We start from the raw sequence: 72089 nt of genomic DNA, 5'->3' as shown, positions 1-72089 counted from the left end.
AGTGTTGCAGAGAGGAACAAAGTATTTCTAGAAGAAAATATTTTTTTATTATTTAATTTCATGGGGTTTGGAGAATTGATACAAATGTTCAATTATATAAAGTAAATTACTTGAAAATAAATAGTTAATTATATGCCTAAATGAAACAATTTATAGTATTCGATACATATGTATATGGCATTACATGACAATTCCTCCCCTACACAAATTATATATGCAGATGAAGTGGTGGTTTTTTAATGAAATCAAAAAATTACAATAGTGACAAGTGAATTGGAATTAAAAATTCTATATGAATTTCTTCATTATTAGATAGATGAAGATAATTTTTTCTCGATTGTACATTCTGGAGTTGCATCTATAATATTGATTAAAGTATAGTATATGTAAGGTATAATTAAGTACAGAATTAGGAATCATATGTAAAAACTAAATAAGTATTTAAGTATTTGCCTTATTAGGGCAGCTTTTAAGTGCCGTTCTTTGAGTCAGTTTTCAATTTTTTTTTTTTTGTGAAATGAGTGAAATTGGAAAAGTCTTATTTGTGAGTGTGTTTTCATTTATCTATTTTTTTTATTAAAATTTTCTTGAGCCTACAAAGTATATGAAAATCTAAATCACACTCACCCTTCTCTCCGCTCAGATATTTAGAACAGTGGTGGGCAAACCTAACCAACGGCGTATTATGTGAAACCAACGACTATGCGCTCTGAAAAACACTGGGCACTGATAGGTTATTCATTCTTTTTGTCAATTATTTATTAAATGTATTTTAATTGGATTAATAAACTTCATAAAATATATAAAATAGATTATTTTATATGTAATATAATCTATTAGAGATTAATAGATTATTTTAATAAAGCAACATATAGACCCACCGCTCTTTACGCACAGTACACTACATACAACATTAAGTTGGTAGATACACATGTGCCCACCACTGACATAGAATAAATAAATAACAGAATTTATCTGAAGACAGAAATTACATGGGCTTTCTCTAGTTCAATGTAAAATATTAAATTTGTTTGGAGTGTTTTTGGTATGAGTGAAGTCATTGTTATTTTTTGGTGGTTAGAAGCAGAGTTTTTGGAAAATCACCCGTCAGTCTTTTACACACTACCACAGGTTGAAATTGGGCCTACGGAATCTAGTTCTTAATCGTCTTAATAAAGACGAGGAGTGAAAAGTTTTAAGATGTTTACTCTTCGCTTTGGAAATTTTTTCACAGTTTTTTTGTGTAGTTCTAGTAATTTTAAATCGTAAAAATTAATAATAATAATAATAATAATAAATGCGTTAGCGATCGTTGTCGATATTTAATAAAATGAATGAAATCCTGAAGTCTTTTAAAAAAATGCGTATGAATAAAAATTTGAAAGGCAATGGTTGCAAAGCGAACTTTCAACAAAACAAAGACTTAAAAAAAATTTTAAAAATATTAAAAAAACAAGTAATTAAACAGAAAATAATAAAAAAAACTAAGATTTTAATATAAAATTTATATACAAGTATTAATATAGATTGTAGTTACATTAAAAGTAATGTATTTATCTATAAAGAGTATACACAGACAAACACTGTTCATTTCTAACAAAAACAATTAATTATAAAATCGAAAAAAATTTTAATAAAATATTTTTCTAAATCTTTAACTAATAATTAGATTTTTTAACCAAGCAAATTAAAAATTCGAAATTTTCAATGTAAAAACCAAATAAAGAAATTAACGTTTTGAAGACTGAATTTAAGATATTTTGGACTGACATCGCTCTTTTAACCGATGTGACTGATTTTATAGACTGAAAGAAACTGCACTTCTGATATCCATCAATTATATTCTAATATTTTCGCCAAAAAACTGTAAATAATGTCAACAAATAATGAATCTAAAGCTAAATGGCAATTAGAACAGAAATGGAAAAAGCCGAGCGCGGATTTAATGGAAATCTCACACACAGCGGATAATAAGATACCCCTAACGGCTTCTACGACAAGAAATGGCACTACACGAAAGATGGTCAAGAAAAGTGCTAAAGGTGTGAAAAATTTAATATACTGTGCAGTATAGATTAAAAGAAGTATCTGATATTCTTTTTTTGGTTTTTTTCATACAATTCGAATGATTATTATTTTTATATTATTAATTCGTTGTCTTCAATTTTATTTTATTTTATTTTCGAGAAAGTTTTTTTCATTTCAACCGAAAATGCCGGTTAGAAAATTTATTCTACGCATTAAACTTTACTGCTATGAAGAGAGATTGAAAAGAACACTCTTATGTATACTCTGTACTCTATTTTTTTTGAACCTTTCAAAGTACGCTAACAATTTTCTAACTTCGTACTCGAATTGTGAAAATAAGTTGAGGAATGGCTTTTCCTTACATTTCAATTTTAACAAAAAAAAAACAAATATTCAGGTCTGTACACTTATGCATTTTCACCCCCTTTCTACAACCGTGAAGTTTGTTGAGTACTACTAAATAAGGGGGAATAAGTGTACAATCTGAGCTTCACTTCTTTGTTAAGGAAAACTTATGAAAAACTTATTTAGGCACTTCGTAGATCCCATTTCCCATGTACAATATTGGAAAATCGAAATACTGTCTGTCTTCCTTCTCATACTTTATGATATTATATATATATGATTTACTCTTTCTCTCTTGCACGCTCTCTTTTATTTTTCTTCTGTTTTTCATTGACAAATGTGAAATATATTTTATTATTATTTTTAACTTTTTATACAACAAAATAAATAAAAAATAATAAAAAAATAAAATATATATATATATAAAATATACATATATAATATAATTATATATCCTTTGATTATTATTTCTTTTAATTATTTATACATAATAATATTACATTTATGTATATACATATACTTAATAATTATAACGAAAATTTGTATAGCAAAAATATTTTAATTTTTTTAATTATGTCCATACTAAGTTAAATGTTTTAACTAATTATATTAATAATTATAATTTTATTGTATGGTATGTATGATATGTACTTGAAATGAATATAATATGTGTTATCCTAAGAATTTCTTGGAGATAAATTTGTACTGTTGGGGTGTACGTTGTATATTAATCATTAGTTATAACTGGTATGCTATAATATAACTGTTTATTACATTTAATATAATTAAAATTTTATTATATTTAAAATTATTATTTAAAATTTAATATTATGGATAGGTTTAATCAAAATTAGCTTTTTATTTTATTATTATTTAAATTTTAATATTATAGATAGGTTTAATCAAAATTAGCTTTTTATTTTATATGTAGTAATAAATATCATTTTGGAACTATATGGTCAGAACTGTAGAAGTTGGCTTAAACTATTAGTACATAATGAAATCGAATATTAAACTAATTTTGACTTGATAAAAGCCTTAAAATCCTACACACTTATAGTTAAGGGAAAAAACTGACTATACATTATTATATTGACTTTCTTTGACTACTATTTAGCATGTGCGCTATTAGTAATAGATAACATATTGCATATATTAGTTTCATCTACATATATTCATAATAAACTGCTATGCAAAATTTCACTTATTAGTACTCCCGGTCTTTGCCGCATTTACGGCGAAAACTGTATGAAATTGAACACAGTAGCATCGCTGTTCTATGTGCTCTACGTAATATGGTCCAATGTATTCGAAAATCGTAAACATATCTAAGTTATAGTTTCGCGCTTTTTTGAACATCATGTACTACCAGTCATATATTAAAAGTTGAATAACTAGTTTGTATAGTAATATATAAACACACAGATACATCGATTGATAGACAGACGGGCATATATATAGAAGGAAAAACAAACATCGTTAAATCGATTCGCCTTGTCTATCTGATATCTATTCAAATCTATAAATGCATAAAATTATTGTACTATATATATATTTAAATAGTTATATCATAGTTGAAAATAACTTAATAATTGAATTAACGGTACTTGAACCAGAAACCTTAACAGCAACTGATGTGAAAGACATTTACTTATTCCAGTTGTGGTTATTATGTGTACAAGTCCCACAAATTCATCGTCATTTTTGTGTATTACAATGATTCTCTTTAAAGGCCACTTCATCACTGTTGAATTTCTGAGTTGTTCGTTCAACTTCATCTTAGATAATGGTACTTCATAGGTCGGTCAAACTTCGTGCTTTCAATGGAAATATTAGTTTCACCACTTTCTTTATTGAGACTTCAAGTTTTTTGTGAATCAAAAAGCGTCAAAAATATTATATACATATGTATATATAGTTTCAATTAATTAAATGCTAAAAAGGAGTGCGTATTTTAATACATATTGATAGGGTACTTAACTATGGACAAAGCTCAAATAAAACTTTTTTCCTTTTTTCTGGTAGTAATAAGTACAAAATCCTTTCGGAACCTTCCTTACATTGATATTCTCCTGATTATTTTCATTTGAGTTATTTTTGTGATCTAAAATTTGAATATCACAACCAATCCGAATATGTTAAATTTTTGAAAATATGTATATTCATTTCATTAGTAACTGGAATATCCCAATAAAAAAATGGTATTTCCTTTTTCTGATATTTTAAATCAATTTTCAGTGCTGACAAATTGTACAAAAATTCCATATTACTATAGGGGTTTTCAGAATGAATGCTGGTAATTTAATATTTAGTAAACTACAAATGTATTAAAAATTAGGTTTGGTCTGAATGTTTCTTATATTTTAAATTTTAAATTTTAAATTTATATTATAAAATTATATAACTTCGAATGATATATAAAAATATTAATATATTCCCTTTTTTAGAATCTCAAAACAAAATGGTGTACTACCAGTCGACTCCACTTATTATAAAATCGGAACAACCTAGTCAAGCACAATTTTGCAGCCCTCTCCAATCAACTCCAAATACCGTATCAACCGTGTCAACACAACTTCAAACCACTCCACACAACTACACCATTAATGACAACAATGGGTGTGCCATTGTATTACAACAACAGCAATCAACACAAGCGAGTATTATAAATGGACAAACTCAAAATTTCAGTGAATCAAATTCATCTTACTTAACCAATATTAAAACTGAAGTGCGATCTCCACAAATCAGTTTCTATACGACAACAACAACAGCAGCAGCAGCAGCAACAACATCTTCCACACAAGGGCACCCCAGTTCTGTTGCAAATTTACTGCCACAATCAACGCAGATCATCACGGATAATTGTATTATTAGCAATAATACAAATTCTGAAAATCCCCGTTCAATTTTTAGCAATAACTCAGTGGAAGTCATACCAACGAAACCGGGACGCAAATCCTCAGCCAATAAACCACAATTTAAATGTGAGCAATGTGGTATGACTTTTGGCAGCAAATCGGCACACACATCACATACTAAATCACATGCCAAAAATTTAGAATTAATCATAAGCGGTAATGGCGGTGCAGGTGATATAACTGAGAGTGGATTGCTGCTGGGTATACCAAAGACACCGCAAATTAAGCCATACCCAAATGGAGTGATTGGTGCGGACCCCTATCAGTGCAATGTATGTCATAAGACTTTTGCTGTTCCTGCAAGACTGGTAAGTGCAAATAGGCAATTAGGAACAAAAATAGAGCTTCGGTTTAATATATACAAAAAAAAACACATAAGCCGTAAAGCGCATTGTACTTTTAAAGCTTGCTATTTGAATAATTTGTTTCTAATGCAATCTACTAGAGTATATTTGTTTATAATGAAAATGTATGTTTTTTTTAATCTACTTTAAATAGATTCGTCATTACAGAACTCATACTGGAGAAAGGCCTTTTGAATGTGAGTTCTGTCATAAACTTTTCAGTGTAAAAGAGAATCTTCAAGTACATCGACGTATACATACCAAAGAACGTCCGTACAAATGCGATGTTTGCGGACGTGCCTTCGAGCATTCAGGTAAATTACATCGACACATGCGCATTCACACTGGCGAACGGCCACACAAATGTTCCGTTTGTGAGAAGACATTTATACAATCTGGACAGTTGGTTATACACATGCGCACACATACAGGAGAGAAACCATACAAATGTCCAGTTGAAGGATGCGGTAAGGGGTTTACGTGTTCAAAACAACTAAAAGTGCATTCGCGTACACACACTGGTGAAAAACCATACCATTGCGATATATGCTTTCGAGATTTTGGCTATAATCATGTTTTAAAATTGCATCGTGTACAACATTATGGTTCCAAATGTTACAAATGTACTATATGCGACGAAACATTCAAAAATAAGAAAGAAATGGAAGCACATATAAAAGGACATGCCAATGAATTGCCGGATGAGGAGGAGGAAGATATAAGAAGTAGCAGCGATACACATAAAAATGTGCCACAGCGTTCCTCATCCAGAAGTTCTAGTGTGGAATGTTCTTCAGAACCGGGTTCACCGCAATCAATGAAATCAAATACTGTTGTTGGAAAGGTGAAAAAGACAAAGCAATCTCGTTCAAAGATAAACGACAACGGTGCTATTGCTCTTTCTAAAGAACCTTTATCACCCAGTTCACCAAGTTCTACACTTTCATCAACTTCATCACTGGCATCAGTTTCTCGTCTTTCAGCGGGGTCGCCCGTTTCATCTGTTGCGTCACCAACAATGCCTAATAATTATGAGACTGATCATCAAAGTCACGATAGTAGCGTTGCAGGTACTAGTAATAATCGTCAATTTTTATCAACGACAAAGTTTTCAATTAGAACTGGCAACACTGATAGCTACAATAATGCTCTTGAAGTACCAACGGACCTAAGTGTACCGCATCAATTACAAACCCAACAGACAACGAATTATTATGAGCAACAAATTTTGAACAATTCATATGTACGATTATCACCAGTGCTACCAATTGCCCAAAATCAATCGCATTATCAAATACATATTTCTCAAAATAATCCAGTTGGTGCACCAACTATAAATCCTGCTTTGTTAGAAGCAGCCTCAATTGCGAGCAGTAGAGATATGTTGGAACCACGTGAAGAGGATGTGACACAAGCAGCACTTCAAATTATGCAGTTACACCGTTCACAAAAACAGCACCATCAAGCATTACTTATAAATCAGGATCTTACCCAATATGATGACACTCACGAAGACACGGAACTGATAGAACATTATAAACGTGGAGAATTTACTAGACATGGTTTCAATAATCGTTATGCGCCCGTTCCAAAATTCGAGTAAGTTAATTATAATATTGTAACCATTTTTAATGCACTTAGTTTAAAAAAAATTTAAAAATTTAGTAGAGTTGTCTATTATGAAATGGATTGTATTCTGTTAAAATTTTAATAAATTTGTTATATATTATATATATTTTCCATATATGTGTATCTTATACACTATGAAATAATTACAAAGATAAATCTAATATGATATACGAGGTATGTTAAAAAAGTAGCGTCACTTAACGCACGAACGATGAGTACCACACCTTATACTTCATGTCCACGTAAAACCGAAGATGCTTTTTGCAAGAAAACTATTATTTATGCTGTAGAATAGCTTGTCATACAGATGGACTTTTTAATTGTAGTTCAATTAGCAAAAATTCCCATATCATCACAGCCGACAATTTCTGTTTTTATATCGGAAATATTTTGATAATTATAGTGAAGGAAATAACACTTCTGATGTGGATTACTGGTGTGGATTTTAATTTTTCAAAAAACATGTTTTACAAAATAAACAAACTTCGACTTAGTTGATTTGTGATTCTGTTCCTCAGAATTCCATTTAACATGTACTCTACTTATATCCACTATTTTTTACTTCATTTTATTTGACAGGGCTTCGAATGGGAATTTTTTCCGTTCCGATTTGCTTAACGGTTCAAAGGTTTTTGGTTAGGTTCCGGTTCGACATTCCGGATATACATTTCTTGCTCACTCATCTTTATTATCTCCTTTTGTTCTTATAGCATGTCAATTTTATCCACAAATTAAAAAGTATTGGAAACTATTAGAAACTCTACGAAAATAAAGAAAATTTAAATATTTATGTATTATAAATATAGTAAAATTATACACTTTTTTTCTTTGACATTTCTTTGAGGATTGCTATATAATATTATTATTTTTCTTCCAAAATGCCGTCAATGAGTTCCAATTCGCTGACAACTGCAGCGGACATGCACCTTCATATAAGCACCATGTTTCACATACATAGCAAAATTATTTTTTTTTGCAGTTCGGTGTTTGCTTTTATTCAAGCTGTTTGGCGGGCATTAGTTCGAAAGATCGCAAATTTTCTTTCATCTGAGAAGAGAATATTGTTCTGAAAGTCGATTGTTTTGCTTAAGTACTTCTTTGCATAGGGTAAATGCTTCTGATGGTTGACCTACAAAATAAATGATTTTCGTCTAGCAAGACGCCAACTGTAATTGGTTTCATGCAATATACTCCTGACCGTTGTGCGATGATTATTCTTGCAAAACTCTCGCTTAACTTCGGTTGCGTTTTGGGTTGAAGATATTTTTGGGATGATCTGAAGGTCTTATTATTTTTGTGCGTTTACATTCCCTCGGAGTCTATGTGCTTTGCGTTTTTTCAATGGAGCCGCTCTCTGGGAACGCTGTACAATGCTCCGATTGATGTAGCGGCTTCTATCCATCATTTTCCCAATAGAATTATTTTCCGCTGCTATTCGACAGTTTCTTTATGTTTACTGCTCATTTTGTATACAATGTATTAAGTTTATTAATATTTTAGTCATTATGACGTTTTTAGATAGACTCTAAAGTACTACGCCATTTATAAACCAAGTCTTGGATGAAATTATGTCAAAATAGAACCTAAATGTGCCAAAAATTTCACCCTAAGCTCAGCCTAAATTAGTACTTTTTTTTATTTTTTATTTTTAAGAAATTAAATATAATAGATAATATAATGAAATAAAATGATTTTAGTAGGAAATTAAGCATTCTATCTAAAAAGTTTTTTGTTGAATAAAAGCCGCTTCACTAACGGAGTAAAAAGAGTGCTAAAGCTCAATATATTTGCTGTGCCAATTATTATGTTCGTTAGTGTATATAATTTATAAAAGATGCACATAATATAAAAGCTCAAAACATAGTATTGTATATCTGAAACCTTTATGGACAAACAGACAGATAGATGGATATCAATAAATCAATGAGTATTTTAGCACATCACTTTTACCGGAGGTAGAAACAATTTGACATGTAATATATACGACTCATATATCGCTATGTATGCGAATGGAATTTATTTTTACTATTTTATTAACAATTTTAAAATAATCATATGAATCAGATATTGTTTATAACTATATAATTACTTGATCATACTTTGTATTATGATTATTTGTAATTATGTATTACATATAATAATTACATATACATATATACAATAATATTACATATAAAATTTTAAATATTTTTATTTCAGGTCTTCGTTGCTAAATAATGAAATTATTGTAAGACAAGTTGAAGCTGCTATTGCACCACTTCGTTCCTCTACTGAATCACCTGAGCGTTCATCGTCGCCTGAAAGTGACTCAATGATGATGGCTGATCGAGATATTATGACACTGCCATTACGCAAACGCAAACTCTACATGAACGAGGATCCGACAGAAGCTGCTATGGCATTGGAAGCTCAGCAAAATCATAAATTACAATCACACACGCGCAAAAGTATAAACAACAGTGATCCAGACATTAATAATATTAATATTAGTAACGGAACTGCAAATAATAGCGAGAATGGCATAAAAGTTATGCGCATGAGTTCTGTAATTCAATTTGCCAAAGCGTCTTAAAATGATGTTGTCATTCAGAGTTGAATTTATACATTTCCGTTTTCTAGAAAAAATTAATAAAGTGGAAAACAAATGGATATTGGATCTGCATATTGGTGCTAATTAAATTATTGCATTACCTCTCAGGACGCTAAGAAGTACATATATACAACTTAAACTGAAACGGCGGTACCAACAAAATAAAATTTAAAAGGAATTAAGAAGCAATTTATCGGAATGGTCAAAGGGTTGCCATACTAAAGGAATTAAATGATTGAATTCATAAATTACAAAAGTTTATAAATATGTTTAAGACTGGTTATAATAATATAAGCACTTTTGACTTTTTTACTGCATAGTGAAATTAACATAATACATATAAGAATTTTTTAAATAATTTTTTAGGTAAAAATAATTAAAATATGATTAATGATATAAATATAATATAATAGCTCTTAGAATAATAATAATGTGCACCACAAAATTAATTTAATTCAGTTTATAACAAAAGTATTATTTTATTATATACTATATTTCATTTGTGCATTAATTAACTGATTGAATAATACAGTGTGTGACAACATCAAGATAAATATACCTACAATAATCGTTTCCTTATATCTAAAAATCTCTATTAATGGAGATATAATATTTGTTTTATTATTTATATTAAGTTTGTGAACTTTTTATATATCAATATCTTAATACAGGAACTAAAACGCCATAATACAATTTAGTCAATATGTTAGAGTAAAATTTCATACATATATATATGAACATTTCAATTACAAAAGTGTATTATTTATGTATTATATGTATAATATCTGTATCAGTAATAATAAGCTCATATTTATATGTGTATATGATATAGCACATGTATTATATAATTTTATACATATTTTACATATATATATATATATCAGTGGCGTAGCGAGCATAACTGGTGCCCAAGCTCCATACCTATTTGACATACTCCCGTCAAAAACATGTATTCATATGTAATTTATAAATTTTAAAAGATTATTAATATAAGCTTTTTAACTCGGACTTTGGATCGTTTTTGTAACCTTTAAATAATACTAAAAAAAGAAAATAACTTATTTCAACTTTTAAATTCCAAAAAAATTAAAATCATTTATTTATTCGGAATTCAACTAAACAAATGATTTTAATTTTTTCTTAAATTAAATATAATTGATATCGATACCAATATTTATGGAAAAATTATTAATTTAAAATATATTTTGTAGAAATTGATTAAAATACAAATTGAAATATTCCAAGATATATAAAATGCATTGGAGCCCTTTTAGCGCCTTTCTATTCGTAGTGCATGGGGTAGAGCTACTCCCTTTCGTTACACCGCTGTTATACACACATACAATAATTTATAATTTAATTATAAATGAAGAAGAAGAATATGACTATATAGAAAAATGTTATAAATTATAACAGTATATAAATACATTTATATGTAATAATTATTACATAAATGTTTGTAATTAGACAAATGTTTCTGATATATTAAAAACATTTATAATCAAAACAATAAGAACGAAACCAACATTACGTCATTTTTTAGTGTTTTAATCAAATAAAAAATTTTACTTTGTTAAGTATTACAAGGAAATTAATTTATAAAACAGTATAAATATTAATAAGAAAATTATTTAAATAAATTTAAATGATAAAAATATGTTTTTTTTAAACATTTTATATGCATATTTATTCTATAAAACTTATAAACATACATTAAACGTACTTTACGAATATTCTAGAGTTAATTTTTGGTATAAACGGATTATACATGTATCAAAAACATTAAATTAATTAAAATCAAACTCAACTGAATATCAATGATATAAAACACCGGCTATATATATGATGATTATTTTTTATTTCTGATTATAATCATTTCATTCATATTCATTGAAAGAATAAAATTTAAGGATAAAAAATATATTATCACTGTATTATCTTTTTAATAAAAATAGTGTGTCTGATTAATAACCAATAATCTGTATAGAAAACTACATATGCTTATAATAGTACGTTTACACTATCGCAACTAAGGCAACAGTTGTGTAGTTAAAATTAATCGCATATACAATTTAAAAATATACCCAATGTACGATTAAACTACGGTAGCTAGAAATATCATAAATAGTTGGGGAAATGCATTATATATATATTTAAGTATTGCGCACGATTAAGCTACAATCGCTGGAAATTGTATTCTATACAATTCAACTACACGGAAAGTCGTCAATTAATTTAAATTCATGCTCCTTTTAAGCAATGTGGCAGTCGTGCCTGCCAGTGCTGGGGAAAGTAAATAAAAAAGATGGTTGCGAGTGACATGAAAAAGCAAATTTCGAAAATAACAAATTTTTGGAATTGTCAAATAAAAATAATGAATCCATACATTTTCTGGTGTTGCATTTATTTTGTATTGTAATAATTTGATTTTTATTTATTTTTTAATCTAAAATAACAGTTGAAATATTTTTATATAAAATTTATAAAAACCGAGTTCGATTCCTGGGACTTGCAGTCTCAAAAATAATTATTTACGAATAATTAAATACAAGAAATATTTCCAAGACCACTGATGATGGGTATTTGGCAATACTCGAAACAGCTATATGGCCAGCCAAAAATTCAATTAATGAAAATAATATAAAAAACAAAATTTTTGTTGTTGTAGTTCAATACTGTTCGAAAAAACCTCTTTATAAAATTTATATAATATTCTTTTTTGTTTGTTTTCGCTTTATTATTGTAATAGATTGTTTATTTTAGTTCAACACCTTTAGTCATCTTTATGGTAGTAGCATAACTCCGTATTAGAAGCAAAAGTTTTACTGCTTGAAAAAGACGAGACACTTAGTAACCGTCAGAAGGTTTCCGATAATAATTAAAATAATATGGAGAAAAATTGGTAGTATATCCAAGCTTTTGGTGACCTACCATACTCATATGGGGTGTTACACTATCTTGGTAGAATACCACACTTGTTATTTGACCAATTCTAGTCTTTTCTATTTAAGTGAATCATTTAGTTTAGTACAACTGATGATAAAACACTTTAGAATTAATCGTTGTTGTTATAAAATATAAAAAAACCTTTAATTTATGCTTTTGTTGAGTTTTCATAAGCTTTAATTGGACTTCCAGAACATAATACATCTTTAGGACGTGTGCGAGTTAGGCTAAGTTGATGCTAAACCAAAGGGGAGATTTTTTGGGATTTTTTGCACTGCACACATTTAGCCATTTATCAACACGTATCGACACATCACTACATTATCGGCACAACTTAGAATTTTTCTCATTTAGGTCGTGTGCGAGTTAGGCTAAGTTAGGCTAATACGTGTTGATAAAAGTGTGCGAGTTACATTTTGACAGCTAGTATCAGCTGTGAATATATTTTGATATTTTGAACGCAACTTAGCCTAACTCGCACACGTCCTTAACGCTTCATGCGAATTATATTTCTCAACACTGGCTTATTTCAGATACTCAACTTCAACTTCAACTCTGTTTGCATTTTCTTTTATCGTACTTCTTATAACGGTTTTTAATGCGCTTTGAACAGTTTCTGGCGCGCGTGCGGTGTAGTGTGAATTAAGATAATAGTTATTTTAATAAAATATAAGGCAAGTGAGTTTATTTAGTATATAATAATTTTAAACTTAATATAAATGTCAATATTATAATTGAAATATAATTATTATTAAACACAAATACGCTCAAGACCCGAAAGCAATCCATAATTAAGTATGTACATACATACATATGTATGTATAAAATAATATTTGTCCAAATACATGATGAATCATTATTTACATGTCCTAACCCTATTTTCTTCTTACTTAGTCGTGTGGGGACTTTACGTTAAGAAATTGTTACTTGTATTTGGTTAGCAGTCTTGCTGTATATATTTGGGAATAATCCTGAAAATTTATTGTGGGTAACATCGACAGGCTGACTTTATGCGATTACCGTTTAAGCCAGATGAATGAAACTTATGATGAAAGTCTTTTGGAACGATGTTTCTCGATTTCCATGTACATACATATACATTGTTGTAATCGACCGCCAAGATCTACCTGCGTACTTCCAAGTGCTGAATGGCACTTAGTCGTCGATCTTGATGAGTGCCTCCAAAACAAAGACTCAGTTGTTCTTGGAGTATATTGTAAATATGTATATGTATGTAAATTATTTGTTGCTATATTTACTTAACAATATTTCTTGACCTAATGCTTCCTTAAGCAGGATTTAATAAAAAGTCTAAAATTTAATTCTATCACTTTGAATTCTATATATTACTTTGATTGACATTTGTCGTCTTTTAATTGTATTAATTTTCAATAGAAAAAAGGGGCTTTGATAGAGATGAATTCAGATTTGTCTTAGTTTATTTAATAAATTTACTTTCTTATTACTTTCTAATATTATATATAAGAAAGTAAATAATTATGAATGATCTGGGAGTTTTCTCGTACTGATGAAATACTGGATATTGTTGAACTTAAAATATCAATTATTATTCTGCGTCATTTTGCGTATTTTTACAGAAAATTTTTTTGAAATTTTCTTGAATGTGGAATGTAGAGCTTTTGCTTAGTGGTGCTTCATTGTTGTTGAGGACTAAGTTATGATATATGTAAGCTAAATCAATAATCTTCTTTAAAGAAACCTTTTATTTATATAATCCATTTTACACCTTCCATAAAAGCAATCGGATTGGCTATAGCTTTATGCGTAGCGGATTGAATGTAAACATTGAATAAATTACCTTTTATTTGTATCAATGGATCGGTATAGGCTGCTTTAATAGCTAGTCTGTCCTATTCTCATACCAACGTCGATGATATTAGTAATATGTAATTTTATCAAAGAAATTATATTAAGATTTTGAGACATGTTAAAAATATTCCCAATTGAAGATGAGTTACGTAGCGGTGGTATGCTATAGATGAATGATAGGCAACCTAGTCGTTTTTTCCTTTTTCGTGTGGTCTGCAACCGTTTGATATGTATATGATTTCTGTGAGTAAAAGTGCTGTTCAAAGGTATTCCCAGATATTTCACAGACTCTTCCAGTGTGGTCTTAATTGTGGACTTCATTTCAATAATAATTCATTACTTAATATAGTCGAACCTGTACACATTGATATACTTGAGCTGAAGTTTCACCAATTGATACAAACGATACATTGTTGTATCGTCCACATATATGTATATAGAACATAGGGCCAAGTTAACTTTCTCGTAGAACTCCAGAAATGATATTAAGGTACACTTTGATGTTATACATAAAAGTATCGGCTACTAAGTCTTTAGAACTAAAAAGTAGCTTGTTAACAAGAAAACTTACATGTTAAGCTATATCAATCGCTTGCCATGATGTGTTTTCTCAAATGAATCTCTTATATTATTAATTTTTTGTTAGTGCGACTCAGGTTCTTCCTTCGGTGGCCTTTTTTGAACTCAAACTAATTATTATGTTGAAGCTATTTGAGCCAGTGCACTTGAGCACTTTTACTCTTTCTTTACTCGAGGTATTTTCAAAACCCCTCTTTACGCCTTGACTGGATTATTGTTTATCACTGCATCAGACTAAGCAATAATTGACCTCAGATCTGCATACCTCCCCAAGGAATCTGTAACCATTCTGAGATTTGATAACGCGGTGTTGGTAAGTCTGTCAGTTTTCGTAAATAATTTCAGGGCTCTATTCTTTATGTATTTTTTGATGTTTTAGTATAATAACATTTAATATAAAACCGAGAACAATCGTTTTAAATGTATTTTCAAATACATTCTTTATTACTACTATTAAGCAGTATGATGACGCTGTTTTCTAGTTTGTTTGTTTTTATTATCATTTGTGCACATTTCATTTAATTTGGATAATGGTCTAGTCCAGGACTGTCAAAAGCACTACCCTTGAACCTCTTGTGCCCCTCGATATGTTGTTAATCTACCACAATTAGGTAAATTTTTCTTTGTTTTATTGTAGTTTTCTAGTTTGTTTGTTTTTATTATCATTTGTGCACATTTCATTTAATTTGGATAATGGTCTAGTCCAGGACTGTCAAAAGCACTACCCTTGAACCTCTTGTGCCCCTCGATATGTTGTTAATCTACCACAATTAGGTAAATTTTTCTTTGTTTTATTGTTGTATTATTACATTATTTTATTTCTATAGGTTATCAAATAAATGAATTAAAATGTTTGAAATAATTTATTACACTTCTCGTTAATTTACTTAATTGACAAAGACCTCAGTATATATTTCTTTGTACAATTGGTTCAAAAAACTAGTATCCAGTGCCGTTATTCATTATATTAAAAATAAAATATTTTTCGTATGGCAACAACTAATATTAATAATGTTGATATTAATAGAATTGTCATTTGTTAGGCTTATTAGCAGGATGAATTAAAAAAGTTAGCAAATTGCCTTCGGCGGATGTTATATGGTAATATGGGAACACCTAGCAAAAGCTCCAGATTTCTCCTTTTCAAATCTGTAATGATTGCTGTTATGATCAATAATTACAGCACTTTTCTTTGCATAGACTCTATTTATCGTCTGCCAAAAATAGGTCCACAAAGCTCATGTAGTTTGCTGTAGGCTTAATTCTTAAATTCAGACCTAGTACATCTATTAAAGTTTATTATAAGCCTGGTTTTGGGTCTTGCCAGTTTTTCTGTAGTGAAATATTCTGTAGGTAAATTCAATTGTAGTTGGCGATTTTCTGTTGGACATACAGTTTGATGTATTGTTCTCCAATTTTCAACAGCAAATTACATTTCAGTATAGTTTTTAAGGGTAACGTCTAGGCTAATTAGATTTTCAAAATGGTTCGATATAGCACGCATATCATGGACAGTACAATATATGATAATGCACGAAGAGCATAGCATTCAGCTATCATGTACTTGATTTATATAAGTAACACAGTACTTCAGTACTTTTTATAAAATATGTTGCCGCAGAATAATGGATATCGATATTATCATATTCCACTTAAAAAATTCTGATTAATTCTGTACTCAATGCATTTTCATTATATGGATAGACTGTTACTTTACTGTAATAAATTTGTATTTTATTACCAAAATGCTATTTTTTAAAATGAGAGCTGTAACTGGGGTTATAAGGTAATACCCCAGTTCCAGTGCTCGTTCCTGGCGACGTACATCATAGAAGAATTGCTTATAAAAGTATATAGTACAAAAATTCGAATAACTTGTATCTGTTAAATTAGTTAAATCCGCTACAAGTTTGGATGCTTTAATTGAGATGCAGACTTTGAATTTCTTAATAAAATTATGATTCCAGCCTGTAAGACCTGCATTCCATTTCATTTCCATTTACATTTTACACCTATTATTTATGGAAGTGTGACTTTATTTGTGTAATGAAAAATGTGGCGGAAACTGATTCGTTCTGCTTAAAACGAACTGTAGGTCTGTCCATGTGATGTGCTGGTTTACTTAAAATTGGTAATGTCTAGAGTAAACACTTGTGTTTCGTATAATAACGTTAGTATATAATATATATAGTAGATCTGAAAGATACTTCGAACTATAATATTCATTTGGATAAAAATAAAAATTAATAAGTTTTTATTAAAGAATTTTACATAAAGAAGTTAACGGATTTCAAAACTAGAAATGTGATGATTGCTAGCTTCATTTTCCAGTCGTCATATCTTTTCAAAATATAAAAATGTAATCAAAATATATATTTTCCCAGCTAGATAGTTATTTTTAATAATACTATATGATTACTTTTATCAAATAAATTTTTATTTAAACGATTTTCAAACATCTTTGGGTCAAAATACATTTTAAAAATTTTTATTACAATTTTCAGTTTAGTATATTTTACAATTTCTAGTTGTTAGCATTTTTAAAGACAAAATATATTTAAAAACCATCTTGAGATTATGATTTTCCTTCTAATAAATAATAAGTGAATGTTTTTATTTATTTAAATATTTCATTTTGTTCATCTACCCTCCAGTTAGATATGCAAAATGTTTTAAAAGTGAAAACTTATAAAATTTTCACTCTCTGTTTCATTTTATTTCTGTTATTTTTTATCTATAGATACATATATATAAATATATGTATATATAAATAAGAAAAAATATATATATATATTTTTATTCGTTTATAAATTATATATATATATGTACATATTTATATTAAAAATATATATTTATATATATGTTTTTAAATACATATCTACATATATATATATATATTAAAATATATTTATTCACTTTAAATATATATATCTATATAATAAACATATACAATACATATGCATTTATAGATGTATTAACGGCTGTATGTATAAGATATATATGTTAAGTATATATATTACGTATTTATATATATTTAATATATAAATATATAGATAATATTAGATAAATATTATCTATGAATATATATATATATTTATACATATATTCTTAGATATATATATATTTATACATAATTTCTTAGTTATATATTTATATTTATACATATATTCTTAGTTATATATATATATTTTACCCATATTCTTAAAAATATATATATTTATATATATATTCTTAGAAATATATATATTTATACATATATTCTTAGAAATATATATATTTATACATATATTCTTAGAAATATATATATTTATGGATATATATAGATAGATTTATAGATACATATAGATAGATTTATAGTTATATATAGACATATTTACAGATTTATAGATATATACAAACAGATTTATGGATATATATAGACATTTTATAAATACATATATATAGATTTATAGATATATATAGACAGATTTATAGATACATATAGACAGATTTATATATATAGACAGATTTATAGATACATATAGATAAATTTATAGATATATATAGACATATTTATAGATATATATAGACAGATTTATAGATATATATAAACAGATTCATAAATATATATAGATATATTTATAGATATATATAGACAGATTTATAGATATATATAAACAGATTCATAAATATATATAGATATATTTATAGATATATATATATTTATAGATATATTCTTAGATATATATATATATATATTTATAGATATATTCTTAGATATATATATATATATATTTATATATAAATTCTTAGATATATATGTATACAAATATATATATATATATATATTAGATAAATAGAATAATATATGTATACATATTGTGTTACATGTGTATGTGTTTGTATTTATAGATATTCATATTTATAGTTATATAAATATACACATACATGTCAATATATATAAATATACATGCGTATGTGTTCATGTGTGTAGAAGATTTAAAATTATATTTAAATTAAATATAGCAAAGAAAAAAAATTAACAAAATTGTGATGATCGTTGAATTTAATTTTTATATATTATTTTGGTATTATGAGTGTTTTTGCTGATGGCTTATTGTGATGCATATAACTATAATTGTTGCAAATGTTTGTAAATTAACTAAAAGAATTAATAAAAATATAGATTCTTTTTTGAATGTTTAAATTCCAAAATATAACATTTTAAAATACATTTTATGTGCAAATATATGCGCTATTTAATAGTTTTGCAATCTAATGAAATGGATTTGTTAATTTTTATGCTCCGATAATTTGTTGTTAAGTTACAAATTTTGGTTGCCAGAATTTTTAAATAATTTATTATGCTTATTAGGTAAGCATGAATTTCTTTAATTTGTAATTGAATTGTCAGAACTTTTTGAATTTTTTAAATTGAATAAGAGTTCTGTCTTAGTGAATATCAAAATGAAACTTTTTTCTAATATTCTTGAATGATTTGCTTAGGTTTAAATTTGTTTCTTTGCTTTTTTATGATTTTTGAAGCTTTCTTTTAATACGGGTATTTGGCTTTTAGTTGTTGTTTTATTATGAATCTTTGATTTGATGGCGTTTAAGCCAATGTCGGAAATTGACGTTCATCGTTTACTTTTGGTGCTGCATTTTGTTGTTGTCTATCAGAAACAAAGTGGCGTTTTCCTCCACGCCCAGCAGCCCCACGATAGTTGCCTTCAAACCCACGCACATTAGGTTTTTCAATGTTAGCCCCAGACGCACTATTTAAGTTTGAATTACCTGGACGTGGACCACGGCCACGACCGCGACCACCAAAACCACCACCACCACGACGTCCATCATTAAAATTGAATTGAATATCAAGTACACGTTGTTGACGACCAACACGTTGGGGATACATGGCGGGGTCAAATTCGAGTTCTTCTTCGCTTTCGTTTTCTTTCCTCTTATTGTTATTTAATACAATCATTTTTTTCCACTGAGATGTATCTTCGCCTATTAAATGCATTTTATTGTAATGATTTATTTCCATAGACCTTTAATTATTTTTTTTCTTAGATTAGCTTACCTTCGCCAGCTTTACGTATATTGAAAGTTGGTTTTACCCGTTGCTGCTTCTGTGCTTTCCATTCGTCTAATGTCAATTCCTTTGTTTCCTCTTCGACCAGTGTAGTATCAGCCTGCTCAGTTAATATTTCATCGGACTTTTCGACACCGGTGCCAGTAGCTTCTACATCGTTCTTATTAACGTCATCGATTGCTTCCTTTACAGAACCCCAATTATGTGCGCCAGCGCCATCACGTTTATTAATTGCTTTAATACCTATTTTAGAAGATTTTTAATATTATATACATATTAGGAAGAAAAAAGGCAAATATAAAAACTAACAAATATCAATTTTTATGAAAAAAAGACCTTAAAAGCAATAATATATTGAATCAGCAAACAATAATAACAATAATATATTGAATCAGCAAAGAATGTTATATTATAATTACACAAGACAAAGATTTGTCTTACTTTTTTCAGTGTATAGTTATACTTAAGATTAAAACTACACTTACCAGTTTTGTCAGATCCAGATTGACGATCAAATTCACGTTTGCCATTACGATTTCCACCCTCAAAATTTCTAGTACGTGGTGGTCCGCGATTTTCACGGTCCCGATCTGTTCGGAATTGACGGATCTGTTGAGTTGAATCATCGCCTCCAGTTGCGTTATTAAAACCATTTTCCTTGAAATTTCGACGATTGTTACGTATCGTATTAACTGGTCCTTGATTTCCATTTTCGCGTGGTATGGCGTTATTCCGTTTACGATTTCCAGTATTAGTACCTCCAACAGTGGCAGTGGCAACTCCACCTTGCTGCTTTTGTTTTTCATTGATTGCACCGTTTCCGCTTGATACTTTCTTGTTTTCGTTTTTATTCAATGTAAGCGATTTGTTTTCCTTCTCAAAATTAGTCAACTTTTTGTTAGGTTGTGCTCTGCTACTGGCATCGGTATTTTGTTTATTCGTTGATTTGGGTGTTACACCAGCACCATTGCTACCGCCACCACTGTTAGCGTTCTTAACCTGTTTCTTATTCTTGACAACCGTATTATCTAATGGATCACTAATATCATCGTCCATGAACAGTAGTTCATAACGATTAGTACCAGATAAATCCATTTTTCGATTTAATTTATTTCAGTTTGCACTTTTCAATTTTTTCACCTTTAGTATTTTCTGCTTCCTTCTCACTTATAGTAACCTCTGCGTTCAGCACAAAAGCCAAAGAAGTTAGAACACATGCCCAACATGCATGGTATACATATAAAGAAGAAAAGAATTAATGACAGTTTCGAGCTCTGTTCAATAAAATTCAACGATAACGCAGTGTTCAGACAATTGTTTTCTAACAAGAAAAATGGAATGAATGAAAATTGAAATTTGCTTTTTTTGTAATATATTTTTTCTGACTTTTTAATTTTATATATTTATAAAATTTAAATTGAAAGATAAAACTTATTTGATTAAAAATAAAATTTTGGTCTATAATTCACATTTACATTATGCGTGTGACTTTGACAACTTGCTCAATTGTCACATTATGTCAATTCAATTCTGAACATAAACAACACAACAACAAAGCATGAGAAATAAGAATCTGAAAAAGCAGCATAACAAAGAATCAACAACAAATGAAGTTTAAATAGGAAATAAAATTATTTATGGGCGGTTTGAATGTAAATTTTTAGTTCGCCGTCCAATGTTGAGCGTTATTTGTATTAAATAATAATTGCATAAAATTTAAACAGATATACGCATATTTATAAATTAAATATTGTGCTGTGAAATATATTTTACGTTGAATTTGCTCTGAGTAGAATTTGTGTAAGCTATGTTGTGATGACAGTTCCAAAGCCATGGGCCTCACGTCAATTGGGGAACCGTTGTGATAACTTTTTAAAAGAAAGTAACGTAATACATTTTCTAGTCTTATTGTAAGTAAGAAGAACATATTATTTTATTATTAAAATATATTTATTATTTCTTCTTATAGGAAGTGTGCAATTTAGCATTGTCATTTCAAAGTTTTAAGCATACTATATAAGATTTGTGCATAATCTTTAAAGGTCCATTTGTGGAGTCATAATTGTTAATGATTATAAAGTTTAGCTTCATGAATCCCATTGTTACCTATGAAGTGCTTTTAAGGGTTTTATTTTTAATAGCAATATATCTAAGCGGTTATCGACTTGAAAAGTCTTTAAAGAGTCAACTAGAGTCAAAGCTTGTATTTGTAATATGGTGTTAAAATGTCTAAGGCTTGCGTGATTAGTTTAAAGTAAACAGTTACTTGCTAATAGAATAGGATTTTATGGTTTGGATTGAGATTCACACACATATTGCTATTGTAGTATGTCATTTTGGTAGGCTTTTGTTCCAGTATAATATCCTTTATTTGTTGTTGTTGTAGCCCGCTGGGATCTGCTTGTACGACCTGTTTGGGGGAATGTTGAACAGCACTTGGTCGTCTTTGACGAGTGGCTTCGGGACGTAGACCCGGCCGTTCCTGGAACTGTCTTCATTTGTTAACGAGCTATATGACGTTCATTTATTGTTTTTTTTTTTTGTAATCGGTTTGCTACACTTGTTTTACACTTGTTTATTATTGCAATCAGGACATTCCATAATGTCCCATCCAACGGTTGAATGGGAGAAAGTTGTACAGTGTTAGTTAAGGGGTGAAGTGAATTAGTTTGTATGTCTCTTTAATAGTGACTAATAACCCATATAATTATCTTGTAATTACTTTCATGCTATCTGATTTACGAATTCTTGCGGGATATAGCAACAATATAATTTCTATAATAATAGTTCCAAAATTATTATGATTTACATTACTCGTATGGAAAAGCATTAAAAGATTTCTCTCATTTATTCGAATAAAATCGTCTGGTTTTATTACTAAATACTGGATAGAATGATTATACCTAGTAATTAGTATTTATTTAGACTGAATAATTATTATGAAAATAAATTTTACAGAATTTTTTGGTACTTATCTGCTTATATTTTAGCAAATTCTTAAAAAAGGAGATCAGTTAATGCTTTATCTAATTTAAGTCGTATGGAAAAATTATCTAAGTATTCATAGCTTCTATAGATGCAATAAGGAATTATTCTTGTCAATAGATGTTACCGTGATTTTAGTAGGCATATAAAAATCTACAAGTTTTAAATCGTGCTATTTCGCTATAAGATACAGAACTTCGTCTCTTACCAAAAAAGACGAATAAGCACTTACACAAAAAATTTCTATATTTTCGATCGTATCTTTTATTGTAATTATAATAATATTGATTTAAAAATGTCTTTAACCTTTACTATTTGAATAATTCTAGTTTAATAAACTAACAAAGGAACAACACAATGAGTAGGAGTCGGAACAGCGGTAAAGAAGGAGTGCCTAAAGTAAGTGAGCATTATAATTTTAATAATATTGCATAAAAATTAATAAATAAAATTAAATACAAAAAAATAGGATGATGATCAACAACCAAGTTCTTCCGGTTTGCGGCGTTCTTCTGGTAAGATGTTTGTATATGTTAAATAATGAATGTTGTAACATTAATTTTTTATAATTTCATTTCATTTCATCATCTTAACTACTAACAACTTGTAAATAATTCTTATATATAATATTAAATATGAGTCATTCTTATACAAATCGGACACCTTTATGACGTCAGCATCTTCGATTTAGCTGATTTTTTTTTTTTATGAGCTTTTATAAAATTAAAAGACCTTTATTTTGGCATAAATTTTGAAATTTTTTCCTAGTAAATGTGGACCAATGAGGTTTTCAGAATTGGCAGTGTAGATGCATTTTTAGACGGTCATATCTCTGGCTTCATAAATGATAGAAACTTGAAATTTATTGCGTTTTAAAGATACTTGATTGAACTTCGACGGTTTCAGACAAGGATGCCTTACGTCCCCCGGATGTTAAAAGTCGTATCCAAAAAGGCCGTATAGCTTATGCTAAGCATAGATATATTTGACATTTGACCGATATTCGTCTAGAAACGAAGATTAAGATATTCAAGGCGTGCGTTAAGTCGGAGGTGATGAGGTCATTTTTTGCCAAAATCTACCCGATTTGTAAAAGAATGACCCATACACAGAACTGAACTTTTCAAAATCAATTATTGTATGTATGTACTATATGTATACTGATTGATTTATTGGGTTTAGTTCAGTTTCAAGTGTCTACAAGTCTGAATACAAAATGAACACTAGACAAATTGTTCGACAATATAAGTTTTAAGGGGTTTATTGCTTAAATCTATTTTTCAGTTTTAGAAACGGAAGATAGTGAAGATATTGGACATATTGAAGAGATTGATAATAGCAACATTGTTGACGTTCGAACTTTAGGTGATTTCAAAGAAATAGAAAGATTTGTTGATATACTGATGAAAAATCTTGAAAGATTTAATACAATGGAAATGTTCTGCATAATTAATTATTTAGTTAAGGCGTATAATGTTTGTTTAAATGAATACGGTAGTTCACCTAAAAAAATGAATAAATCACTTGAACAGAAAAAACCCCAAAATTTACTTCTGAGAAGAAATGTGTATCATATTTGGCATATTGATGAAAAAGAAATTAATAATTATATATTCAAATGTGTTAATATATTGAAAAAGAAAATATTTCGTTCTATAAACACTGAAGATAATGATTCTGCAATAACGAATATTCAAAATCAATTAATTCATCGCGACTCATTACAAGAGCCTTATGCACTTTCAGTGTCTACACTATCAAATCGACAAGAATACATTACTACCGAGGAGCAACTAATAAGGGAAAGGAGAAATGAAACATTACAAGAATCCTCTGTGTCTTCATCATCAAAGCGAAAAAAAAATAACACTGAAGTGGAACTAAGAAAAGAAAAGAGAACTCAAACATTACAAGAGTCCTCTGTGTCTTCATCATCAAAGCGACAAAAAAATAACACTGAAGTGGAACTAAGAAAAGAAAGGAGTGCTCAAACATTGCAAGAGTCCTTTGTATTTTCACCATCAAAACGACAAAAAACTAATACTGAAGTAGAAGTAAGAAAAGAAAGGAGTGCTCAAACATTGCAAGAGTTTTTTGTGTTTTCACCATCAAAACGACAAAAAACTAATACTGAAGTAGAAGCAAGAAAAGAAAGAATAACTCAAACATTGCAAGAGTTCTCTGTGTTATCACCGTCAAATCGCCAAAAAAATAATACTGAAGTAGAACTAAGAAAAAAAAGAATAACTCAAACATTGCAAGAATCTTCTGTATTGTTACAATCAAGGCGACCACAAAACAATACTAATGAGCAACTAAGAGAAGAAACAAAACTTCAAACACTGAAAGGTCCTTCCGTGTCTTCACTATCAAAACAACAACAAATTATTACTGAAAAGGAACTTAGACTTCGATGTCGTCGCTCCAAAAAAACATTACACCAAATGCCAACAAATTTAATAATAAATAATAAATTTGAGGGGGATAGTAAATATGATTTCTTTTCATGGAATAAAACATTACTTGCCCAAAAGAGTAATCTTAAATTATCCAGTATGACAACAGACACAAAAAAGTTGTTTTCTTCCGTGTCAGGGTCCAGTTTAGGGATAATGGCACGTGAAAATTTAACAGGAAGTAATATCACACAAAAACAATTAACTGCTCCCTCACTGCTGCCTGGTTCCGATGCTAATACTGACATTAACTTTGTAACCCCCACAATAAATACTGATAATTCCTCCAGGTATCACATTTTGTTGATTCTTCTATAACGTCTTTAAACGAAGTGGCCTAATATTGTTCTTAAAGTCACAGAATTAAATTTTAATTAATGGGCAATAGGCTTTAATTGATCATATTTGATCTAAAAGAGCTCGTTTCAAGATGTTTTCACTTATCCTAGACGCATTACACGATGTAAAAAATATATAGAGAGGCAAGAATTTATATAAAAATCTTGCAATAGTAAATAGTAAAGAAATGAGTGAAATTTATTTGTCTGTACAGGCGACTGGTTACTAGACGTAGATTTAGCCATTCCTGGAACGAAGCTTCTCATCTGAAAGTTCACCATGTGCCAAGTTTTTGTGCCCACAATAATTTTTTATTTAAGTCTAGAAACTCTAGAATAATATTAGTAATAAAGCCTAAAGACAGTTTTTCTGTATATGATTCTTACTGGGGTATAATATTACTAATATATACATTTTAACTACAGTTTTTTGTACTGATTATAGTTACGTATATATATTAGAACTTTACATATTAATATGCTGATTAAAGCTAATATGTTTTAACACGATATTGCTGTTATACATATCTATTTGTATGAAACCATAAGCAGATGTTTGAACATCTTCATTTAGCTCGCATATCTTCGAATGGCTATAACTTCTTCAAGTAGTTCGAAGATGTCTATTGTACGATTCAAGTGTGCCCGAACTGTTCCAAATCATTTTCAACAATAACAAGTTCCAATATATATATGTATATATATTACTTGTAAAGTATATATATAAACTTGTAAATATTTAATTACATTTTCGTATTCAGTTGTTTTATTTTTTTTAAAAAGCTTGCATTTGTAAATTCTCTGTTTACATGTGTAGTGCGTCTAGAAGATTAAATCTGTGCATATATTCCTAATTGAACTTTATACAATAGCAAAAAAACACAGATTGAGATGTCTTTTGAATCACGTATATATGGAAAATATACAAGTGTGAGCACATTACCCAGCATTCAAGAGGAAAATTTTCGTCGAACTCTTTTAAAACGATCGTCACATGTTTTGGATACTACCTCGACGCCGTACAGACCAACTGAACGTACTCTAATTGAACATTTGAGCGGAGACACATCTCTAAACCACATAATTGAGTATGAACATGATAATATTGAGAAAAATAATAAAGATGCAAATGCTGCAGCTGAAACAAATTTATCCCAACCAAACGTGTTCAATTTGGAGTCTGATCCACTTAAGATCTGTAATGAGAAAAATACTGTAATGACAGTAGATGTTGAAACAATAAACATAGCTAGTAATATAACATTTCAGGATCATAAAAATTGGTATGATGTTATGCGTGAGAGAGCAATGGATATTAAATATACAGTGGATGGAGTAACGAAATATCGGAAAAAAAAGAAGAAGAAAAAGCAACAGCAGAAAATGTTATGTAGCACTGAAGAACCTCAACTAGAGTTTGGACAACTTTTAGCACGTCAGCATCTATCAAATGGCATTGATGTTAATAGTCAATTAGCTAATGATGTTATTTTTCCCAACATCGAAGTCGAAGTGAGTGCAAATAATAAACATAAATCCTTACAGCAATCGCATTTAGAAAAACCGAATAGTTCAAAAAACAGTATCGAAGATTTGGATGATTGTGAATTAAATAACATAAGAGAGATTGCTAATAGAGGTCAAAATAAAACAACTATTGATCAAATCAATTCGATTGATGACAACAATAAAAGCAATGAAAATCGTTCAATAAGCGTAATTGATAAAATTCGCAATGTTCACAGAACCCCAATAAGAACCATCATCAGTTCTCATAAAGAGACGGTAGATCCACATACTGAATTTTTAATTGCAAATAATGATGACATTTGTGTGTTAAGTGATAACATTGAAATGTGGCGTCGTATGATAATAAAGAACAAGCAATCAATTCATTCATGTTTGCAGCCTTCATATAGATATGACCCTACAATTATAATATCTGCAAATAAATTATATTTGCATATTAAACTTATAATATTGAAGGAAATAATTATGAATAGAAACGTTGATCTTAATAAAATAAAGTCAATAAAGACCCGTTTAGAGGCCAGTATTGCATTTTCGTTTTTATTGGAACTTAAATCTGCAGATGTGATTAATTTATCTACCGATGGTTATATATTTTCATTAAAATAAATTGATCTTTTACATTGCTTTATATAATATTATGTGTCTATATAATTAAATTAATTATATTAAATTTATAATTTCTACTGTTTTATAAAGTTATTCTTTTATTACACTTATTTATAAAATATTTAAATTAACATTATCCTTTGTTTCGTAGTTTTGTAGTAATTACAATACATATTTCAATTCAAAATATATAATAATTATTACAGTTGTATAATTACTAACAAAATTACTACATTAAAATCTATTATTTTTGTAATTCTTTTGTTCTCTAACTCCTTTTGTTAATTACTAATAAATAAATTTTTTTAGATTATATTTTTAAATTATTTCATTAACTAATGTAATTACTAATATAACTAATACAACATCGAACATATATGTGTTGTTTTGTAATTCTTCTGTTGTCTAACTATTATTCATTACTATAAAATATATACTTTAATAAATTTTAACATATATATAAAGTTGTGTGATTCTTTTGTTGTCTAAATCCTCTTATCAATTACTTTTTTCTTACTTTACTTTACTTACTTTACTTTTAAAATTCTTTAGTTATCTTTTATTTAAACTATTTCATTAACTAATATTTATAAATTATTTCATTAACTAATAAAAATTTAATAAATATGTGTAGTTTTGTAAATCTTTGATGTGATCTAACTACTCTTATTTATTACTAATAAATATGTACTTTAATTAGCTTACTTATGTTTGTTATATTAACTAAAAAAATTAATATAATATGTAAAGATTCTTTTGTTGTCTAAATTTTCTTGTTAATTACTTTTTCTTACTTTACTTTACTTTTAAAATTCTTTAGTTATCATTTATTTAAACTATTTCATTAACTAATATTTTTAAATTATTTCATTACCTAATAAAAATTGAATATATATGTGTAGTTTTGTAAATCTTTGATGTGATCTAACTACTCTTATTTTTTACTAATAAATATGTACTTTGATTAGCTTTTTAATTACTAATAAATTTATGCTGTAATTACTTTAAATATGTTTGTAATATTAACTTAAAAAATTAGTAATATATGTAAAATAAAATGGGCGCTTAAAATGTTTGACTCACATATTCGAATTTCAGTAGACTCAGTTGGCCTACCATCATAATACCTTATCATTTTAAACCAACAGTTAAAACATTTTAATTATTATTTAAATATATATTATAATTAAAATTTTTCATCACTCAAAGATTCTGGAAATCAACCACCACCCGAACAAAGTTCGTATCTAGAGAAAAATACATCTGGTGGTAAAAATTTATCAAGTGGTAATAATGCTGGAGAAAAACAAAGTTCTAAAAATATCTCTTGCGGCACTGATCGCCAAGAATTGAGAAGTGATGAATCTGCATTATTGAAGGATAACCTAGAAAATTCAAACGATGTAAATTATGATAATTTTTCATCTGCCATTCAAACTGCCACTAGATATGATAAGGGTGATGATAATAAAATAATACTTACTAAATTAGGTAAAACCAGCGAGGAGCACCAATATGGAGAACAAATTGTCGATCCCACATTTGAAGAAGAGAGTTTGCCTAGATATTATTTAGGTCAGTATAACAAATAATAATGAATATACAATTGAATAAAGGTTAACGTCATCTAATAATGTAGTGGACGAAGAAAATGATAATGTCGCATCCGGAATATTTGATGACAGAGTACGTGAGTTTTATATACCACCAACTCCAAGCACAGATGAGAAGGTTATATTTACTAGTGGTGTAACTGTTGGAAAGAATTTTGCAAAATTTGATAGCATACCCATACAGGTTTTATATAGTAAAATTTTAATTTATTGCTAATTTAAGTTAAAATATACTTTTCTAACATTTATATAAGGCATCTGGAGAAAATGTACCTCGACCTATTGCTGATTTCAGTGACGCAGGCTTAAATCAAGCCGTGTACAATAATATAGTCAGGTCAAAATACACAAAGCCTACTCCAATTCAAAAGACTACAATTCCAGTTGTGGCTAGTGGACGAGATTTAATAGCGTGTGCACAAACTGGTTCTGGAAAAACAGTGAGTATAGCTTTAAAGTCAAATTTTATAAATAATATATTTTCTCTATATTTTTTTTATAGGCATCATATCTTATTCCCCTTGTAGATTCATTGCTCGGAGCAAAGGTTAATATTGGCAAACCTAATGTGGTTATTCTCACACCAACACGCGAATTAGCTATTCAAATTTATAATGAAACACTTAAATTTGCATACAACTGCGATTTTGAAGCAAGGGTTTTATATGGTGGAACATCAACGAAATATCAGCAAAACTTAGTTCTACGGGCAAATATCCTAATTTGTACGGTAGGCCGATTAATTGACTTTGTCCGTCGTGAATATATATCATTTGAATGTACAACAACATTTGTGCTCGATGAAGCGGACAGACTGTTGGATCAAGGGTTCTATGACGAAATTTTGTTTCTAATTAAACACAAAACAATATTAAATCCGGAAAACGTTCAGATTCTTATGTATTCCGCCACATTCCCGACCGCTGTTCAAATGTTGGCGGCAAATTTATTGAAGGATTATGTATTCATAAGTGTTGGTATCGTTGGAAGTGCATGTAGTGATATAAAGCAAACCTTTTTTAAAGTTGCGAAATTTGAAAAGCGTTATAAATTAATGGTTAGTTCTTTTTTTTTTTTGTTGCAGAAATAACAAATTAATATTTTTATATACGAAAGAGGTAAAGAGTAATGAAATTTTATTATTAATTAATAATAATTTATGACTTCGTTCTCATATAAACAGAACAAGTGAATTTGTTAATAAAAATTTCACAGCGAATTATCAAAACACCAGAAAAATGTGCGAACACAAAAAACAAGTACGGCTTTGGGTCAGTTGGTTAAGGAGCGCTGACTCTGAGTTTCAAATTTGGCAGGACACGAGTTTGATTCTTGGTACTTGCAGTCTCAAAAAATTATTTACGAATACAAGAATTATTTTCAAGACCACTGATAATGGGTATTTGGCAATACACGAAACAGATGTATGGTCAGCCAAAAATATAATTAATTAAAATAATATAAAAATAAATTTTTGTTGTAGTTTACTACTTTTTGAACTAACTTGACTATACAGCTGAATCGGATATTTCCAAATATTTATGATCAGTGATTCCAAATACTAAAAGTTATACTTAAATCCTGCTTAATTTGATATATAGACTTACGTTTTAGGTACGTGAACCAACGCCGTGCTGAATTTGTGCTATTTAAACTTGAAGTATTGCAATTATGTTGGTATTGCTACACCCAAAAATTAGTTTGCTTTGTCATATTAGAACAATCACATAAACCACAGCTATATACAAATACGAATAACTGTTCTATTTGTTGTCAGATTTCAATAATATTTTTTTTTAACGAAAACACGAAAAGAAAACCAGATTATTTATGTTAATTAAAAATGTTGTTGCATTTCATTACTATTTACACTTTTTCTATATAAAATAGTTTTATGAAAAATATTATATAAATGAACGTAATTTTTTAAGGATATGTTAATGGAAACGGAAGATATAAGCGGAACACTAATATTTGTTGAGACGAAAAGGTTAGCAGATTTCTTAGCGACATTCCTCTCTGAACATAATATTCCATCTACCTCAATCCACGGAGGTAGACTGCAGAGTCAAAGAGAACTGGCATTAAAGGACTTTAAAACTGGTCATATGAAAATTCTTGTAGCAACAAATGTAGCAGCAAGAGGCTTAGGTAATTACGGTTGTTGTAATCAATTTATATATGACTTTTGATATATATCTATATATATTTTAGATATAAAAAATATAAAACACGTCATTAACTTTGATTTGCCATTCACTATTGAAGAGTACGTTCATCGTATTGGACGTACAGGACGCCTTGGTAATAACGGAAAAGCAACAAGTTTTTATGATCCCAACGTTAACAGGATTTTAGTGAATTCTTTAGTAAAAATTTTACTAGAATCAGGTCAAAAAGTACCAGACTTCTTTAAAGAGAGAAATCTGGTGAACTTACCTGTAACAACTGGACAACGTGTAGATAATAGGCAATTCGGAGCTGAAGATATACGTGTCATGCAGGTAATACATTAATACTAAACTTACCTGCTCAAAATATTTGCTCTTATTTTAAATCCAATAGTTAAAATAAACAATTCCCAAAACTTGAACTATTGCATTCTAAGCTATAAACATTCGAAAGTTCGAAAAAATGTTAGTAATATTTTTAGTTTTTATTTTTTTTTTCTCTGATAATTTAGAAGATAGTTTTTTTCTTTTCAATTTGATTTTTTTTGACACAATGTGATTATATGTATATGATAGTTTAAATTTACTGAGCAAACTCAGTGTACTTTCATTATATAGAATTTTTTAAATTATTACTACTGCAAGGAATTGCTTCAAAATATGATATTTGACATTTGGGTTCTGTTCATACATAGTAAAATTCTGAAATCTTTGACAAGCTCGAATAATATTTGAAGCAATACTACACTAACGTCTTGTAGGTGGTACTTGCTTTAATATAACGAACTTTGAAATAGTTGATAATTAATTTGTTAACTAATAATCATATTTTTATCAAGTAATCTTACGTGAATCTTAAGAACCAGCAGCGTTTATAAAGTATTTGTGTATGTATCAAAAATGTTCAGAACCAGAACGCCAGAACATGAGTCTATGAATCGCAATTTTGTCTTACTAACATGGTCAATAAAAAAAAATTGTCATATTTAGAGTAAAAATGGCTCTGTTATATGTTGTTTAGGTACGAGTCACATGATTAGGTCATACTTATTCAAAAATGAAGAAAAGCAGAATTTCAAAGCTAATAGCGCACGGAACAGAGTCATTAACAGCACTTTTTTCCATTTGTTGTTGAATATACTCGTAATAGGTATGTATTGCATGTCATCAGAGTAATAACTATATGGTCTACATGACGAGTTGCTTTCGTTGGTGAAACATTTTTTGTATTTGAAGTCATTGTCTATTGCAAACAAATCAACGACAATTCTAGCTGAACAACTCTAGTAAACAACTAGCACTTCAATCTTGATATATAGTCTAACAGATAACTGACTGAAATCTGTTTTTACCGTTAATACTGAATATCTATTAATTAAGTATAAATATATCTTTCGATCTTGAGATATTGTCTAACAGATAACTAACCGAAATCTGTTTTCACCATTAATGTTAAATATCTATTAAGACCGTGTGCGAGTTCGGGTATATTGAAGAAAAATGAATTGAAATTACCTACGGATTTTTTGCACTGCATTTATTATTTTTGGTTAAAAGTTTTTAAATTTATTAATTTATTTATTAAATATCTTATGAAATTTTCACAATGATAAAACTTAATTTAACTAAATTTTAATCTAATTTACCATACTCGAAATTCTGGTAAATACCAATATTCGCTGGCATACCGACATAATTTACTATTTTCCTCAATTTACTTGAACTCACACACGGCCTAATTAAATATAATTATAACTTTCGTTTTCTATTAATTAAAAATACTGTAACGCTAGATATACTCAGTCTGTAATTAAATAATAAGCTTATATTAGGGATATCGAGTTTATACTTTTTATATTACATCAATTTCTTTACAGCCAGTTCAAATCATACGAGTGGAGGCTGAGGAATCATGGGATTCATCTATATAATAGACCTGCGGCTATTTCAATTAACATACATTCAGGTTTACTTATAAGAGAAGATATTTTTCGAAAACTATACACAAATAATTGTACAATATGAAGATGCAGATATTTAAGGTTCATTAACCGCACTGAAATGGAATATTTTAAATTTATTTGATATACTAAAATACTGAAATTGTTAAATAATATTTGTTTTATATAAGTCTAATAGAATTTTTTTAATTAAATATATATTTTTGTAATCAAAGAATTTTTTATATAAAATATTAAAATCATCACAAAGGTCCATATGAGTATATTTATCTAACTTTATAGGGTGGTTATTCCAAGTTTTTCCTTTTTATTAATATAAATAGTATTATTTCTTTTAATAAACAATTTATTTAAAAATTTCATTTTACAATACATTGTAAGTGGTACGATTTCTAAACTGTGCCATATGCAATTGCATGCAAAAACTTGCCCAATCATGTTTAATTGCATAATACACGGACGGACAGACAGCGTCCTGTAAAAATGATTTATGCTTCAATTTATTAAACGATATCTCTAATATCTTTCATGATGCAATATCGGTCATAATTACCCATCATTGGGTCCAATAACGAAAGCTGGCTATAGAGTTTCGTTTTAATTATTTTCTTGTTATATTTTATTATCACTGTTGTCCAGTTGCTTACATAGACGGTCCAAAAATGTTCATTAACTTCGCTAAGCATTCTCCTCTTTATTATGCGCCACGGCCTGCTTTGGTATGTATTCTTGGGTCACAGTATTTTTTTTTTTTTTGTATATTTTAAGTTTATTTTTAATGGACAAAATTTTGAAGTGTATTACCAATTTCGTTTTAAAGCGTTTATTAGCCTGTATTCTATCTAATAATGTTATATTGATAGTGCACAATATACCATATTATATAAAGGATTTAACACTTAAGTATGTCTAACTTATCGTCAAAACATTTGTACATTTTCTTAAGTTCACAAGAAGTCTTTTAAATTTATAAATTTGAAATAGGCTTTAGTATAAGCCTTATATATGCAAGATATTATCATGCATTATGTTTAGTAAAATACCAATATATAAGTTTACATACAGTAAAACCTCTGTTAAACAGAAGCGGTTCGAAGAATGGGCATCTTTTTAAATCGTCTTAATACTTTCTTTTCAAATTTTCAATACTTTCCAGGTTTTCTTAAAAGGACTGAATGGTTAACTGAATTTGTCAAAATTATAATTTTAAATAAATGATAATTATTTCTTAACTCTTTGGAATATTAAATATGTTAAAGATGTGTCTGTATTTGTTCACCCACCATTCTCTTTACTAGGGGTTGACAATGCCTCTCGACAAGCTACAATAACAATAACAGGATTAGCTTAAGTTTTGTAGATATTCTGGTTATTCCAAAGATGCAAAGTGATGTATATATCGAATAGAGATTTGTAAGTAAATTTGAATGGTTTCCAAACTTACTTACAAATTTTTCTATGTTATATATGTAGCAAGGTGACCGCATAAACGAACAATAATTCTTGATCTGAAACTTAACTTTGGTGCTGTTGGCATTTGCATTCCTGATCTGTGGTAATCTATAGGTTTGACTCCGGAAAAAAGTAATTACAATTATCGTATAGTTCAGGAAAAATAGAACTAAATTTTCTAGTATAGACGCTAAGTACAGTGATAGTGTTTACACTACCGCAATTAAGTCGAAAAGTACAAAATCTGCTAATAAGGTTTGATAGTTGTGTAAACATAGTATTAGGACCTAAAATTACATATGGTATATCAATAATATATATATTCGTAAAGAAATTAGTATATTCTTTAAACATTTAAACATCAATTATAAGTTGATTAACAGTTATCTATAAAAAAGTGCATTTATCCAAATTTGACTGCAATAAGAAGTGTTTGAGATTTCTTCCTTAAAAGCTTATGTGGATTATTATATTTATTTCTCTAAAAATTAAATTATGCTTGAATTATACTTCTACAAGTATTCTTAATCCGTTGCAAACAATTTTGTTAATTTTTGTTAATTAAACTAAAAGATTATGAGATGTAGTTATACAAATCTAGTCAGTTTTTTTTATTCGTTGATCTCAAAATTGCTAGATCGGTTCAATTTGTCGATGTGGTATACTTTGTAGCAGTGGCATATTCAGGAAAATAAGAGAATAGATCCATCTTCTGACAATATAATGCATATTACAAAAAATGGAGCTTAGAGAACTATGTGCAATATTAAGGTTTCCGATAATATATGTTACAGTCATCCGAATTTGATCATCAAAAAATCTAATCTGAAAGCACAATAAGTAAATAAGTTTGCATTGCAAGTGGTAAACAAACACATAGAGAAGCGGACAGATGGACTGTTAGAGAAATAAATTGGAGATAGAGAAACTAATAGAAATATAGATCGATTTGTATTGTTGATTCGATCAAGAAAATCTTTTATTTTGTAGTGCTTGCCATATCTCCTTAACTGCGGAGTTTAACATCTGAACAAATTTAATATATTTACATATATATGTTTATGTATTTACTTATATATTTACGCTGTGTATGTGTGAAAAATATATAAATTGGGAAGAAGTAAATATTTGCTATGAATTTTATCATCGTCATTTTAATAGATGAGATTTTTTAAATATTAAAAAATAAATAAATTAAAGTAGTGAATCACAACAACAAAAATTATTTTTTATATTATTTTAATTAATTGGATTTTTGGCTCATCATTGGTGGTCTTGGAAATAATTCTCGTATTTAATTATTTGTAAATAATTTTTTTTTGCGACTGCAAGTATCAGGAATCGAACCCGTGCCCTGCCAAATTTGAAGCTCAGAGTCTGCGCTCCTTAACTTTTGGATCTTTAGGAATAATCTATGCTATTTTAGCTATTTGATTATTAGGATTTATTACCTGAGCTCAATATATATTTACAGTAGGAATAGATGTAGATACTCGAGCTTATTTATATAAGCTCAAAATATATAGCTTTTATATTTTGCTAATTTGCCGTTAAAGTTTTTATTAACAAATTCACTTACTGTGTTTTATATTAGAATGAAATCATAAATCAGCTGTAGAATAATTGAATTAATTAATTATATTTTTATTTTTAATTGTTAAATTTCAATACTATTCTGTTTGTAGATGCATTATTTTTTGCATGATTTATATATTCTATCGTATGTATAGAACCAAATCTAGAAACGTAATACTGAGAAAGTCATGCTAATGTTACTCTACGAGTCGCAGGGGCGAGACCAATATTTTGTGAATATAAGTTGTAATTTAACGTCAATTTTTCAAATGGAAGTGATTATTATATTTAATAGAAACTAGTATATTTCATAAATCAAAATTAATAATTGGATTTGATATGGATGGAGAATCGCTTCGGGATATAGTAATTAAAATTTTAAAAAGATTTCGCATTTTCATAAAAATTTGTTAAAGTTACGCAAGACAAATAAAGTTGAAGCGAATAAATGGGCTTCAAAAGTTGTACCAAAAACTGTCGTATATGTGAGGGGGATAACCTAAGTGATTAGCCAAACCACCCCTGATGTCGAAAGAAAAAATCGATATACTTCATGAAATTTTCACCACAGTTTCGTGTTAAGAATGTAAAGAGGTTAACACGGTATTTTTCAGTCAACGGCAGTGTTTTCTTTGTAGCAGTTACATCCTGTAAAATGACAACACACTTTTATATAAAATGACTTTAATTTGTTTTTTTTCTGCTTCTCAATGTGAAAGGATAGAAGAAGTAAATTTTATGACGGAAAATCTGAAAAGGAATTACCTCATTTCAGAGTGCAAAAAATAAAGGAACTTCGAAAGCTGATATATATGAAACTGATATATATGGTGTTTAACAGTATTTTTATCTTTCGCTTAGTAAAAATGTAAATACTTGCCTTCGTTAATGTGTTGTGTCTAACCGTGCTCTGGAGAGTGTTATGAAATAGCCTTTAAGAAAAATGGCAGTTTTGAAGTGAATTCCTAAAGTAAAACTATTAGAAGTTGTGTGAAATGGATTTATTGAGAAAATCAAATTAAAAAATTTTTTCGAACATTAGTTGAGAATAAATATATTATCATTATATCACATTTTTGTATTGGTACATTTCGTTGGTTTACGGTTTTTGGAATAATCTGACATTTTGCAACATGTAGTGGATAACGTTTCAAAAATTACTTGTGACGACCAAAGTCAACAAACGATTTACAAAGACCACAAAACACCACGAAAAGATTCAATCCATCCATTCGGTTAGTTTCTATAGGTAGAGTGGTGATAACTATATAAATTCGAGAAGTGATTCTCTACCGGTGTGTCGACTGGTGGTATAGGTTTTTGGTTTCAAGATATAAGTTGTCTGTCTGCTTTTGGGATACGTTTGAAGAGGATTCGTTGTGGATTGTAGTTAATAATGTAAACAAAGTTGAATTGATACGCTGCCACGAGAGAGTATTAGATCTGATTGTGGCATGTGAGTTCATCAAATGAATGCATTTATCTACAGTATTTATAGTATGTACAAATTGGACCTTAAATGAAACAGTCCAATTCGAATAATATAACTTTAATTAACTGTGCTAACTAAGCTTTTCCAATTACTGCGACTGTGAGTGCAAGTATAATTTCTTATGAAAAATATTTTCATAAGTAATCATTTACTTAATTTCAATTTTTAAAGTATTATAATCATATATGATATCACATAGTAGTATTTATAAGAACTATAATTATATCACAACGATTTTCTTTATAAACATTTCAAACAATGTAGAAAACAATTTAATATATTAAAATTCTGAAGGATGGTCTGAATATAGTATCTGACAAACATCTGAATTACGGCTATATAAACATTTATACAAGTATATTTATATGAAGTAATGATACTGTTCCTGATCTGCACACATTTAATAAGCAGTGTACAATAAAACTTCACGTCCCTTCATTTTTCTTGGCCAAGTGATCTATGATAATGAATAAGAGTCTTGAAAGTTTAATGCATTGTGCCGGTGGTAACTCTTCAGAACGTCAATCATTAGACGACTTGCATGAATCAACTACAGCTGAAGACGCTGGGTTAGATGCTGGCGATGACTTCACTGACGATAACAATTCCGAGTCACATCTACGGAGGCGAAAAGGGAAGATAATAAGTTGTGCGAAGGAAAAAATAGAAAATGGTATGTAGAACGAATTTAAATGGAACTTAAGTAAAGAATATTTTTTCATTGATTATGTTTTATATGAGGTTTACTATCAAAAATCATTTATTACTATTATTAAAATAATTAAAGTCAAATATATACAGTCAGACTATTTTTAAATAAAAATATTTAAATAATAATGATTTACAACAACAAAAAATGCAATTAAGTAGAAAAGATTTTTTGTATTGTTTTATATCATTACTGTTTTTAAAATATTTTAATAAAATATAAATTATTTTTAAATATAAATAATAATTTATATTTTTTTATTTCTATTAAATTGACCAATTAGCCCGCTAATAAATTATATTACCGTTTACCTTATTCTACATAATTTATTTTTATTTTTTTATATATTTTATTTATTTATTTATTAATTATAATTGTGAACTTTAATATAATTATAATTATATTAAAGTAATATAATTATAATAAATAATATAAATATAATAAATATATAAAAAAATTATTATATTATAATTTGTGAACTAGTTATTAAAATTAAATTTCTTATATCAATAATCTGTAACAAATATTAAATCGTCTTTAATTTGAAATATTATGGGTCACTATATGTACTTTATACTCCTTTAAATCAGAGAATACTTTTTCACAGGTGTCGCATTTATAATCAACTTTGACACCTTTGTGTTTTGCTGCAGTATGGTCCAGTAAATATTTTTCATTACCGAAAATATCTTGGCAATGGGAGCAATAAAGTAGTGTCTCAACCACATTATCCTCATGTGAGCTATTTATATGAGTCTGAAACGAAATTGAAATTGAAATACAATATAAGCACTTTCAAGACCCTTAAATCGTACTTACATGTACAGCGGGCCTAGTTTTTGTGTGTGTTTTTATATGTCTATTGAGGATATTTTTGCGATTAAAACTTTTGAAGCAATAAGAGCAACTGAACGGTTTCTCATCTGTATGTGCAGAACGTATATGTGATTTCAAAGAGGATCCCTTCGTAAAACATTTTCTGCAGATACTGCATTCGTGCTTCACCATGCTAGTATTGTTGTTGTCTTTTACATTAAAACCCAATCGATCCTCATTAATAATATCGTTCTCATCTTTGTGTACTTTAACCATATGGTACAAAAGCTCAGTTTCGCTATTAAAGCATACTGTACAATGTTTGCACTCAAATATTGGAGCTTCATGCATCTCCTGATGCTTCATCAAATCTTTAAGTGTCAAGAACTTTTTATTACAGTTGGCACAATCTAAAAACAAATCAGCTACTGAATCAGATGACACAGTCTCAGGATGGTTGGGTGTAGTATGCCGATAGCATTTCGAACCAGGTGTTTCATAGTGTATTTTTTTTTCACAATTAGACCCAAACTTTTCGTTACAAGTTTTGCAATGATACGTTCTAGTAGAACTTTGTTTATTCTCACTGTGAAAACGGACGATGTGGTACTAAATAAAAAAAATTTGATTTTAATTTAGTCAATTAACACAGTATTTAATTCTCACGTTAAGTCTACACTTCGTCGTAAAAGTCAAGACACATCTTTCGCACTTAAACGGTTTTTTACCACTATGAAGACGCATATGATTGTTTAAAATAGTACGACGTGAGAATCCTTTTTCGCACACTTTACATATGAAAGGTTTTAAGCCAGAGTGAGTCAATTGATGATGATTTAAAGAGCTTTTCTTGCTAAAAGTACGTTCACAATCATTACATTTAACTCTTTTATTGCTGGTGGATTTGCAATTATCGCGATCATCGGAATTCTCTAACCTATTTAAGAAATTTATTTATTTAATTAAATTAAATTTTATATCTATTTGTGGTTAGAAGTGAGAAAAAATATTTTCTTAGAGTCATTACAATAAAACTAATATGAATTAAAAGCAAATAGGTATTTCGGAAAAAAAATTTAAGGTTATGATATTCAAAACTATATTCAGACGAAAAGAAGCTACGACAAACGTCGTAATTGAATTTCTCGATTTACAAACTGAGTGCTTCTATAAAAGTTGTATCTTAATATTTTATTTACTTGAATTCTAGGTTTCCCGGGAAACTAGCATAGGTTTCTTCAACGACACATCCGATTAATTTGCACTTCAAGCATTCGATAGCGCAGGAGCGACATAAATTCATTAAACAACCAGGCTTGAGTTCATTGGTTTTTAGTATCCATTGCATGGCTTCTTTCACATCAGATTTATTCATACTAATGTCAACTTTATTTTCTTTGCAGCACCAGCAATATTTTTTATCGGTCTGTTCGATATCCATCTTAAGAGCTGTAAAAAAATTAATCAACATTCATAGGGTTATTCACATAAAATTGTGGATTGAACTGCAAAAGTTTTAGACGCGCGAAATTTATAATTTCGAATTTCAAACAAAACTCGAATGAAAAATATATATTATAAGTATATATACTTTCTATAATTCATTATCTTCCAAAAAATAAGTAGTTGATTTTCTTAGTAAAAATGTGTATATTCTCACAGTTAGTGTAAGTAACTACTTACTTGTAGATTGTTATTTGATTCGTAGAAAATTTCTTGAACTTGGTATTATATGTAATCAACTTAAGTCAACTATAGTAATCAACTATATAGTTCAGAATCAGGAAAAATTATACCGCAATTTTCAACCTCGAATTTGACAATTGATGAAAATGCCAAGCATTAAGCAACGTTTCAAAAATAATCTATGAACTCTGGTCGAATTGAAAATACCACATAAGTGTGTGCATTTACACTACGACTTAACATATTAATGTCTATTGTAGTTTTATATTAGGTCTGTTCCACGAGCTACTCATAGTAAAACATGAGTAAAACAGAAGTAAAATTTACACAAAAATACTTGAAAATTTGCTGGTGGAACGCGGTTGTGTATACACAGTGTTTACTCAAAGTTACTATGAGTAGCTCGTGGAACAGACCTATTATATCTTATTAGACATGTGTTAATATATGTGTACATATATTCTTATCTTAATATTGTATATTTTTAGCTTATTCCGATTTTATTCTTATTCTGATAATCATAAGCTAATATGTGGATTTAGTACATTTTTATTTATATAAGACACAAACTATTGTTGAGCATTATTAACATATTGGCCGTGTGCGAGTTCGAGTAAATTGATGGTAAATTTAGAGAAATAATGAATTATGTCGATATTGCAGTGAATGTTGATATTTAACAGAATTTCGAGTAGGATAAATTAGATAAAAATTAGGTATTACCATTGTGAAAATTTTAAATAAATAAATTTAAAAACTTTTAACCAAAAATAATAAATAAATGCAATAAATAAATAAATAAATATTTACATAAGTGGTGTGCAAAAAGTACCTAGAAAATTTCAATTTAGTTTACCTCTATTTACTCTAACTCGCAAACGGCCATTGTATATTAAACGTATTTTTTTTTTAAAGTAACAAAAAAATACTCGCAACTTACAAAAGAAAACATGTGAAGCAACAACAATGCTCTTAAAATCTTCAGAGTTAGGTTTTATTCGCAAAAAATTTTAAGTCTTAAGTTTCAGTGCAGCCAAATTCAAAAATCAGTCAGTGAATCAGTGAATGTTCACTGGAAACATGTTGCAAATTTTATTCATCCGTTGAATTCATGCTAGCATTTTATTTATAATACATTTTATTTATATATTTATTTCCATCCGATTTGAAGTTAGACCTGCAAATATTGCTATTAGACGTCAAACTTATTACAAATTTTGCATTTCAACGCATAAGTTGTACGACCAAATCTGAGGTGTAATACGCGCTTTACAACATTCAAATAAAACAGTTTGTTTTAATGGCAATAAATTTAGTATTGCAACAAATATGCAATAACAATTATTTTGCTCATTATAGCCACTAATGAGAATGATTTAAATCATCTTTCAATCTTTCGTATAAATGAGCTCATTATAAATAAATCAACTCATTTAAGGCGAAAAAGGTCGAATGCAACTTTTGAAAATAAATTTCCCACAAAGGAAATTACCAAAATTTAATATATATGTCATATGTTATATATATAAAATGTAAACAAACAACAGCTGAGCACTACACAACGGTACCGAGGAAGTAAGCATTTAATAAGTTTTTGTTTTTATTAATTTTATATATAATTAATATATAAAATGTATATAAATAATTTAATATATCAATTATATATTTAATTTTAATTTAATTCTATATTATTAAGTGGGGTTTATAAAAGTTTGTAAAAATTCTATCAGCTGCATAAATGAGCTCATTATAATGTAAACGTTCACTCATTAATATAAATATGCAAGTGCCTAAGTGAGACAGTGTGAATGTACTGTTAGTTTAAGATAAAGATTATAAATCGTCTGCTTAGCTTTTTATTAACAAATTATAGTTTTTAATATATTATAAATATTATAGTTTTTAATTTGAATTTTTAATTACGAAAAAAGGTGTTTAACTACTAATACAGTAATGCGTAGAATAAAACTACAAAACGCAATTATTTGTGGATTTCACACGATACGTTTGAGCTTACCCATTACAAAACTTCAGTTCAGCTTTTGTGGTTATCACTGAGGCAGTTTTGATTTGATAAACGTTTTCATATGTAAACTTCAGATGTCGCTTTTCGGGGTTTTTATTCTGTGCTCCATATGTTCTTTATTTTTGTCAGAATTCTTGCGACAACAACAGCCAATGAATTATTTTAATTTTCTAAAAGTACAATGTGCTTTAGATATAGATTTTTTAGAGGCATTTGTCAAGGTGGAAAAAATACATATTACATATTACAGAAAATTCGAATTATAATTCGGTGTAATAATTAATTAACACTCAAAAAGAAAATATAACTTACAAATACAAAGAGTTGTTCTAGGCATATCAAAAATATTCTGTACGAGTTTTTAAAATACTTCTATTATTAGTCATACAATTTGTCTACTTCATTTCAGCCTCCCGTCAGTTAAGACGTAAACTACCCTATGCAGGTCATTTAATGACACCCCGCAGGTTATGGCTTAACAAAATTCCTACGCAGTGTGATGTTGTTATTGAGTTTCCAGAAGATGCGCCTGATGAAGCTTTACGTTGGCTCCTTGCACGAATACGGGCACAACCGCATGCAGGTCTGGGACTGATAGTTCAAGTCAAGGCGCATGAAAGTACGCGAAGAAATGCTTTTTATATAAGCGCTCCAGCGAATGTGTGAGTTATATTTACTATGCAGTTTATTGCTAATGACATCGTTTAATTAAATTTCTATCATTATGTATTTATGACTAGCCTTTTTAAAGCCGCTGAAGAAGCGCGTTTACCTAAACGTCTTCGTCCTGATTTAGGAGGTGCGTTACGAGAGTTTACTACTCGTGAAAGTCATTGTTTCCAACAGTTAAAAAACGATGATGGTGGTGCTACACTTTTTACTTCACAAGAAAGACAGTGGTTAGTTCTTCAAGTACTGCAGGGACTACGCGCAGGTCGAGGCGATATAGATGCTTTACAAGGTCGGGCTGCTGTTGCAGAGGGTCAAAGTATTGTCGCTGCATGGCAAGACTCTGGTCTTATAACACAAGTCTTTCCTTTACATGAGACTGGAAGCTTAACACAATTACAAACTTGTTGGGTTAAACAAATATTTGCACCACAACCGCTTGGTAATTTTTTATTTTTATCAATAAATACATTTTTATTCTAACTTAACTTAATGATTGTGTATGTCAAATATAGATGATATTGCTGAGTACTTTGGTTTTAAGGTGGCATTATATTTTGCTTGGTTGGGGCATTATACATGTGCTTTGGGCGTTCCTGCTGTTTTTGGTTCCATTCTGTATTGCATCCTTTGGGGAAAAGGTCAAACTGCACAAGACATGGGACATGTACTTTTTTCATTATTTAATGTTGCATGGGCTTCCCTATACTTAGAAGCTTGGAAACGATATTCAGTAGAGCTTTCATTTCGTTGGGGTACATTATCTACTCCGCCAGAATTGCTGGAACCACCTAGACCACTGTATAAGGCATGTTGTGATTTATATATATTTTGATTATAACAAATAAAATATACCACATATTTTCGTTATAGGGTCCCTTAGTCGAAAATAATGTAACCGGCCGTCTGGAACCGAAAGAAGCTCCAGTGTGGAAACGTCGTGCATTTCGTTACTTTGTTAGTTTTCCAGTTATTGGACTTTGTCTTTTTCTAGTGTTTCTTGTAATGTTCATAATGCTACGATTTCAGGTAAGTAAGCGTCATACGCTCCAACTAAGAGCGCAAATACATATATCATGATTATAATTATTATTTGAATAATTTCTATATTTTTATATGAAATTGCAAGAACCAATAAGCATATTCTATATACTAAAAATAATATATATATATATATTTTTAACCATCTAGTATTCCATTAAAACAGTAACTGATGTTACCGCATTAATAATTTCTTGTGTTATAAACAGTGTTTCTTGAGTAGTAAGATATAGTAAGATTTATTCAGTTCATCTGAGAAAACTTCACCTCATACACCACTACTTGTTTTGGATCCGTCAGCGAAAATGGTTAAGCCCTCACCTAAAGAGGGACCGCCTGACTTTCATAAGTCTCTAGATGGAAATTCGATATTAAATTTGCTGTCAGAATTGTCAGAATGGAAGAGATGTAGTCAATTTTTTTCATTGTATATAAATAAAAATTATTTAAAATTTGAGAGAAATATTTTTTAAGGATTTTTATATTGATATTAACATTAATTATTAATTATAAACATTATTAATTATGTACATATTTTTTTATTAAAGGACTGGTGGGATGCCAAGTTACCAGATGAAAGTATTATAGGCTGTTTAAGTGTTATACCAAAAGTGTTGCTTGCAGGAGCAATTACACTTATGGATGAAGCGTATTTTAAGTTGGCTGTTTGGCTAAACAACCGTGGTGAGTTGAAAAAAAATATTTAAGGAATTAAAAAGTTCTATTGCATTTTTCAATTTATTTTCAGAGAACTATCGACTGCAATCGAAATATGAAAACCATCTCATTGCAAAAGTGGCACTTTTTCAATTTGTTAACTCTTTTCTATCACTTTTTTACATCGCATTTTATTTGCGAGATGAAGAAAAGCTTAAAGAAGTATGTATTTTTAATAGCTTTTATTTTGTATTATTTAGAAGTATAATATAGGTATAAACTTATTACAAGATAAGATAAGATAAGATAAGATTCTATAGATCTCGTCATACATTGTATTTCTGATTAGTTGAAGACATTGTGACATTGTAACATATTATCTAATCCCATTCTTTAGATGTCGTTTAGTGTTATGTTCTAATTTAATAAGCTTGGTCTATTTATTCTGAGTGATCTCTCTTACACCCAGTAGCCAACATTCGAAACTTGGTGTTTTTATAATATCTTATGTACCTGCAACCTAGAAGTATATATAATTCATATGTATATGTATAATATTTGATGGCCTGAGATAGATAATAATTTAAATTGCTGATCGCTCACATAGTGCGTGTGGTACAAATGCACTTTGTATGCAAGAGGTTTTCAATGACCAGTACTAAGTAATTGATATATTACCTTTATTAAAGGATAGCAGGAGCTTTATAAGCAGATTCTTTTCATTCTTGTGTGTTTGTATTATAAGGGCGTTGTTATTTAGAAATGTATGTATTCTACACTATTAAGGTTCTAAAGTAGACTGGTTTACGGACCGGTGTCAGAAAGCAGCATTAGCACCGCCGTTCAAAATAGCTCCGTTTGCTGATTCGCAGTTGGTTTTCAATTCAAGAAATATCATTCTAGAGTACACGTTTATACTTTCTCCATGTTGTAATGATTATGGTCAAAATACTTGATTTAAGTCCTCGCTAGAGCATGACATTTAGTTAATAAAGATGCAAAAGCCTCACCTATATTTTGTAGGTGTTCTTCAATTTGCAATATCTAAGAAAGAACCCATGCATAATTCTTAGATAATTTTTGATAAGTGCTATTAACCGCTATAGCACTTGATTTTATAATATAAATACAAATATGTTGGATTATATTAGGATTAAATTTGGATCTGGTTTTTTATTTCAGTAGAAATGAGTTTCACTTTGTCTTTTTAAGATTTCAGCATTTTTTGTAAGTAACTTTTTAGCCAGCTCATTGCTGTGAATTTCAATGTGCGTCGGTACCTATAATATAATTATCTCTGCCTAATAGAATATTTTTTGTATTTTCACCCTATACTATATTATTCGTATAGAATGAATTTCGAATACGAGACCTGACCGATGATGTAAAGCTAGTACCACGGAGATTAAGGCCAACAGTCTCGAATGTTTAGGACAATAACGTTGGCTTGTCAAAGAAATTGTAGAAGAAAGGAAATGTACACAAGTAGAATGATGATATTTATTTACATCTGTTAAGGTATCATTCACAGCTTTCAGTACTATATTTCTTATTTTGGTATATATATATGGTGGGACGTTGGGACAGCGCACTGTCCAACAAGTGGCCCCACTGAGTTGAAGGTTTAGTCGAAGTAGAGCACGAAACTACTTGGGTCCTTTTTCGTCCTTCGATTCTCGGATGTTGTTATTGAGTTAAAGCCGTTCGCATAACTACATCTTTTGTTATTGCAAGCAGCTCATTTAGCTTGAGGTTTCCTGCCAAGTCATCACTTACCCAATGGTGTTCCAAGACAGACTTCTTTCTACTTGCCAGTGTTGGACATTGGCACAATATATGCACCACTGTCTACTTTTCTTCTAGACATAGTCTGCAAGTGTCTTCCTCAGCAAGAGTTATCTTTTTGAGGTGATACTTCAAGTTGCCATGTCCAGTAATTAGTGAGGTCAGCCAGCTTAGAGTGCTCCGCGAATAGCTAAGCACTTTCATCGCTTCCCTGGCGCACGGTTTCGGCAACATGAGTCTGTCTACAAGTGCTCAACTCTCTCCATCTATTAAAATGAAGTGAGGTTATCCACTTATGGACATAGATTGCCATCATGTTGTAACTCAATGTCTTATTTTGGTAAATGAACTGGAACTTCTAAGTTTTCGTAAGTAGGAAGACTTTCTCTTCGAGAGAAGGATACTTTTCACACACAGTTGTTAGAAATTTAGTACTTAGCTCATTTTGTTGATACTAACTTTAGATTATAATAGATTTATTCCGTTTTATAGTGACACAGATTAAGTATAATAAAATGTTTAAATTATTATAAAGGAGATATTGAACGTTATATAATATATATACATATATATATATATATATATATATATATATATCTATTTAAGATAAATTACTTTAGTTTATTTCTCAATTTTCGAGGTAATTAAATGAAACTTTCGCTTAGAATCAACCTAAGTTGACTGATGAATGTAGTTGACTGACTACATCTATGTAGCACTTATTCAATCAAACTGTTAAAAATATGTAGAAATAGATATATATATATTAAATAACACAATAGTTAGCATATAACGTTGAAGCGTTTTAAGAAAGGCTTTGTACTATGGTTCGTTCATTAAAAACAATGAATTCAATTTTTAGTTTATGGGACCGATTTATTATAAAAATTATCAGTTGCAAAACATATAATTGATTTCTTTTTTCCAACGTAATAAGCAATTGGCAGGGCTTCTTATATCTCGGCAAATCATTGGCAATTTGCGTGAATCCGCTCTTCCATACTTAATCGAACAGTGGAGATTGGCAAAGTTAAGCTTCAATATGTGGGGTGCATTAAGTCCTACTCAAGTTTGCAATAAATCCATAACAGACTTCAATGGAACGTCTGCAGCACAATCTAAGAAAGATACACCACATCGTACAGCAATGAAATTTATACAACAAAAACAGGAAGATGCAGTATCGACTCCCACAAAACGTAATATTGGTCAAGCCGAAATAGAAAGTTCATTGTACAAGGTAAGCGTTTGAAAAAACACTATTATTTCTATAATGGCATTGTCTTTTCTAAATTTATTTAATAATTGACTAAATGTAAAGTATGATGGGACCTTTTCCGATCATCTGGAAATGTTAGTACAAATGGGTTATGTTGTACTTTTCTCAGCCGCTTTTCCGTTGGCGGGTGTTTGTGCTCTGATTAATAATTTAATGGAAATACGCTCGGATGCTTTTAAACTGGCACATGTGCATCAGCGACCGTTTGGACAACGTGTTGCTAATATTGGTACATGGCAAAATGCTTTAAGTATTTTGTCTCTAGCAGCTGTGATTGTTAACTGTGCGTTAATTGGATTATCGGGGCAAGTCTCTCGCCTATGGCCGGGTCTAACAACTGCACAAACAATTATTTTAATTGTTGCATTGGAAGTAAATATAATCTTTTTATTGATTTTCTAAGCAACGATAACTAACTAGTTTTTTGATTTTATAAATATAGCATATTATGTTAGGTTTGCGTTCTGCTTTAACGTGGCTGCTCCCTGAATTACCGTCATGGTTAGCTGCTGAAATTGCCCGCGCTGAACACTGTCGACGGGAAATGCAATGTAAGGGTATGTCGCCGCGGCCGACACCGCCAACCCCACCATCAACAACTTCGACACAGCCCGATCAGGACGGCATTAATATGGATGGGACATTGACAAATGATCAATCGATAGATAGTCAATTCGTTGATGAAAATGTATTTCAAGGACAAATATATAAGCAAGCAGGATACTCTCAATATGGCGATGAAATTACAAATATTGGCTTACAGCGTAATGAACCTGATATCAGTCATTATGGCAATCGTGATTCTTCACCAGATTCTCCGCCCTCACAGGTATAATTTCTATATTGAAAATATACGTATATGTCAAGGAACTATATACAAAGATTAACAACGGGTATTTGAGAATGCATATACAATTTGTTGGATGTTTGCATATAAAATCTTGTAACCGTAAAAACAATTTACACAATGTGTTTATTCAGTGAGAAATAGATTGTCCAGTTATCGAATACATCTATCTCAACGAAACTGAAGATCAATCGATCTAAATGTATTGGGGCCTTTAGATAATAGTCCAAGATTCTTTGTACTATATATATTAGTATGTGTCGTTGTTTGCGTAAATGCCTAGATTGAGACATTGTCCTTAAAAAAAAGACCATCAAATACAAGGTTGGTTTTTAATTTACTTAAGAACACTTTTCGAATTCAATATCGTTTTTTGTCTATATCTATTAAACAACTACTAACTACTATAAAATCCCCTCCAAAAGCAGGGTTTCGTACCGAAATTTTTTCCGTTCCGGTTTTCGTTTCGGTTCAAAACTAAAAAAAAATATATATCGGGTCAGTTCCGGTCTTCGCTCCGACAAAAACATAGTTTTTTTTCGGTTTTCGGTTTGGTTCCGATTGACAGCCCTGTCCAAAAGACTATTTAAACAGTTCAGAATCTTTATATGTTAGAATATTCCAAATTGTTTGTTAGGGTTAAAACCTTTTTACTTTTTTCAATAATTTTTAGACAAGCACTATTTTAATACGGCCTTTACATGAGTCTACATCCCCTAATAGTGGGTCTTCGGGAAATAGCCTAAACCAAGACGTTAGTCACGGTCCAAGTGGGTAAGTAATATATATATAAATAATGTTTGAAATATGTATAACTAATATAAAAGTTCTTTTTTATATTTATAAACTAAATTTTTTCAACTTTTTCAAATGTATATGAACAAATTTTTGATTAAGCACATTGCTATTTTCAACTATATTATTGTGTTGTTTTAATGTTTTTTTTATATATGTAAAATATATTTTTGTTTTTTTTTGCCCATTATTGAAACACTACCGATGTGTTTATATAGCCAAAATACTATACTTAATTTTGCGAATAAGATTTTGCTATATTCTTCTAAAATACTTATTCTAAAATACTTATTAAAATACTTTATTCTTTAAATAAAGTTATTATTATTTAACTAATTTCGAACTTTAGAAAATATGTTATTAAACTTTTGAAAAATATTTCAAAATCGTTTTGGTTAATTCTTTAGTATTAATTATTATTTATATTAAGGGAATTATTTACAATTTATTTTGGAATCTTTCTTAAGTCAAAAAATGAGCAATCAATTCGGATTAGTTTTATTTCTGCGATATCTACAACTCTGATGACAGAGTTAGGTTGAACGTGATAAGATCAAAACTTATTTCGTGGAAACTCAAATATTACTTCTTGATATTACAAACATACTACTGGTACAATGATCACGAATTTCGGCAGCTCAAAGTCTTCTATAATTGTTGATGTTTCTCGAATATGCAAATGAGAAGTTATCACAACCATGCCATAGAAAAAAAAAGAAAAAAAATTAATTAAAATTCTTTTAACTAAACACTATAGTATAGTATACACTATAAATACACTATGATATTAAAAAATATAAAAAACATTCAAATACATTCTGCCAAAGAGGTGCACACAATTCTTAAATAAAGTGAATAATTTTTATTGATTCATCAGTATTTATTTGTTATTATGTTGAGACTAGTTGAGTCAGTGCGCTAGAGCACTTTTACTCTCTATTAACTGCGAGATTTCTTCATAACCCCTCTCTACGCCTTGACTGGATTATTGTTTATCTCTTCATCAGACTAAGCAATAATTGACCTCAGATCTGCATACCTCCCCATGGAGCCTGTAACCATTCTCACATTCGATAACGCCCTGTTGGTGAGCCTGTCAGTTTTTGCAAATAATTTCAGGGCTCTATCCCTTATGTATTTTTTGATCGGATCAATTTTGAGATCGCTAAGGATGTCATTCGTCATTATAGGTCCTGCGTTCTTTTCAATCTTCAAAATAATTTTTATGGATGCATGCATTGTTTATGGGAACAAAAAAATATATATCAGTTAATTTTGTTAAGTATCAAAGGTAGTCGATATTATTTACTGTGGTTGAGTCTTGAATTGGTTGAAAACTGTCTCCATCTATAAAGGCAATTTATTATTGTGTGAAATCATTCCATTATTCAAGCAAAGATTATTCAAGTAAACTATTTTTTTTCCTTAAAAGAATTCATCGAACACCAAACTAGAAATATTAAATATTAAATGAATATTAACATCATTTTGACTATCCAAGTGATGCACTTTCATCAATCTGTTGAGAGTTAAATTATTTGTATATTAACTCCTTAAACGTTGTTTCGTCAAAAATTATGATGCGTAGTATAAAGAAGAGAGTATAATTTGTTTGATCCAACATATCTAAAAAGATTTGCTTAAGGTACTATTTATGAAGAAAATTCAATACTATTGAAAAAAACCGCGAGTCGAGATGCTAACTTAAACTTGAACTTACTCTAAAGTAACTGCTTTAACTTATTTTTAACTTTATTGTATATTGAACTTTCAGATTTATATCTCCTAACGAACGATCTCCTAATGTTTTGCATGAATGTGGAACTAGTATTACTTTTCGAAATATATCTATTTATAATACTATGTTGAATACAGTTCAGTGGTTAAGAATTTAAAACTCGAATTTTCCACCAAACTGGAATGAGAGAGATCTTAAGTTCATTAGTTATCTTCCTATAGTCGCTATGTCAAAATATTTTGCATCAAATTTTGATATTATCATCCTTTAAAAAGGTAGAAAATTATATAGAACGAAATATATTTTTGATGATTTTTCAATTCTCCATCCACACTTTGTATTGCCTGTAATCTCTTCTTTTTGATAAAAATGATTTTAACGAGTTTCCATATGAAACTTTATAGAGCTATTGAATGGAACTGATCAGCAGTTGTTGAACTTGAAGAAAGATGATCATTATATTCACCAAAACGGTATCAAAAAATGATTTTGAAAAAATTGACAATGTGATGTTCCTTAATTACGAATTCCCGTTACTTTTTGGCAGAATGTATGTAAATATAGTTATGAAAATTACTTTTACATTTATAAATCAATTTGTTTTTTAGTACCCTATATATTTAGATGTTGACATGTTGAACTGTTTTACTAATATTTTTATATGGTGATAACTTCTATTGTGCTATATTATAAAAAATTAACAGTTCGGTACCCAAATTTTTCTTTTGATAACTTAATTGTTCAGATAAACCACTCAACTGGAAATTTATTTAGTATGTAGCGTGGACCCGAAACGTATTCAGGAAATTATATTAAAAATCTAGTTCTAATTTCATGTTCTGATCAGCTGCGTTTCAGAAACACCATAGCTTCAAATCATAACTGAGCTCTGATGATCAAATCATAATCGAGTCAGATCAAAATTTATATTGATATTAGATTGTTTTTATTATATCAATTATAAACTAAGATTTTTTTTCGACTTAGCTTATAAATTTTGTTGCGTTACGAACGGAAAATAAGATTCTGTTACGAATAAAACAATATACAATAGAATCGTGGAAAAGTTAACTTCCGTATTGCTCTAAAAAGTTAACTTTTGAGTTAGCTTTTCTGAGTGCGAGCTCTAATTTTGATTATGGGTATTCCCTGAATTTTTCTCTTGTTTTGAGTTTCAAAAATATGTTTTGATATTTATCGTCAGGAAGGATGATGATCAATAGGATAGTGAAGACGATATTCCGTTGTCTAAATTGATTAAATCAAACAGTGTTTACGACGAGAGATTTAATTAGATTTCGTTAATTACTCTTGGGACATTTCGGTTAACTTCTTCGAGATTCTACTGTACTTCGTATCATTTTTCAGCCAATATTTATATTGATGGGCTGAATGGGCTTCATGTCAATTAAAAAACTTGCTTTTCGATACCAAAAATAGAGCTAAGCTGATTAAAATAATTTTACTAAAAATTGTCCTTATCCTTATCATAACAGCAGAATAAAAGTATCTAACAAACCTAACGCCCTGTTTTATCGCCAGAGTTGCCAAGCCAACTCCAACTTCAACGTAAAACGTATATCGTACATATCATGGGAAGAACTGAAATATGTATTAAAAAAATATTATAAAAGTATCAGTTTTAGTTGTGATCATGGAGTAATACAAAATTTTAAATTACGTCTCTGTTAAGAATACCAACATTCATTTGACGCTTGAGTTAATGGTGTCGTATACGGGGGGGTACAGCTATACTCTTAATACGAACTTAATATTAAATAATTTTGGTTCAAAGCCACATAGAGTACTAAAAAGATTACTAAATATCGTAGCATATTCTAATTTGGTTTTTATAATGGTACGGTTCCATTGGACAAATTTCCAGTGGGACTGGAATCTTTACCATATAATACACCAATCTTGCTCAAGGTTATTAAAGAGAAACCTGTTGATGTTGTAAACCGAATATTATTTTTTTTTTGCTATGAGTATTTTTTGTATTATTAAGTACATTGTTTTTAAGTTTTTTATTAAATTTAAAATTTCAAAAAATCCTTTTTAATAGCGCATGTAAAAGTTGTAAGCTGAAAATGAAAATACCGGAAATTCCTTCATTTCATGGATATTCAGTTCGTAATTTAAGCTCAAACCAAAGAATGCACGCTTTTTCAGGGTAATATATTTGTAGTCTATATATGTAGTGTGATGTTTAGTTGTATCGTTAATTGGCTTGAGATATAATTAGAAAATTATAATTGTGTTTGTATGTGAGGTCCATTTTACAAATTAATTAATATTTAATTTAAAATCGTTTTTAAAATTGTATATTATTTTAGATAAATACATAAATTTGCTCGATATATTACTTATAGTGTATTTTCAGTGTGCATGTATACTTTTGTTATTTACAATAATAATATTATGTAAATAGTTTCATATTTTAAAAATAGTTTTAATGAAACCAAACTTTTAATTATAATAATGGAAAATTTTTCTCTTACCTTTTACTCCTCATTAAAATAACATAATGTATTATATACATTATTATATTACACATTTTTTTTTTGTTTTCCAATATTTTATCCGTACCTGTTAATGTTTTACATTTCTCCAATATAAAAACTCCTATCCATACCCCCCAAACACGTTTTTTTTAAAAAAAAAACTCTTCATTTCGATTATTTAAAATCCTGCTCCATCCTAAATTAGCGTTTCTGCAAGCAGTGCTAGTATTCTAGCTCCTACTTCCCGCCAGCCCTTGCATATACCAGAAATACCACCATTCAGGAAAAAGTCAAACGATTCTGCTGAACATACTGGCAGTAGCGCTAGCAGTAGTCCACAGCGCTCACGTCAACTTATATTAACACCACCTCCTCAACAGCATCCATCAAAAATACCGGAAATACCGCCTTACAAACCACGCAAAATATCGGCAGAAAGTGCAACACACTTGCACATAAGCGTAAGATTATAGAAAATTCCTAAGACAGCTATATAAACTTATCAATCATAAAAACGTATATTATATATCTATCACATTAAAATAATAACAAAAATGAAAAACCAAAGTACTTGATTTGTTCGCAAAACATATATCACATATTTGTACAAATACTAATTTTGCTAAAATGTATTGCTTAATTGTAATAAGGGTTCTTTAAAAACATACTTACTTATAGAGAACTAAGCTATAAATATCCAATATATTACTACAAATAGCTCAATACTATATTCAGTTCAAAAAGTATCAGGATTTTGTGATGCAACTAACTGATATATTCATAGATGTAGGAACATTTATACAAAACTCATTTTACGCAAGTTTTTGAATAAAATTTTTCCGTTTAGACTCAAAATGCCACTTCAATGATAATTGACTTATTTTGATATCAGATTCATTTACCTATAACTGTACATCCGTAAAGATGTGTTTTATGAATATTTTGTCTACAACTTCGTTCACTGTAAATTGAATCTAAATCTAATCTAATTCAACGGCTTCAAAAATTGACGTGGGAGCTGCCAACAATGCTTAAAATTGGGAGAAAAATATTGTAGATCACGTTAATTTTAAATTAGAAATTTTTGGTGCTTTCTGAGCTGAATATATACTTATATGTATCAATAAAACGTTTTGTTTAGATGTTTGTGTTGCGATAAAGAACTCTATATCTCACTATATGTCTGTTTCGAAGTAAATAAAGTGCACCATTTCTGAGCTCTTCTAATGATATTAATCTATACTCGATACACTATACTCGATTTATATGCTAAATATTTGATAGAATAACTCTAATATTAACCAATATATTCTATATACCTGAAAATTATTAGATAGAATTTTTCTGAACAAAATTTGTCAGAACATACTTTCTTGATTTTAATGTTAAGCATTTGATAGAATAAAACAAAATAGCATATTAATCCATATAATCCAAAGTACTCATGGTCTTTTTCTGATCAAAATTTAGTTTTCACTTTTATTTATTAACGTTTTGAGTGAAGATTGATCCAATTACTGACAGAATACTGTCTTATTGACAGCTATACCTACCGGTAAAAGTCTTTTTTGCATGAATACTTACGTAGTTGTGAATTAGAGGAGAAAGAAAAGTGTTTACTCAACTGATCTGTCATAGTTCCATAATTTATTCACTTAAGAAAACACTTTCTAAAGTCTTATTTCATTTAATTTCATTAAAATCGCAAATTGCTTTCTTAGGCTATGATAGGTTAGATTTGGAACACTTTACGGGACTGACATATTTGTGGTATCACAATAGGTTCACACTAAGCGCCTAAGTGAGCTCCATCTTTATGTTTTTAAGATTGCCACTGGTATCTATCTTTTACTATTTTGTGGGAATAGACCTTAATATATTGGTCAAGGTTTTGATATAGCTATAGGTATTATTATTATTAAATAATAGGCTATGAATGCACCCCGACCTTAAATATCTATAATGTGCCTAAGGGCCCAACTAAAACAATTCTAGACTATTTATAAATCTCGTAATTGCTCTGAGCGTAATTTAATCTGTTTGATTTGGGTCTAAGATCCCGCTTTCAAGGTAATCAAGTCTACATCTTGCCACTGCTGAGCAGTTGTATAGAATATGAAAAGTAAGAGATTTCCAACAAATTTAATTGTTATACACTTAAACCTAAAATATTATTAAGCTTCGTTTAAAAACCTTGGGTGAAGGGTGATAAATTTCGATAAATCTAAAACTACATTTTTGCTTCAACAGGTAGTATCGGATCAATATTGCTTATTAACTTTCTATAGTTAGTTGGTTTTTAAAATTTATTTGATTAAATAAAATAAATTCAATAGTGAAAAAAAAACAAGTAGTATTTTGCTTTACTTTTCCACATATTTACATGAAGATTACGTCAAAAAATACTGCTAACTAATTGGACATATAAGACCGGTTTGTAAGTAAAGAACTTTTCAAAAATAGTTACTTGTAAAGTATCTATCGGTGATCAAAAATATGTTGAAAATATACACTTGATTGTTATACTGTCAAAATTTCATTACAAAATAAAATAGAATAAAAGTGACCAATAGGTGGTCCCACTAAAAATATCCGTTTATATAGGAACGCCCTTTACAGACCTTCAATTATAATCCCTTTTTTGTTATAAATGACTATACAATTATTTAACCCCCCTCTATTTACTTTATAGACCTTTTTGTCAACATCAACTCTACCCTTACCAATGGCATAAAATTTTGTTTATAAAACATATTTAATAAATCCTTTGACAAAATTCTGGCTACACCTCTAATTTTACATCTATTAGAAAGTATTATTGTTATTATTTGTATGAATGGATCAATGCTTAAATGATGAGCGTCGTTTCTAAATATGTTCACTGTTACTAGTTGCAATTTAATAATGACAATTTAATTTAATTGATGGTGTTTAATTGATGTCTGGAAAAGAGAACGAAAGATATAGTGTTATTAGAAGATTGCATCTATTCTCAAATTTAGAATATCTCAAATTTAGAATCTCAAATTTAGAATATTTAGCGATTGAACGATATTAAATATGTTATTATTTCGATATTTTACGTCTGTGACACGAATTATAACATGTCTTGGTAAAAGTTCCAATAAATCCAATTTTTCTTTTGTACAGACCCATAGTCAAGGGCTGTACGCAATGGTATCTTAGGCGAAAATTACAGTTCGTGTTTATTTAAAATGGATTTTGTTTTTTGTTTTGATTATATAACGTTTTTTTGAGATAAGTATTCGTACCTTATTTCTTGAGATTGATTCTAGTTTTTTTTTGGGAGAGTCAATATTAAGTTCAGGTTTAATAATTTTGAAACATATTGACACCTGTTAAATTTACATATTCAGTAGACTGTTAGTGTCGGTGAAAGATACAATGTCAAGGCTTTTCAATATTTTAAAAGCATTTTATATGCAACAAAGAGGGACCAAAGAGCGATCGTACGTAATGTTTGTTACCTACAAGTATTTGATCCTTCGATATTTAGAGGATTCGTTAAAACAAGAGTTTCCTGCATTTAACTAATTAGCTTATTAAAATTTATTCAAATTGAGTGTTGTTGCAAAAAATTTTTTTATTCTTTTATGTTCTGATGTTTCCTTCTTCTTATAACAGAATGGACAGGAATCAATTTCTACCACAGCTAAATTTTTCATGTGGTTAATGAGCCTACAGTGTCGTGTGACAAGTTCATTGTAGATTTTAATATCGTTTTTGCTAAGATTAAGGATAGCATCAACTATGATGTGTTCAGTATAAATTAATCTTCATGACTGCCGCATACCTGTTTGGGTTCTCCAGTGTTTAAGTAGATTTTGTTTCTACCGTTTACATAATAAGCTATTTGTTACCTCGCAGAAGGACTCTGGAGTACATGCACCTTTCTATGCTATGAAGTCTGCTATTTTATTGTCTTCATGACCTTCATGTCCCGGTACCGACTTAAGTGTAACAGAGTTGATCGATGCTAGAGTATTGAGAAGTAGAAAACATTCTCAGACCAACTTTGGATGAGGGGTTTGTTAAAGATTTTATAGCTGCTTGACTGTATGAAAGAATGCATAGTTTGGTTCCTTGGGTGCCTTTGCGTAGGCACATAGCTCTCGCACATAGCTCTAAAGTGTAGACATCTGCCTAAAAAATGGAAGCGGGTTTTTCCATTGCATTTGCTTTGCGGAATTTCGGTTCGATAATTCCTGCTTCTGCACTACCATCTTTCATTTTGCAAGATCTGATGATGGTCTAGTGGTTAGGACCCTACATTGTGGACTGTTAAAAAATAATACTTATATAAAAATTTAATAAATAATGAAGTTAGTTATGGTAAGTTAAAAACTATTGTAGCACTAAAGTTCAACAATAGTTGAAATAATTTTATTTTCTTAAAAGGTTTGAAGCAATCTTTTAATTAGTTTTTTCCAAGAAATTACTTTACTTATCCTTCGAAGAACATATCAAAGAGCAGTATTGGATATTTGTAGTCAATATTTAATATCTAATATTATTCATTATTTATTTTATATATTTTAGTTTATAGTTTGTTTTGTTGTTGTTTAATTTGCTTGATCTTTTCGTACCGCTTGTTCCTTTCTGACTAAATGTTTGCATCTTTACTAAGGACAAGCAATCCATAAAACCACATGCTCCTGAGTGGATGTCACGTTTGAAAGTCAACGACGGTATCAATCTACATAGGAGTATAGATTGTATAGCAAAGGTAGTTTTTGGTTATTTCATTAAATATTTTGGTTCTTAAAGTTTAGAGGAGTTTTTTTAGAGTTTCTCGTTTATGTGCTCATTTAAAGTTTCTGCAAAACGGATGTATTCAATTTAATTTAGTTACATGTGTTGCTGCAAATATAAATGTATATAACCGTCATAAAATTGAAGCCTCTCTTTATAACATATATACATAGCACTCAAACAAACTAGAAATACTTGTATGTATGTAGTTATGTATTTAAAAACTCACAAAACAATTAATAAAATATATATATAAATTATATATATGTGTGTGTGTTAAACCATCTATTGTTTTTTTTTTTTTTTTTGAAATTCATTTTTTTTGCTACCATAAAAATTGGTTACCGCATTATTATTAAACATATTTTAACAGTTTGAAAAGTTTTCAAAAAAAAAAAAACATATATACTATATATACTATATATAATGGGAATAATTTATTGGGATTGGCTAATTTCATTTTATTAATGTATGTACAGATTGATTTACACTTTTTGGACAGTTTACAGTTTTAGCAAATCGTTATTAAATAAGAATTATTGAATGCAGTTTAGATAGATGTAATTTATTTATAATATCTCTCCGTAAGTATTGTAGTACTAACACTGTGAACTACTACTTAAAGTCATTGTGAGAAATTGTTCGTAAAATTCGATACATTTATATTGTTCCATTTAACAATTGATCTACATACCTTCTGATCAAAAAAGAACAAGAGGCCTATTTTTGAATTTCCACGCTTATCCAATCGGTAAATTTTTTTTATTTTCACGCTGGCAACACTATTATACACATTCTGTCAAAGTTTAACGCATATCGTACGATTCGTTTTTGTTTGGCATCGTGAAATATCCACCTTTGTTAGACCCTACAATGATCCCAATGAATACTCGAAAAATTTTTTATTTATTTGATTTATTTCATAGTTTTTCTGCGATTCTCAGTGCGAATCGCATATAGTTTTCGAATATCTATAAAAGTTAATCGTTCAAATATAATACATAGTCTGTTAAGTATATATATTCTTGATCAGCTTGATGAGACAGCCAACGTTTGTCTTTTGCTCTTTTTCTGTTACAACAAAAATTTAACTCTTAGCGTCTGCAACAGATGAGTGCCCAAATATATCTAGGCGATGTTCAAAATCGTTGGATTATTTTCTATTATCCATTGAAAATGAAATTAAACATATATTTATTATATATAGAGAATTTCAGTATACTTAACAAATTTTATTTAGATGGATTTAGATTTGGATTTAGATTTCACTGATTTATTTGTGAACACATTTAAGATAAATTTATTACTTTAACAAATTAGATCTATTTGTAAAAATGTAAACATATATAACTGTCAGATCCGTTGGCACAATTTAACTTCGGCAGCTTGGAGGTCACATTTGAAAAATTACATATTCTGGTAATTTTTATTCTTTTTATAAACTAAAAAATCGTTTTCATAATACAATTTCTCAACGCTAGCTATTGATTTAATAGAATAGGCAACATCGTGAGAAATAGGTACTTCAGTGCCAGAAAAGACGTTCCATCAGTATAGTTTTTCTAAACCCTCATAATGTCAGTGGATGCGTTAGTCTATCATAACTAGATTTATACTTGATTTTTAATGTAGAACTTATTGAGATTTAAATCGGAGGAAGTATAGTTCTTTAGACCTTGCCATGGCTACGTGTCTATGTATAGTACAAATTATAACGTAAACTGGAGGTGATCGGTTTAGATTTGGATATTGTAGTTGCAAATGCAAATGTTTTAGATATATGTTTTAATATTTATGCTATTTAATTTGTTTACTTTAATAGGTTAGGTTACTAAAATGAATAAAGGATTTTTATCAACAGTTATATCGATAGGAATTGATTTTTATATAGCGATGGAACTATTGATTTTATATATAAATTTGTGGTTTTGCCGTAAACAATTTTTTTAGTAAATTTTGCAGTGTATTTCATTTTTGACAAGTTCAATTTTTAGAAGGGTTCTATGAGATCTATAGTGCTACGGCAAGATTAAAGATAACTTTTGGTTGAAAAAAATTGTTATTGTTTGTGATAAGTTGTAAAAGACTGTCAATTATAGCTTAGATGGAGTTTCAGAATATAGAGGTTAGCTGTAAAGGTGTAATAAGAGAAATACTATATTTTTCTTCGTAACTGAATTAAATTCATTTTTCAAAATTAAAGTATTTATTTTAAGTTTAATACTTCCCGAAACATTTGTAATTATACTTTTAATGAAAACTTAACCCAAGTTTTTCAAAATTTTTAAAATTGATGCTTTTTAATGCATGTTAACTTTTAAAGGGTTTATAAACTATATTTATGCTTTAAAAATTTAAGATGATTTGGTTTTAAAATTTGCGTAAAGAAGAGGCTTTATATTGCTTTAAGTGTTTATGAAATAATCAATTTAGACTAAGATACTTAAAATGTATATTAACTGTATTTATATTTTACGCTTAAATTATTGCTGCACTGTGGAAACCAACACTAATTGAAACACTATTCCGCAATTATAATATATTTATGTTTCATGTACAATATATATCACTATTCGGCTTCAACAATTAATATCGTGACACTGCCAAATACTGAGCACTTGATTTTTGATACTTTTGCACCTGTGATTAAAACTATTACCCGATCATATTTTCCATAATGTATAAGAAGGAGTTGACCAGTAATACCGATACAATGGATATTTTAAAGCCCGCGCCATCTTGGAGTAACGTTGCTGTAAAGACCGCCGTTCAACCGCAACAAATAGCCGCCTCATCATCATCGTCATCCGGCGGCGGAGGAAGTGCTGGCAGTAGTGGCACAGGAGTTGGCAATACTACTGGAAGATTAGCAGAAAACAATATAATAACATCGGCATCTAGACCAAGTGTAAGTGGAATTTCAACATCATCATCAAGTTCATGGCACCATCATTCTCATCATCAAAAAGAAGCAGATAAAGAGCAAGCCTCAACTTCAAGTGCCGGCAAAAACGCAACCAGTAACGCAGGAACAAGCAGTGCTACAACTGAAGATGAAGCAAAAGGTTTTTATTATACTTATGCCATTATATAAAATAATAGTTTTTTTTTTATAATATTTCTTTAAGGTTTAATAAAATATAAAATTTGACTCTTTTTATGTATACTTTAAAAAAATTATTTTTTGTACTATAGCAGCAGAGCTAGCAGCCAAAAAGTCAAGATTAAAACAGAAATTGGTGAAAAGTGCTCGGTCTGTAGCTATATTTTCCCTTAAACTTAAAGAAAGACGTCAGCGCGAAGCTGAGAAAGCGGCTATAATTGCTGTGGAACACGCCAAGGTAATGTAACTTCATTTTTAACCTAATTTCGATTAGCTCGAATATCTTCGACTATTTCGAATATCTTCGCTTAGCTTGAATATCTTCGACTAGCTCGAATATCTTCATCTAGCTAGAATATCTTCGACTAGCTCGAATATCTTCGGCTAGGTCGAATATATTCGATTAGCTTGAATATCTTCGATTAACTCGAATATCTTTGCCTAGCTTGAATATCTTCGACTAGCTCAAATATGTTCGATTAGCTCGAATATTTTCGACTAGCTCAAATATCTTCGATTAGCTCGAATATTTTCGATTAACTCGAATATCTTTGCCTAGCTTGAATATCTTCGGCTAGCTCGAATATCTTCAACTAGCTCGAATATCTTCGACTAGCTCGAATATCTTCGATTAGCTCGAATATTTTCGATTAGCTCAAATATCTTCCCCTAGTTTGAATATATTTGACTAGCTCGAATATCTTTGACTAATTCGAATATCTTCGATTAGCTTGAATATCTTTGACTAGCTCGAATATCTTCGATTTACTCGAATATCTTCGACTAGCTTGAATATCTTCGACTAATTCGAATATCTTCGATTTGCTCGAATATCCTCGATCTGCTCGAATATCTTCGATTTGCTCGAATATCTTCGATTTGCTCGAATATCTTTGATTTGCTCGAATATCTTCGATTTACTCGAATATCTTCGATTAGCTTGAATATCTTCCAACTTTTTCGAGTAGCTCGGGTATTTTCAAGTAGTTCGAATACCTTCGAGTAGTTCGAATACTTTGAGCATTTTAAAGTTTGTATTGATCTTTCGGCAAAATCAAATCAAATTTATGTTTTTATATATTTTTATTTACAATAAGTGTTATTATTAAAATACATGATTGACACCGTTCCATCTCTTTTTTGATATACCAGGCCTTGGCTAGACTTCCTCCGATGCCACAGCATGGTGGTGAACTTTCTTTAATTCCAATAGAACAATTGATTCAAATCGAAGATATTAAGCCGACAGTTAAAACAACTCAAATGTCATCGATAGCTTCCGCAGCAGCATCATCCACTTCAACGTCAACTGCAAATACAACGCAAACATCAAGCACAACACACCATGCAAATACTGGAAACTTTTAAGAAACATCGAAATTATTATATGTAAATAATAAAAATACTCTAAGTTATTGAAGCTATCGAAACAAATTTAAGATACATTCTCAACCTAACTTAAGTATGAATTATTCTTGATGTTAATTCCACTTCTCTGTCTTATATTTGTGTCGAAGGATTACATAGTTAAAATTTTGTTCTTAACTTTCACGAAATTACGAACCTCGCATACTTTATATTGAGCTTAGTGAAATATTCTGTTATTTCATCTGTATTTTACTTTTAGAGAGTTCAGTTATACTTCTATTAAACTAAACTTAGTTTATAGTTAGAAGTTGCTTTTAAGCATTACAGAAAATTATATAAACCGCTTGAGTACCTTAGTCAAACGCTTATCACCGTATCTTAACTATCTTGATTACTGTTCACTAAAGTACAATTTCAGTACTGAAACTGGATTATGTAGAAATCAGTTGAAGGCAAAATTGTACGTCCCTTCGTCGAGGGTCTGTAGTATTATAGATATACATAAGTGGTACTCACGATCTTGATCTTGAGCTTGGCAGCCGACGTAACGTAATAATGTAATAACAATGCAGTTCGACAACAATAAAATACATTGCATTTTGCACTGTTATTATGTTACTTGGTTATTGAACTCGTTATTCGAGTTCGTGAGCACCCACTATTATTATTATTTAGTCTGCATTACAGAAAAAATTTAGAAATAGTTGGAAATATTAAAGACATTTTTTAGAAATAATAACAACAATGGTTTTTTAATGACATTTTAGTCTGTCGTTATTATAATATATTACGCAAATACAAATGCAAATGTTTGAATTAAGAAAGCACAAGATGATGTATTTCAATATTTTAACTAACTAATGTGGACTGTGAACTACTGTATTCCCGTTTCATGTAGAGTTTGTTAAATAATTTTAAATTGTTGTTTCGATGCAGCTAGAAATGATATTAAGAAAATTTGTTAAATTATACTTTGGCCTTGTAAACCGTTATACAATACATAAAATATTAATAATAGTAAATCGAAAACTTGAAAATTAGTTTGAAAACGTCCATTGTTCCTTCCATTTAAATGCAAACGAAAGAAACTCGCTTTAATATTGCCGACATCAGAGCATTTTTGAGTTTACTGAAGATTTAAATGTATATATGGTTCAGTTTTTTATCTATAGGCTTACAAGCTTTATTTAAACTACATTTATTATTTTTGAAAAATAAAATTTTATGTTAAAACTCAAACAAAAGTATAAAGATTTGTAAATATGTTTTAGTATTAAGCGTATGTTTTGACGTTACAGTAAATAAATGATTATTAATATTATGTTAGATTGTTTGATTTTTCCTTAATTTGACTTATAGATAAAAAAACTATAGAAACTCGCATTCCCATTTAAAGTGGTAATGAAACTTCATTTTCAACATAAATTCAACTAGTTCGAATATATTCGACTGATTCGAATATCTTTGATTAGCTCATATATGTTCGACTAGTTCGAATATCTTTGATTAGCTCGAATATCTTCGACTAGCTCGAATATGTTCGACTAGTTCGAATATCTTCGACTAGCTCGAATATCTTCGACTAGCTCGAATATTTTCGATTAGCTCGAATATCTTCGACTAGCTCGAATATCTTCGACTAGCTCGAATATCTTCAACTAGCTCAAATATATTCGACGAGCTCGAATATTTTTGAATAGCTCGAATATCTTTGCCAAGCTCGAATATCTTCGACTAGCTCGAATATCTTCGACTAGCTGGAATATCTTCGCCCAGCCGAAATATCTTCGATTAGTTCAAATATATTCAGCTAGCTTGAATATCTTCGACTAGCTCGAATATCTTCGACTAGCTCAAATATTTTTGACTAGCTCGAATATCTTCGACTAGCTCGAATATGTTCGACTAGCTCGAATATCTTCGACTAGCTCGAATATTTTTGACTAGCTCGAATATCTTCGACTAGCTCGAATATCTTCATCTAGCTAGAATATCTGTGACTAGCTCAAACATCTTCGGTTAGCTGAAATATATTCGACGAGCTCGAATATTTTTGAATAGCTCGAATATCTTTGCCAAGCTCGAATATCTTCGACTAGCTCGAATATCTTCGACTAGCTGGAATATCTTCGCCCAGCCGAAATATCTTCGATTAGTTCAAATATATTCAGCTAGCTTGAATATCTTCGACTAGCTCGAATATCTTCGACTAGCTCAAATATTTTTGACTAGCTCGAATATCTTCGACTAGCTCGAATATGTTCGACTAGCTCGAATATCTTCGACTAGCTCGAATATTTTTGACTAGCTCGAATATCTTCGACTAGCTCGAATATCTTCATCTAGCTAGAATATCTGTGACTAGCTCAAACATCTTCGGTTAGCTGAAATATTTTCGCCCAGCTGAAATATCTTCGACCAGCTCAAATATATTCGACGAGCTCGAATATTTTTGAATACCTCAAATATCTTCGACAAGCTCGAATATTTTCGACTAGCTCGAATATCTTCGACTAGCTGGAATATCTTCGCCCAGCCGAAATATCTTCGATTAGTTCAAATATATTCAGCTAGCTTGAATATCTTTGACTAGCTCGAATATCTTCGACTAGCTCGAATATTTTTGACTAGCTCGAATATCTTCGACTAGCTCGAATATGTTCGACTAGCTCGAATATCTTCGACTAGCTCGAATATCTTCAACTAGCTCAAATATATTCGACGAGCTCGAATATTTTTGAATAGCTCGAATATCTTTGCCAAGCTCGAATATCTTCGACTAGCTCGAATATCTTCGACTAGCTGGAATATCTTCGCCCAGCCGAAATATCTTCGATTAGTTCAAATATATTCAGCTAGCTTGAATATCTTCGACTAGCTCGAATATCTTCGACTAGCTCGAATATTTTTGACTAGCTCGAATATCTTCGACTAGCTCGAATATGTTCGACTAGCTCGAATATCTTCGACTAGCTCGAATATTTTTGACTAGCTCGAATATCTTCGACTAGCTCGAATATCTTCATCTAGCTAGAATATCTGTGACTAGCTCAAACATCTTCGGCTAGCTGAAATATTTTCGCCCAGCTGAAATATCTTCGACCAGCTCAAATATATTCGACGAGCTCGAATATTTTTGAATACCTCAAATATCTTCGACAATATCTTGAATATTGAATATCTTCGACTAGCTCGAATATTACCATTTATAACCAAACAGATGCCGCAATGCTATATGAATGAGATCATAATGTACCTTGTTGAAGAGTTTCTGATGCTATACTAGAAAAATAACTTCTGCCACAGTTAGCCAAAAAGTTAGAAAGAATGTGATTATTTGTGTTCTCCTCATCCAGTAGTAGACGATATTTTGTTATCTTTGAACCAAATTTTCAGATGATAGCGTCAATAAGGTAACATGGCAGTAAGCGCAGCTCTGCTTTACTGACAAAAGGTATTACTTGGTAATCATATGAACGAAGCATCTTCTCTAGCATTTTATTTAATATTTAATTAAAATATTGAACAAAATAGAATCACTGATTAAGATTATGTAAAACATCTGTAGTGGTAAACTACAGAGAGAGAGAGAGAGAGAGAGACAAAGAGAAAGACAGAGAGAAAAAAACTCTGGCGGAGAAATTTTTGGTTAAGTGTTTTACATTCTTGGTGGTCCATGATTAGTTGTACTAGAATGAAATTTATTTATTATGCTTTTAATGCATATAACAATATGTGATTTTGCAAATGTAACAGATTATATATTTTTATTTTCATAGTATATAAAGGTTCCAATGCGGAATTTAAATGAAAGCAATAAAAAAAATCTCTTATCGCAAAATATTAAATTATAAATCATCAGATTCGAGTCTGAATTTTGTGAAGGTTTGAAGTAAATATTAGAATATCTAAAAAGTACATATGTCCTTGATCGAATTAAACTAAATTCACGGCACAGAGCAAGTCCAATGATTGCTTGAGTAAATATTTAGTCAACAAGCTTAAACAAGCTTAAAGTTCCTAACATGTTATTATTATTTTTTAATAAAATTATTGACGTGAAATCGCCCAACAGATAGTACTGAGGCCAGAAGACTCCAATTGCGCCTATTGGGTTTGGGCAGTCAATATCACTATTGACTTGTAAATAAAGACTTGTGAACAAAGTCCAGAACTAAATCTAGAGAAGAGCTCTTAATCTGTTCTGGTGATAGAAATTCCATATGAAATAAGTTTCTTCTGTGCATTGTGTTAAAGCTGAACAGTCATAAGAATATGCATAGTAGTTTCCTCATCTTCAAGGCATAATCTGCATTCCGAATTAGCATATGATCGTAGTTTATGATCACTGGACCACTGCAGCCACCAGATTTTTTATTTTGCAACTATTTATAATCGAATGAAGACCATAATATACTTTGTTGAAGAGTTTCTGATGTTACACTGGAAAAATAACTTCTGCCACAGTTAGCCAGGAAGTTAGAAAGAATGTGATTATTTGTGTCAATCCAACCATACTTCTTTCTTCTTATCTTGTTGTTTACGTTTGTTTGATGTGTTACTCTTCATAACTCTTCATTTCAAATCGTTTTAGGCTACCATATGCTTAATATGTTACGCAGGTGACGATCGATAAATGATTGCAGTCTACTTTCGGTATAGGAGTTAGCAAGCCAGGGGTCTGTTCCATATAGGCATACCGATTTGATGAATGCATTACATATAACATATAGTAAATTCAAATTTTATCAACAACGATCGATAACTTCACTAAATCTTTACATTTTGAGTGCTTATAGATAGTTTTTATAAGTCGCTGGCTTTGAATTTTTACGCTCTACCTATTTCTATATTCCAGAATACTATTACGTATAGTATGAGTTCAATACTATTACATTCTATATTGTTGATGTTATTTTATAAGACAATCAACATATTATAATAGTTACACATATACTCGTAGTAAGTTATTAACAATAATCTATAATTCCTTTGAATTTGTAGGATGACAGTTCTCGTGGGCTTTATAATTTAACGTTGTATCTGTTTTTATATATTCGGAAATGTTATAGTATGTGTTGAATGCTATTACACTGTGTTTTATTGGTATTATATTATACGGCAATTAGCGTATTATAACAGTTACACATATAGTAAATTCAAATTTTATCAACAACGATCGATAACTTAACTGAATCTGTAGGTTGTGATTGTTTATAGACAATGTTTATAAGTCGCGGGCTTTGAATTTTTACGCTCTACCTATTTCTATATTTCAGAATACTATTACGTATAGTATGAGTTAAATACTATTACATTTTATATTGTTGATGTTATTTTATAAGACAATCAACATATTATAATAGTTACACATATACTCGTAGTAAGCTGAAATCTTATTAACAATAATCGAGAATTCCTTTGAATCTGTAGGATGTTAGTGATTATATACTATCTTGACAGACAGTTCGTAGGCTTTATAATTCAACGTTGTATCTTTTTTCATATATTCGGAAATATTGTAGTATGTGTTGAATGCTATTACACTGTGTTTTATTGGTATTGCATTATACGGCAATAAGCGTATTATAACAGTTACACATTATAGCAAGACCAAGTTTTATTAAAAATAACTATGTCGCCGGACATTCGGTACGGCTTCTGAGTTTGCCGATGCAGTACACATAGTACTCGCTCATAATCGTATGTACTGCGAGGTTGAGTTCATTCGCATTTGCGTACTTTATTGTGTAAAATAGCAAAGCGCATATAATAATATTACTCGTTTATATCAACAATATGTTAATGCTCAATTTTTATTAATGCTGCGGAATGTACCATAATTTTTTTTGTAGAAGTTACTAATTAGTGTACGTGTTGAAGTGCGTTGTTCGAGCATTTAGTCACACGATGCAGTTTTATCAGTGGAGTTAATCAGAAGTTTAGCTACAATAAAATTAACAAAATTAAAAAGGAAAACATAAAACGGTTAACAAAGTTCATTTGTTTAATATATGAGCAACACTTGCTGCTTTAATTGTTGACGATGTTGAATGAGGTTTGTTGCTTGTTGCTGTTACTTGTTTTTACATAAATATTGTACGCAATAAAAATTCACCTGCAGTATCTTCTGTAAGGAAAGCAACGAAAATGAAATGTTTTAATGTGAAAAAGAAAAAGAAAAAAAACCAGAAGACGAAAAGCAAAAAAAAACCCTATTTTGCGAAGCCAAGACATTTAAAGACCTCGCAGATGCGGTGGTCCATCTTACGAAGCTGCTTGCTTCGTTATTTCGTTGGTTGATTGCTCGATTGCTCGATTGCTCGCCTCGAAGCTTAGCAATTGGTTGGCCGGTTGGTTGTACGCAACCATTATGCACAGCAACAGTGTTCAGCGATCTCAGATACAAAATAAATAAATGAAAGATGCTTAAAACTCTGGCACCGTTTGACCGTTTTTTCTTTTGCCTTTGTTTGTGGAGCATGTTAGATTCATAGAATTGATTACCGTGTATGATGAATTTTTATTGGTGAGCGCTATTTAAATAATGGAAGAATTCTCAAAAGACTACACACATAACTTTGTTTTACCGTTTATATTTTGATACCTTCGGAGATAAGTGGGGAAAGTTTCTAACCTATAAATATGTCTGTTCCGCCCAAAACTTAATCAATTAAAGTACAAATTATAAGAAATTTAAATTGTAATTTTGCAGATCTGAGAATTAATTATGTGGTCTTACATAAAAAATAAATGTTAATTGTTTTTCTATAAAAAAAATACTCGAAACAGCTGTATGGTCAACCAAAAATTCAATTAATTAAAATAATTTAAAAAATAAATTTTTGTTGTTGTTTCACTTCTGTTCGAAAACCTCTTTATAAAAAAAAACGTTATAAACAAATTCAGCGAAGCACCTTTTTTTTGCTCTTAAAAATATGTATATATTAGGTGTACTATAAAGTAAGCAGAATTTTTTATAAATTTTCTTTTTATAGACTTTTTATTATCCTCAAAATTATAAACTCTAAGTAAATGTAGAGATTTAGACGATCCTCTAGCACAGGGTTGTTCAAATCAGATACGATTACAGACCAATAAAAATCACTGTGCAGATTGGAGGGCCGCAGAAATAAGTATATACATCCACAGTGGTTTTTTGAAAAAAAATAAAAATACATTGATACTGTTAAATAAAGTTTTTTCAATTATTTATTTGAATTTATTTTTACGGGATAACATAAAAATAAAATAATGTAATTTTCTCAAAATACACGTTAATGGAAAATATATACCTTCTGCTCAAAAAGTATTCGAATTTTGTAAATAAAACAAACAAATTTAAATTTTATTCCAAATTTATTTTATCTCCTTCAAAATATGCTCCTTCTGAAGCGATACACATATGCTAAGGTTTAACCCATCTTCCATACACTTTTCGTAGGCCCGTGAAGATATGGCTATTAGTTCCTTCAGCGAATTCTCTTTTACCGATTCAATTGACTCAAAACGCTTACCACGAAGGGGCAATTTGAGTTTCGGCAACAGGAAAAAGTCGCACGGAACCAGATCTTGCGAATATGGTGCCTTAGAGATGACAGTGATGCCGTTTTTGGTCAAAAAATCGCGTACAACAAGTATTTTCCACAGTAAAAATAGCTAAATGCACTTGAGGTAGTCTCACATTAACAGCTGCTGTAAGCAAACTAATTGACGCTCAAATTTGTACCTGTACCATATGTCAAGAAAGGGTGTACCAACATAATACAAAAAAAAAGGTCTATTACTTAAGGAGTAGTTAACAAACAACAAATTCCAGATACTT

At 29.5% G+C, this 72089-nt stretch overlaps 4 protein-coding genes across 12 annotated transcripts in view; 3 read left to right on the top strand and 1 right to left on the bottom strand.

Moving 5' to 3' along the window:
• Positions 1-9961, top strand: part of LOC119687580 (Krueppel homolog 1) — a 21430-nt gene extending 11469 nt beyond the window's left edge. For both annotated transcript variants that reach the window (XM_038101947.1, XM_038101948.1), the window contains exons 2-4: positions 4821-5602; positions 5793-7237; positions 9467-9961. In XM_038101947.1, the coding sequence (XP_037957875.1) occupies positions 4835-5602; positions 5793-7237; positions 9467-9839 (2586 nt within the window). In that variant the 5' untranslated portion in view covers positions 4821-4834 and the 3' untranslated portion in view covers positions 9840-9961. The remainder of the gene's footprint in view (positions 1-4820; positions 5603-5792; positions 7238-9466) is intronic.
• Positions 9962-13394: 3433 nt separating this feature from the next.
• LOC119687579 (ATP-dependent RNA helicase vasa-like) lies at positions 13395-34201 on the top strand. 4 transcript variants are annotated; one of them, XM_038101946.1, is made up of 10 exons: positions 13395-13481; positions 23601-23670; positions 23741-23786; positions 29414-29779; positions 29844-30001; positions 30072-30257; positions 30320-30874; positions 31749-31968; positions 32032-32321; positions 33866-34201. In XM_038101946.1, the coding sequence occupies exons 2-10, from the start codon at positions 23629-23631 to the stop codon at positions 33917-33919; spliced, it is 1917 nt and encodes a 638-aa protein (XP_037957874.1). In that variant the 5' UTR covers positions 13395-13481; positions 23601-23628; the 3' UTR covers positions 33920-34201. The 4 variants fall into 4 exon arrangements, with proteins under 4 accessions (XP_037957874.1, XP_037957872.1, XP_037957871.1 ...); XM_038101944.1 differs by lacking the exons at positions 29414-29779; positions 29844-30001; positions 30072-30257; ... (2 more) ...; positions 32032-32321; positions 33866-34201 and adding exons at positions 24556-26017; positions 26938-28211 and having other exon boundaries at positions 13395-13477; XM_038101943.1 differs by lacking the exons at positions 29414-29779; positions 29844-30001; positions 30072-30257; ... (2 more) ...; positions 32032-32321; positions 33866-34201 and adding exons at positions 24556-26017; positions 26938-28211.
• Positions 19422-32485, bottom strand: LOC119687582 (plasminogen activator inhibitor 1 RNA-binding protein). Of its 2 annotated transcripts, none has more exons than XM_038101950.1 (4): positions 32346-32485; positions 20772-21607; positions 20275-20529; positions 19422-20201 (listed from the first exon to the last, which is right to left on the bottom strand). In XM_038101950.1, the coding sequence occupies exons 2-4, from the start codon at positions 21379-21381 to the stop codon at positions 19804-19806; spliced, it is 1263 nt and encodes a 420-aa protein (XP_037957878.1). In that variant the 5' UTR covers positions 21382-21607; positions 32346-32485; the 3' UTR covers positions 19422-19803. The 2 variants fall into 2 exon arrangements, with proteins under 2 accessions (XP_037957878.1, XP_037957879.1); XM_038101951.1 differs by having other exon boundaries at positions 20772-21465.
• A 4547-nt stretch (positions 34202-38748) lies between the features above and the next one.
• LOC119687578 lies at positions 38749-64992 on the top strand. 4 transcript variants are annotated; one of them, XM_038101939.1, is made up of 17 exons: positions 38749-39141; positions 44115-44367; positions 44446-44816; positions 44890-45182; positions 45248-45403; positions 45964-46099; positions 46164-46294; positions 48795-49097; positions 49179-49508; positions 49579-49965; positions 50657-50757; positions 54582-54689; positions 55226-55481; positions 59669-59767; positions 62483-62858; positions 62989-63134; positions 64049-64992. In XM_038101939.1, the coding sequence occupies exons 1-17, from the start codon at positions 38928-38930 to the stop codon at positions 64262-64264; spliced, it is 3876 nt and encodes a 1291-aa protein (XP_037957867.1). In that variant the 5' UTR covers positions 38749-38927; the 3' UTR covers positions 64265-64992. The 4 variants fall into 4 exon arrangements, with proteins under 4 accessions (XP_037957867.1, XP_037957868.1, XP_037957870.1 ...); XM_038101940.1 differs by lacking the exon at positions 54582-54689 and having other exon boundaries at positions 38750-39141; XM_038101942.1 differs by lacking the exon at positions 59669-59767 and having other exon boundaries at positions 38750-39141.
• The last annotated feature ends 7097 nt before the right edge of the window (positions 64993-72089 follow it).

This window comes from Teleopsis dalmanni, chromosome X (genome assembly GCF_002237135.1).
Source record: "Teleopsis dalmanni isolate 2A chromosome X, ASM223713v2, whole genome shotgun sequence".
In the NCBI taxonomy this organism is placed as follows: domain Eukaryota; kingdom Metazoa; phylum Arthropoda; class Insecta; order Diptera; family Diopsidae; genus Teleopsis; species Teleopsis dalmanni.
This window is presented reverse-complemented; position numbering and strand designations above follow the sequence as displayed.

Bases quoted from the DNA above. Each gene is read 5' to 3' on its own strand.
- LOC119687578 (XM_038101939.1), top strand. From the start codon at position 38,928: ATGATAATGAATAAGAGTCTTGAAAGTTTAATGCATTGTGCCGGTGGT. The intron at 50,758-54,581 runs GTAAGTAATATA...CCTTTTTAATAG, and splicing joins GTTAGTCACGGTCCAAGTGG to CGCATGTAAAAGTTGTAAGC. The intron at 55,482-59,668 runs GTAAGATTATAG...ATCTTTACTAAG, and splicing joins CAACACACTTGCACATAAGC to GACAAGCAATCCATAAAACC.
- LOC119687579 (XM_038101944.1), top strand. From the start codon at position 23,629: ATGAGTAGGAGTCGGAACAGCGGTAAAGAAGGAGTGCCTAAA. The intron at 23,787-24,555 runs GTAAGATGTTTG...TCTATTTTTCAG, and splicing joins CGGTTTGCGGCGTTCTTCTG to TTTTAGAAACGGAAGATAGT. The intron at 26,018-26,937 runs GTATCACATTTT...TTTATACAATAG, and splicing joins AATACTGATAATTCCTCCAG to CAAAAAAACACAGATTGAGA.
- LOC119687582 (XM_038101950.1), bottom strand. From the start codon at position 21,381: ATGGATTTATCTGGTACTAATCGTTATGAACTACTGTTCATGGACGAT. The intron at 20,530-20,771 runs GTAAGTGTAGTT...CTTCTAAAATAG, and splicing joins ATCTGGATCTGACAAAACTG to GTATTAAAGCAATTAATAAA. The intron at 20,202-20,274 runs GTAAGCTAATCT...TGCATTTAATAG, and splicing joins TATACGTAAAGCTGGCGAAG to GCGAAGATACATCTCAGTGG.